This window comes from Leptodactylus fuscus, chromosome 8 (assembly GCF_031893055.1).
Source record: "Leptodactylus fuscus isolate aLepFus1 chromosome 8, aLepFus1.hap2, whole genome shotgun sequence".
Lineage (NCBI taxonomy): Eukaryota > Metazoa > Chordata > Amphibia > Anura > Leptodactylidae > Leptodactylus > Leptodactylus fuscus.
Genome location: NC_134272.1, coordinates 23,276,997 through 23,337,944, shown reverse-complemented (window position 1 = coordinate 23,337,944; position 60,948 = coordinate 23,276,997). Strand labels below are relative to the sequence as shown.

Here is a 60,948-nt window from a genome sequence, read left to right as displayed (position 1 = left end):
AGCGCTGAGGGGAAAACAGTTGTGTGTATAAGTGGATGGAGCTACATTTGCATTGCGTGCCACACATTCTGTCCCTCTTTCTATTTCTTGAAAGTTGGGAGGTATGTTATAAATATAAATCCTCCTTAAAAATAAGTTTTCCTCTTATATACAATAGTTCCCCCTTAAAAAAAAGCCCTCCTTAAAAATAAGTTTCCCCTCATAATAGTTCTCCCTTATAAATAATAGGTTCCCTGTATAAATAAAGGTGAACTATTATTTATAAGAGGGGGGCTATTTGTTATAAATGGGGACTATTACTGATAAAGGGTACTATTTATAAGCAGAGATTATAATTAAGGTTGCGTTATTACTTATAGTAAAGGACTCTTAGCCCCCCCCTCCTCTTAAATAATGCTCCCTGCCTATAAATAATGACTCCTTTATAATTATTATTGATAAGGGTTCAGTTAAAGGAACTATTATTTATAAGGAGGGGCCACTAGTTATAAGTTCAAGGGTATGGCCACTTATATTGTATGGGGCTAATAAGAAGTTATACTATGTGGGGGCCATTTCAATTTGGATGGTTCAGGTAAGTTTAAGTGGTGGTGATTTGGGGGGGGGGGTTAATTATGAAACCTTTGCTGTGGGCCCACCAATGTGTTAAAAGGCCCTGGCTAGCATTGATGTAAGTTATTGGGTTTAGGAAGCAAAAATCCAATCCCCTCTACTGCAGGGTCATTGGTTCCCCCCACATAATACCACTATCCTGCAATTCCAAAGAATTGAGAGCCGTATGGGAGACTCTCCAAAAGTCTCAGAACTTTTTTTGCCAATCAACAAGTGAGAATTTACTCAGACAACTCAAGCCTTTCTCTTTCATCGGGGTGGGACAAAGCACAGGTTACTATAGTCCTTATCTCAAAAAATACTTTGTTGGGCGGAAACTAATGTTCAGTCTATTAGTGTTACTGTATTTTCTATGCTCTATTGTGTAACATTCCTCTGCTGATACATGTTGTATCATTTATTGTGTAACTTTCCCCTTCTAATATGTGATCCATGTTCTATTGTAAAACTTTCACCTTCTACTGTGTGTGCATAACTGTATATCAGAAGGGAAAGGAAAACATAGTGATGGACTTTCTCAGCAGGACTTGCTTAGATTCTGGAGAATGGTCGCTAAATCAGGAAGTGTTTTCTCTTTCCATCAAAGGATGTGGGCATCCAGACGTAGATTTATTTGCATTAAAGAGGACCTTTCATCAGATTGGGCACAGGCAGTTCTATATACTGCTGGAAAGCCGACACTGCACTGAATTCAGCGCACTGTTGGCTTTCTCGATCTGTGCCCCAGGTAAAGCGCTATCGGTCCCGGGACCGTAGTGCTTTACAGTCAGAAGGGCGTTTCTGACAGTCAGCCAGGGACGCCCTTCTCCACAGCAGCGCCTATGGCAATGTACAGTGTGAGCGGGGAGGAACGTCCCCTCCCTCTGCTCACAGTGCTTGTCCATAGACGAGTATTATCAGGAGGGGAGGGGGCATTCCTCCCCGCTCACACTGTACAGCGTGATAGGCGCTGCTGGGCAGAAGGGTATCCCTGGCTGTCAGGAATGCCCTTCTGACTGTAAAGAGTTACAGTACCGGGACCGATAGCACTTTACCCAGGGCACAGATCGGGAAAGCCGATAGTGCTCTGCCATGAGCTTGTATGTGTTTTTCTCTCTTGTATACTACTGTACCATCTATGAAACTGTATCACTGAAATTTCTCCATTGTGGGACTATTAAAGGATTATCTTATCTTATAAAATCACTGTCTGGAATTGAGATCTGTAATGGGATCTCAGTGCCAAACATCCTTATCATCCTTATCTGTAAGGGCTGTCATGATTCTCACCTATAAAATGAATCCAAGGTCTCTTTCTTAGCCCTACAGTTGTCTCCACAGTTTAATGTCCCTCTCCCACCATACAAAAAAACACTAATACTGCCTCTCCTCGCTCCCCTGCTATCTGGGTCTGTAATCTTCATGGAACTGCAGGCACAACGTAATTGACATCATCACATCATGCCTGCAGCTCCTGGAGAAGAGGATGAATGATGATCATTATATGCAAGTAGGGCAGCCCGGCAGAACGGGCTCCCCACTATCAAAGGGCCCGGTGCTAGTGCACCATTGGCGCTATGGTTAAAGAGACCCTGGTCACAACCACACCCATATCACAGGATCTATATTGAAGTTGTATCGGTTTATTAATAAGGACTGAAGTGCCAAAACTGGTCACTCCTGTTTGACGGATTGCGTAATAGTAGCAAAAATACTCAATAGGGATTTTTCTGGTCGTTTAAAAGGTTCTGAGGTTAAAAGTAGCTAGGGAGGCTGAAGTGCAGGTGGGTAAGTACACCATTAGTTGAATTTTCTGTGTTAGTATATTTTTGTTACATAATATACATTAATAGTTTAATATATGGTTTGGTTTTTGATTATTTTTTATTCTCTAATTAATGAAAAAATGGATCTAATTATATAATCTAAATATTACCAATTTAGTCTTCCGAAAGCTATGCAGTGCATATGAAGGACATGTATAGACTGATGTGGTGATTTATTGTCTTTCAAATGGCGTCCCTCAGATATTTATTCATTAAAGGGGAGTATTTCAGCCCATTCTGTGACTTGTATATCATAAGGACTAGAGCGCCCCTTAGGAGTAAAATCTTTCAATGCTTTTTTTCCCCTCCGATCAACTCTGATCAGAGGAATCCTAAGGAGGTATATACAAATAAACTAAATGGTAGACACCGATATTTGAGTGGAAAGCCGCACATTACCCCAAATATACGTCTATAATGATTCAGGGTGCACTTATTGATCATTCAGAGAATTTAGACATAGATTCATTGACCATGTGGGAAACATCCTTCGATTTTCCGCTAGCGTTTTTTTGCCGCTAGTGGGGGGGAAAAAAAGAAGCGACACGACCTTTCTTGAGGCGGATTCCGCCTCAGGAAATCAATACAAGAGAATGGGAGGCAGAAACCGCATCACTGATTTTTGCCAAAAACCGCCTGGCATTTTATCAAGGTTCATTCACTGTGCTGGAGGGAAAAAACACCTGGCGTTTTTGGAGGCGTTTTTTTTTTTTTTTTTTTTACCAAAAACTGCCTAATTCCAGAAGTGTTTTTTTCAGTACCAAATTCCGCCACCCCCTATTCACGTGTGAACTAAGCCTAAGTACACTTATCTGGGAAAAACATAACAGGACTGATGCTTCTGGCGGGAGAAGGGGGAGCATTTAGACTGCCATACCTTACAAAAAAAAGTCCAGTGCATATTTCACCTGGGGAGTGTAAATCCTGCTGGTTTAAGTAATGGGATTTCATATACATGTTTTATTGACTGTGAAGCTGGTCCCTGTCTCTCTATCACTTTAGTTACCTATAGCAGGCCAGTCTAGTTTCGGATGTTGACCTGCGATTTTAGGCTTCCAAGTGCAAGCCCCTGCTTTGTTTTGATCACGCTCCTTGGCATCTTGGTTACTATAGCAGCAATACGCGCCCACTGACGTCGCAATGGCGCAACAGGATCTCGTCAGTACAGTCGTAATTCTACACTATATAAATCTGGGAGTGGCAGTGATGACATTATATTTTGCCAAAACGCACATGTACCTCAAATGTACCAAAAAAATAAATACAAAATAAATCATGAAATTTTTTTTTTTTTTATCAAAGACAAAATGTGTGTGTGTGTGTGTGTGTGTGTGTGTGTGTGTGTGTGTGTGTGTGTGTGTGTGTGTGTGTGTGTGTGTGTGTGTGTGTGTGTGTGTGTGTGTGTGTGTATATATATATATAGAAGAAGGATTACAATGAGCTGGAATAAGTAACCAAATAATACATTTAATACTATCGATATACCAAAAATAGACAACCGAAGAGTGAATAAAACTAATGAAGGAACGATGCCCATATGCAATTAAACAAAGAAAATGTACAAAAGTAAGACAAAAGAATATAACCCATACACAAAGAAATAATATATCAAACCTGCATCCAAAATTTATGCAGATACGGAAACTGCGACATCCACTCTTCAGCCCCAACGCAAGTGTTTTTAATCAACTTTTGTTAAACACATTTTTAAGGATTTTGGTGCTTTTTCTTTTAAATGTTTTATGTTATCTAAGAACGCTCAGCCAAATAATATGCCATGACTTCCTGTTTTCTGTAGATTTCATAGAAGCAACTTATTAGCACTGACATTGTGGAGTATACGGTCCCACTCATCATGTCAGTCAAAGTAAAATGATGATGAAAGTGACACTGTGACTTTAAGCCAAGGTTTAGCAACTTTATTGCATTTCTACTTCTCAGTCACTTCGACAATATTTATATATCTTTATAGTGAATAGATTCATAGAATAGAAATCGAAGTGCTGATGCTGAACTTTCATGAATTTGATGAGAATATTTGAGCTATAACTTGGAGGAGGACATTGATGTTGTTGCTGGTAGTGGTGGCTCGAAGGGTCACTAGTTGTAAATATAGATATGAAAATACTAGTAATGGAAGGCAAGAAGCCCATAACCAGGTCTATGACATATCACAGTCTAAAAAAAGTCACTGGAATGATAATGATGATATTGATGATGATGATTTAAGTTTACACTAGCACAGCATTTCTGTTTTTCAGAGTCCGTCCATGACACTTCTAAGACAGTGGGTAAACATGGAGACCCCATTGACTATAAGTCACCAGTATGTAAACAATGCAGCGACCTGTGAGCTCTGGGAAACATCTGATCTGTGGAGGTCTTAACAGTCAGACCCCTGACAATCTAAAATGATTGGCCTATAATGATGGACCATACATTTTTAAAAGGTTGATAACCTTGTGGCATTCCAGTTCTTTTGTATTGATGACCTGTCCTCCGGATAGGTCATCAATAAGAGATCAGCTGGAGCCAACACCTGGGACTCCTGCTGATCAGCTGTTTGGTGACTTTGTTAGCACTGTGACTCCTTCCCTATTTACATTGCGCAGTATCTGCTTCATAGAGGCCATGCAATGTAATTACAGCCTGTAGTAACATTGTGCAGCTGCTATAAAACAGATGATATGCAAAGTAATGTGAAGGGGTCATGCATGCACAAGCAACTAAGTCCCTTCAAGAAGCAGATCATCAGGGTCCTGGGTGTTGGACCCCCACTAATCTCTTATTGATGACCTATCCCGAAGATGTATCAACAGTAGCAGCTAATAGGAATAACCTGTTAGAGGATTGTCATGAAGTAGGACAACAGTCGAGGGAAAAGCCATGACTTCTTGTGCCTCCATGTCTCTTCCGCCCTCAGGTCGACCAGCTGGATGTTTGGTGATGGCCATGTTCTCATAGCATGTGCCAATAATTTGTGTGAATTTGGGTGAAATATGAGTATGTGCTCTTGTAACTACTGTTCTCCACCTGAAACGTATCTGTCCCTCATTAGACCTCTATGAAAGGTTCTATGAACTTGGCGACACCACGCTCTGATGATGGTGGAGCTGAAACGCACATCGGGAGTGGTGCAGAGGCTCACTTTGGCACATCACCTCCTCAGTACATGGGTACTGCATGTTCTTTGAATGTTCCCTGCAGGTATTTTCTAATTAGATTTTGTTGTTTAACTGCTGAAATTGTTTGTCTGGCTGGATAATCAAGAGTAACTTTACTAATTGGCTTTTTGTTGTGGGACATATCTATAGCTCCGATCAGCAGAATTACAACTTTACATCGCTTTATCTAAAATCTTCTGGTGATTGTGCAATAATTGCACTTATTATAGAACTACACCCACCTTGACACATATATGCATGATTTATTTATGCAGTTTATGGGTGTAGCTGTTTAAACCCTTAAGGACCGAGGCAATTTTTGTTTTTGTGTATCGTTTTTTTTCCTCCCGACTTTCCAAGAATCAACCTTTTTTTTTTTTTTTTGGTCCACAGTCACATGATGGTTTACTGTTTACGGGACAAATTGTACTTTGTAATGGCACCATTCAATATCTTGTACAATGTACTGGAAAGCTGGAAATAAATACTAAAAAAAAAAAATAATAATTCAGAATGAGGTGGAATTGGGGGGGAAAAAAACAGATTTGTGACAATTTCTTATAGGTTTAATTTTTATGACATTCACTACGTGGTAAAAATCCTGCCGCACACACTTTAGAAATGGTAAAAAATTAATTTAATTTGTGATTATAGCAAAAAAAAAAATACATCAGTGGATACGCCATGTACTCCTTTTTCCTGCTTGTGTAAATCTAGCGTGATGAAGGTCTTCAAGACCGAAACGTCCTGATTCTACTATTGATCTACTGCTCCATTTGTACATGACAATCCTTCTATGCATGGCGTATCAGCTGATGTATTTTTTGGTATAATCACAAATGAAATAAGTTTTTCCACTTCTAAAGTGTGTGCAGCAGAATTTTTGTCTTCTGCTCTGCTGGTTGGAGAACCCTTCCTGCCTGCACCGCCATTCATTTTTATAGAGTGCAGTACCTTTTGGTTATGTCTTGTATGTGGTAAAAATGACATGTTCTCTGTATTCTGAAGGTCAGTACGATCACGGCGATACCAAACTTATATGGTATCTGTAATGTTTTGATACTCTTTAAAAAAATGAAAAACTTTGCAAAATGGAAAAAAAAAAAATTGGTATCGTCATTTTCTGACATATGTAACTTTTTCCTATTCGCTAGTATGGAGTTGGGTATGGTGTCTTTTTATGCAGGACAAGATGACATTTTTGATAGTTTTCCTCCTTGAACCTCCTTGTACAGGGGGTCTGATCGCTCATACTATTTGCAGCCTAATAGAACTAATGTGGTGATAAGCATGGGAGCCTTCAGTAGGCTGACGCCTGTCATGGCAGCCGATCCTCGCTCTCCAATGACATTCTGGAGCGCCACCATTGTGTAAAGATGGTGGCGCTCATGGCACCTTCACACATTAGATGCTTCTGACCATGACATCTATAGTGTTAACATCTGCAATCTTTGTCTGCACCAATCGCAGCAGTTAGAGGTGGGGTTGGCTGTATTATACATCTGCCATGTATAGAGAGGACAGCTCCTGAGCCTTCTACATACATAACCAAGGAACCAATGACGTATAAGTTTAGAGCTGGAGTAGCCTACTAGTTTTCAGTGGAGTCAGAGCAAGCCAGCTCTGTACTTTGAGATGAAGGCCACTGGGTGAGGTCTGTGAGATATAAGTCTCCAGAGGAACTGTTCGAGCTCAGTTTAAAGCTGGAGTAGCCTAGTAGTAGCGGTTTCTATCCAGCCCCTGAGGAGGAAGATGCAGCCCAAGGCTCTTGCAGAGACAGTCGCGAGACAGAGAGATTAACTGTCTACTTTTGGACATTGTGCCAGGAGGTGTTAGCTGGAACCTTCTAAAAGGTAACCAGACCCCGGCTAGGACTACTCTGAAGCTTGGCCTCCAGTATCTGCTGCTGGAGGAGGCTGAACAGTGGAGGTAGTTTTGGAGTGGAGTATGGTACTAAAGTCTGAACATCACTGGGCATCCGCTCGAGACCAAGGCTTAAGGAGTCGAATAGTAGGAGGCTACTTAGCAACTTCTGAATGCCTTCGCATTGGCTCAGAGTAGAGGTCCCCTCTCCTACTGGAAGCATTCGGGGGAAACTACAACTATGACCATCATTGCCCTTTAGCTTCACTTTTATTTAGTAGTTATAGTACATGTATAGCATCCATTCTGAAATTGAGATTATACATACCACTGATTGAAAGTGGTGGTTTTGGTAATCCATCTACTTAAAGGGGTTTTTTCACTGTATACACTTACGGCTCTAATAAACTACTTCTCCTAAATTTTTTGTTACATGTATTCCATGTGATTTTTTTTTTTTTTTTTTTTTTTTTTTACCTAGTCCTACATGGAGGCATAATGTTTAAGGGACATGACTTGCCAGAAAAGTCTCACTTTAAAGGGTTTTGCAGGATTAGAAATCATGGCTGATTTCTGATTTGTTTCTCCAGATGTTAAATCGCATCTGTTGGTCAAATCGCCATGGTGCAGTTCAGTCTGAATATTTTAATGGGGCTGATCTGTAGCATTGCCATTTTTTTAATGGACATGCGATCACTTCCTGAGTAGATGAAAGCAGCCATGTCTTCTAGTCCTGCACAACCCCTTTAAGAAGGGACAATGGCAACCAAAATTGACTACACAGTCTAAAGATGAACTAGATTTATCATCCTGCATCAGCCACTGTGATAACTCTGGTGCATACGTCTCATTTATCTTGTCTAGGGTGCAGTCTAAATTTTTCCCCATTGTTTTTATTTGACAGATTTTACATTATAACTAACCGCAGCCTAAGCTCATATCATCATGGCAGTCCAACTGTTCAAGAAGACGGCATTTTCTTCGGTATATCAAAAGTATATGATCCCAGTTTCTAATGAAATCATGAATTTGGTTCTATCGTATGTGAAAGATAAAGTAAGTGACTCCTCCAGCCATATTGGCCAATTGTTTAAACCGGGGAATTTTGTCTTGACTTGAAGATAATTTTTCATAGAGGTGGTGTCTACTTATTGAAAAAAATAACAAAATGAGATTGTCAGTAGTTGGTAGTTAATACTTGATTAGTAGTTAATAGTAGCTGGTTAGTAGTTGGTTAGTACTTAATAGTTAGTAGCTGGGTAGTAGTTGGTTAGTAGCTAGTTGGGTAGTAGTGGTAGTTAGTTAGTAGTAGTGGTAGTTAGTTAGTAGTAGTGGTAGTTAGTTAGTAGTAGTGGTAGTTAGTTAGTAGTAGTGGTTGTTAGTTAGTAGTAGTGGTTGTTAGGTGGTGGTGGTGGTTGTTAGTTGGTGGTGGTGGTGGTGGTGGTGGTTAGTTAGTAGTAGTAGTAGTAGTGGTTTTTAGTTAGTAGTAGTGGTTGTTAGTTAGTAGTAGTGGTAGTAGTAGTGGTTGTTAGTTAGTGGTTGTTAGGTAGTAGTAGTGGTGGTTAGGTAGTAGTAGTAGTGGTGGTAGTTAGGTAGTGGTAGTGGTAGTAGTAGTAGTAGTGGTAGTGGTTGTTAGGAGGTAGTAGTGGTGGTTGTTAGGTAGTAGTGGTTGTTAGGTGGTGGTTGTGGTGGTTGTGGTGGTTGTTGTTGTTGTTTAGTGGTGGTTGTTGTTGTTGTTGTTGTTTAGTGGTGGTTGTTGTTGTTGTTGTTTAGTGGTGGTTGTTGTTGTTGTTGTTGTTTAGTGGTGGTTGTTGTTGTTGTTGTTTAGTGGTGGTGGTGGTTGTTGTTGTTTAGTGGTTGTTGTTGTTGTTGTTGTTTAGTGGTGGTTGTTGTTGTTGTTGTTTAGTGGTTGTTGTTGTTGTTGTTGTTGTTTGTTGTTTAGTGGTGGTTGTTGTTGTTGTTGTTGTTGTTGTTGTTGTTTAGTGGTGGTTGTTGTTGTTGTTGTTGTTTAGTGGTGGTTGTTGTTGTTGTTGTTGTTTAGTGGTGGTGGCTGTTGTTGTTGTTGTTTAGTGGTGGTGGCTGTTGTTGTTGTTGTTTAGTGGTGGTTGTTGTTGTTGTTGTTTAGTGGTGGTGGTTGTTGTTGTTGTTTAGTGGTGGTTGTTTGTTGTTTAGTGGTGGTTGTTGGTTGTTGTTGTTGTTGTTGTTGTTTAGTGGTTGTTGTTGTTGTTGTTTAGTGGTGGTTGTTGTTGTTGTTGTTGTTGTTGTTTAGTGGTGGTTGTTGTTGTTGTTGTTTAGTGGTGGTGGTGGTTGTTGTTGTTGTTGTTTTAGTGGTGGTTGTTGTTGTGGTGGTTGTTTGTTTAGTGGTTGTTGTTGTTGTTGTTGTTGTTGTTGTTGTTGTTGTTGTTTAGTGGTGGTGGTGGTTGTTGTTGTTGTTGTTGTTTAGTGGTGGTTGTTGTTGTTGTTGTTGTTGTTGTTTAGTGGTGGTGGTTGTTGTTGTTGTTGTTGTTTAGTGGTTGTTGTTGTTGTTTAGTGGTTGTTGTTGTTGTTTAGTGGTGGTTGTTGTTGTTTAGTGGTGGTGGTTGTTTAGTGGTTGTTGTTGTTGTTGTTGTTGTTGTTTAGTGGTGGTTGTTGTTGTTGTTTAGTGGTGGTTGTTGTTGTTGTTGTTTAGTGGTTGTTGTTGTTGTTGTTGTTGTTGTTTAGTGGTGGTTGTTGTTGTTGTTTAGTGGTGGTGGTTGTTTAGTGGTTGTTGTTGTTGTTGTTGTTGTTGTTGTTGTTTAGTGGTTGTTGTTGTTGTTGTTGTTGTTTAGTGGTGGTTGTTGTTGTTGTTTAGTGGTGGTGGTTGTTTAGTGGTTGTTGTTGTTGTTGTTGTTGTTGTTTAGTGGTGGTTGTTGTTGTTGTTGTTTAGTGGTGGTTGTTGTTGTTGTTGTTTAGTGGTGGTTGTTGTTGTTTAGTGGTGGTTGTTGTTGTTGTTGTTGTTGTTGTTTAGTGGTTGTTGTGGTTGTTGTTGTTGTTGTTGTTGTTGTTGTTGTTGTTTAGTGGTGGTTGTTAGTTAGTAGTAGTGTTTTTACATATCTAGTCTGTTAATTCTCAGAAGAAATAAGCTTCCACCAGTGGTGATTACTCCCCTCTGACCATTTAGACACTCAGCTTGAGCCAAACTTTTACTTAGGGGTCAAAAGATCTAGTTGTCGGCTGAACATTCATTCGATAGCTATTGAAGGTGACAACGGTAAATATACTTCTTGTTCCCACTTGAGTTAATACGTTTTCAATTGACGATATAGATTCCTGTACTAATGTTGCAGGTGTCTTCTGATATAATGTCCACTTTTGGTATAGTAATAATGATTATACATGTGAATAGATAATTATCTGCCGTTTAAGCAACTAAGAGAACAAAAACAAAACAAATGCCTGTATGTATCTACCATTTGCCGTGTCAGTGTAACAAACATAATATATATGGAAAGCATTTTGATCTATAAATATACTCTGCTCTTGTCTTTAGACAAATGGGCAACCACTAGAAATGGCGGTGGATGTCGGCTGTGGGGCTGGACGTTACACTTTACCTCTAGCTCCTCACTTCAAGAAGGTCCTGGGAATAGACCTTAGTGAATCCCAAATAAATCTGGCTAAACAAAATACTTTAGCAAACAATGTGTCATATATGTGAGTATTCTACAGGATTTACATCAGTTCTGTTGACATAATAGATGCCATAAATCACACTGGCAATCCTCTTCTTTTTATTTATAGGGTGGCACCGGCTGAGAAGTTGCCCCTGGAAGATGCTTCTGTGGACCTGGTGACTGCTGCTGTTGCTGCTCATTGGTTCACGGTAGATAAATTTGCCCATGAAGCAGTCCGAGTACTGAAGTCAAAAGGGTGCTTTGCTGCACATGCTTTTTATCCAGCCACTGAGCTTGAATACAAGGACTTGTCACATGACCTAAATGTAGTGATGTCAGAGGTAACATACTGGTTTAATTTAGTCATAATGCCAATACAATTTATGTATCTTTCATTTTGTATATTAGAATTCTGAGTATGAAATTCTATCAGCTATCATTTCTATGTTAGATCTGTGGGGTCTGATCCCTGAGACCCCCACTGACTATTAGAATAAAGGTTTTGACCACCAGTCATACAGGGGGTTATAAGTGCTGAAGGGTGGGCACAGGACTACCATTTTTATGTTATCTCCTCCAATCAGACACTTAACATTCATCTTGAGAGTTCAAATCTTGGGACTACCCCTTTAACCAATTCCTGCACCATGCTGTACACCATGCTTAGAGCCGAGCTGGCACCATTACCAGGCAGTTTTAGTCTGCAACATATAGCCAACTGTCTGCTGCTACAATAGTGAGAGGAGATATTTAACCCCTTAGATATCGTAGCCTCTGAAAACGCTAACAATGATCATGTAGTGAGTTGGTGTCTGCTCATTTGTCTTTCCCGTTGTTGCAGGTTGGGGGTGCTGATGTGTTCATGCAGAACCTAGTCGGCTGGCATCATGCTGACCACAATAATATGACGTTCTAGATTTGTTTTGCAGTTTAATAGAATTGGGTAATTGTATAGGCTTCCCAAAATTGCGCTATTAAAAAATACAACGCATCTCACAAAAACAAATGCTCATACAGCTATAAAGACTGATAATAAAGTTATGATCTTCATAACATGATGATGAAAAAAAATAATTTTCTGTATATTGAATGCAACAACTGACTGCATACCTAGGGGGTAAGATGATGTGTGATTGTGTCTAAAGTCAGCACCAAATTGGGTAATTCCTATAATGTTAAGGGCTTATTGTGCAACGGCTGTGGGATAGTCCAACCTTGATCAAAACTATTAATGTACATTTTTAATGCTTTTTAATATATATTTTGGCAGGTGTGGGATACTTTTTTCCAATATGATGTTAATCGTAAAATCCTGGGACATCCATTTTGCCAGTATAAAACCATATATGAGGCTATTCCACTACAGGACAAGGAATGGTAAGCTTTACGTATTTAATGTCTGCTATAGCGCTCAGCTCTAATGTCAACATGGCAGTTATCTCCAAAATAGAGTATCAGTACATCTGTGTATAAGGAGGTGACGGGTAAAGGGAGTCTGTCACCATAACCTGCATATCAACATATTAATGGGTTAGGGTAACCTGAATCTATCTGCAGAGTTAGGTTGATATGCTGGGTTTTGGTGATACTCACTTTAACCTACTTAGGCTGTGTTCTCACGGAGTAACGCGCCGCTCATTCTGACACCTAAACACGTGTCAGAGTGAGCACAGTAAAACAGAATCCCATTGACTTCAATGGGTTCGGTCTTACGCACGCTACCCATTGAAGTCAATGGGATTCTGTCTTACTGTGCTCACTGACACGTGTTTACTAGAGATGAGCGAACAGTGTTCTATCGAACTCATGTTCGATCGGATATTAGGCTGTTCGGCATGTTCGAATCGAATCGAACACCGCGTGGTAAAGTGCGCCATTACTCGATTCCCCTCCCACCTTCCCTGGCGCCTTTTTTGCTCCAATAACAGCGCAGGGTAGGTGGGACAGGAACTACGACACCGGTGACGTTGAAAAAAGTAGGCAAAACCCATTGGCTGCCGAAAACATGTGACCTCTAATTTAAAAGAACAGCGCCGCCCAGGTTCGCGTCATTCTGAGCTTGCAATTCACCGAGGACGGAGGTTTCCGTCCAGCTAGCTAGGGCTTAGATTCTGGGTAGGCAGGGACAGGCTAGGATAGGAAGGAGAAGACAACCAACAGCTCTTGTAAGAGCTAAATTCCAGGGAGAAGCTTGTCAGTGTAACGTGGCACTGACGGGCTCAATCGCCGCAACCCAGCTTTCCCAGGATCCTGAATGGAATACACTGTCAGTGTATTCCCGTATACCCGATATATACCCCGATACCCGTTCCAACGGTGTGCCCCCCCACCTTCACCCCAGAAATACCCTGCAAGTCCCCTAGCAATAGAATTGGGGCTATATACACCCACAATTTTTACTACTGGTATACAGTGCCATTGTCTGACTGGGAATTCAAAGAATATATTGGGAATACAAATACCCTCATTTCTTGCTACTGCCATATAGTGCCAGTTTCTGACTGGTAATTCAAAGAATATATTGGGGTTACGTGCACCCACAATTTTTACTACTGGTATACAGTGCCATTGTCTGACTGGGAATTCAAAGAATATATTGGGAATACAAATACCCTCATTTCTTGCTACTGCCATATAGTGCCAGTGTCTGACTGGGAATTCAAAGAATATATTGGGGTTACGTGCACCCACAATTTTTACTACTGGTATACAGTGCCATTGTCTGACTGGGAATTCAAAGAATATATTGGGAATACAAATACCCTCATTTCTTGCTACTGCCATATAGTGCCAGTGTCTGACTGGGAATTCAAAGAATATATTGGGGTTACGTGCACCCACAATTTTTACTACTGGTATACAGTGCCATTGTCTGACTGGGAATTCAAAGAATATATTGGGAATACAAATACCCTCATTTCTTGCTACTGCCATATAGTGCCAGTGTCTGACTGGGAATTCAAAGAATATATTGGGGTTACGTGCACCCACAATTTTTACTACTGGTATACAGTGCCATTGTCTGACTGGGAATTCAAAGAATATATTGGGGTTATAAATACCCTCATTTCTTGCTACTGCCATATAGTGCCAGTTTCTGACTGGTAATTCAAAGAATATATTGGGGTTACGTGCACCCACAATTTTTACTACTGGTATACAGTGCCATTGTCTGACTGGGAATTCAAAGAGTATATTGGGAATACAAATACCCTCATTTCTTGCTACTGCCATATAGTGCCAGTTTCTGACTGGTAATTCAAAGAATATATTGGGGTTACGTGCACCCACAATTTTTACTACTGGTATACAGTGCCATTGTCTGACTGGGAATTCAAAGAGTATATTGGGAATACAAATACCCTCATTTCTTGCTACTGCCATATAGTGCCAGTTTCTGACTGGTAATTCAAAGAATATATTGGGGTTACGTGCACCCACAATTTTTACTACTGGTATACAGTGCCATTGTCTGACTGGGAATTCAAAGAGTATATTGGGAATACAAATACCCTCATTTCTTGCTACTGCCATATAGTGCCAGTTTCTGACTGGGAATTCAAAGAATATATTGGGGTTACGTGCACCCACAATTTTTACTACTGGTATACAGTGCCATTGTCTGACTGGGAATTCAAAGAATATATTGGGGTTATAAATACCCTCATTTCTTGCTACTGCCATATAGTGCCAGTGTCTGACTGGGAATTCAAAGAATATATTGGGGTTACGTGCACCCACAATTTTTACTACTGGTATACAGTGCCAATTTCTAACTAGGAATTCAAAATGCGCAAGGCTCCCGGAAAGGGACGTGGACGAGGCCGTGGGCGAGGTCGGGGGAATGGTTCTGGGGAGCAAGGTAGCAGTGAAGCCACAGGGCGTCCCGTGCCTACTCCTGTGGGGCAGCAAGCATTGCGCCACTCCACAGTGCCAGGGTTGCTTGCCACATTAACTAAACTGCAGGGTACAAACCTTAGTAGGCCCGAGAACCAGGAACAGGTCTTGCAATGGCTGTCAGAGAACGCTTACAGCACATTGTCCAGCAGCCAGTCAGACTCTGCCTCCTCTCCTCCTATTACCCAACAGTCTTGTCTTCCTTCCTCCCAAAATTCCGAAGCTTTACAGAACAATAACCCAAACTGTCCCTGCTCCCCAGAGCTGTTCTCCGCTCCTTTCATTGTCCCTCAACCTGCCTCTCCACGTCACGATTCCACGAACCTAACAGAGGAGCATCTGTGTCCAGATGCTCAAACACTAGAGTCTCCTCCATCTCCGTTCGATTTGGTGGTGGATGACCAGCAACCCACCCTCATCGACGATGATGTGACGCAGTTGCCGTCAGGGCATCCAGTTGACCGGCGCATTGTGCGGGAGGAGGAGATGAGACAGGAGTTGGAAGAGGAAGTGGTGGATGATGAGGACACTGACCCGACCTGGACAGGGGGGATGTCAAGCGGGGAAAGTAGTGTGGATGTTGAGGCAGGTGCAGCACCAAAAAGGGTAGCTAGAGGCAGAGGCAGAGGTCAGCAGCTTAGGCGAAGCCAGGCCACACCCGGAATCTCCCAAAATGTTCCAGTTCGTACCCAGCCCCGAAAAACTCCCACCTCGAGGGCACGTTTCTCGAAGGTGTGGAGTTTTTTCAAGGAATGCGCCGAGGACAGATATAGTGTTGTCTGCACAATTTGCCTCTCGAAATTGATTAGGGGCTCTGAGAAGAGCAACCTGTCCACCACTTCAATGCGCCGTCATTTGGAATCCAAGCACTGGAATCAGTGGCAGGCAGCAACGGCAGGACAAAGGCCGCCTGCCGTTCACGCCACTGCCACTGCCTCTGCCTCTGCCTCTGCCACTGCCACTGCTGACTGTGCTGGCGATGCACTCCAGAGGACGAGCCAGGACACCACTTCATCTGCCTCCGCCACTTTGTTGACTTCTACCTCATCCTCCCCTGGTCCTGTCTTATCTCCTTCTCCTGCACCATCAAAGGCACCATCAGGCGTTTCTTTACAACAACCCACCATCTCTCAGACATTGGAGCGGCGGCAGAAATACACTGCTAACCACCCACACGCGCAAGCCTTGAACGCCAACATCGCTAAACTGCTGGCCCAGGAGATGTTGGCGTTCCGGCTTGTTGAAACTCCCGCCTTCCTGGACCTGATGGCAACTGCGGCACCTCGCTATGCCGTCCCTAGCCGTCACTACTTCTCCCGGTGTGCCGTCCCCGCCTTGCACCAGCACGTGTCACTCAACATCAGGCGGGCCCTTAGTTCCGCGCTTTGCACAAAGGTCCACTTGACCACCGACGCGTGGACAAGTGCATGCGGACAGGGACGCTACATTTCACTGACGGCACACTGGGTGAATGTAGTTGAGGCTGGGACTGCTTCCCAAACTGGCCCGGTGTACCTCGTCTCCCCGCCTAACATTCCTGGCAGGGACACGAGAAGAACACCCCCCTCCTCCTCCTCCTCTACCGCCTCCTCCTCCGCCACCGCCTCCTCCTCCGCCACCGCCTCCTCCTCCGCTGTTAGATTGACCCCAGCTACGAGTTGGAAACGTTGCAGCACTGGCGTTGGTAGACGTCAGCAGGCTGTGCTGAAGCTGATCAGCTTGGGGGACAGACAGCACACTGCCTCCGAGGTGAGGGATGCCCTCCTCGATGAGACGGCAATATGGTTTGAGCCGCTGCACCTGGGCCCAGGCATGGTCGTTTGTGATAACGGCCGGAACCTGGTAGCAGCTCTGGAGCTTGCCGGACTCCAACATGTTCCATGCCTGGCCCACGTCTTCAACCTAGTGGTGCAACGTTTCCTAAAGAGCTACCCCAATGTTCCAGAGCTACTGGTGAAAGTGCGGCGCATGTGCGCCCACTTTCGCAAGTCGACAGTAGCCGCTGCTAGCTTAAAATCTCTCCAGCAACGCCTGCATGTGCCACAACACCGGCTTTTGTGCGACGTCCCCACACGCTGGAACTCAACGTTTCAGATGTTGAATAGAGTGGTTGAGCAGCAGAGACCTTTGATGGAATACCAGCTACAAAACCCTAGGGTGCCACAAAGTCAGCTGCCTCAGTTTCACATCCATGAGTGGCCATGGATGAGAGACCTTTGTGACATCCTACGGGTCTTTGAGGAGTCCACAAGGAGGGTGAGCTCTGAGGATGCGATGGTGAGCCTTACAATCCCGCTCTTGTGTGTTCTGAGAGAATCCCTGATTGACATCAGGGATAACTCAGATCACACAGAGGAGTTAGGGATAGCATCCGATCCGTCACAGCTGGAGAGTAGGTCCACACATCTGTCCGCTTCACTGCGTTTAATGGAGGAGGAGGAGGAGGAGGAGGAAGAAGAGTTGTCCGATGATGTGATGGTGATACAGGAGGCTTCCGGGCAACTTCGAATCGTCCCATTGTTGCAGCGCGGATGGGTAGACATGGAGGATGAGGAGGAAATGGAGATTGAACTTTCCGGTGGGGCCAGAGGAGTCATGCCAACTAACACTGTGGCAGACATGGCTGAGTTCATGTTGGGGTGCTTTACAACCGACAAGCGTATTGTCAAAATCATGGAGGACAACCAGTACTGGATCTTTGCTATCCTTGACCCCCGGTATAAAAACAACATCTCGTCTTTTATTCCGGTAGAGGGGAGGGCCAATCGCATCAATGCTTGCCACAGGCAATTGGTGCAGAATATGATGGAGATGTTTCCAGCATGTGACGTTGGCGGCAGGGAGGGCAGTTCCTCCAGTAGGCAACCAAGTTCTCACCGGTCCACACAAACGAGGGGCACACTGTCTAAGGTCTGGGACACCTTGATGGCACCCCCTCGCCAAAGTGCCGCCACGGAGGGTCCTAGTGTCACCAGGCGTGAGAAGTATAGGCGCATGTTGCGGGAATACCTTTCCGACCACAGCCCTGTCCTCTCCGACCCCTCTGCGCCCTACACGTATTGGGTGTCGAAGTTGGACCTGTGGCTTGAACTTGCCCTATATGCCTTGGAGGTGCTGTCCTGTCCTGCCGCCAGCGTCCTATCTGAGAGGGTGTTCAGTGCAGCCGGTGGCATCATCACTGACAAGCGCACCCGTCTGTCAGCTGAGAGTGCCGACCGGCTCACTTTGATAAAAATGAACCACCACTGGGTAGAGCCGTCATTTTTGTGCCCACCTGTGTAAAGCACCCCAACATGAAACTCCATGTCTGTACTCAACCTCTCCAATTCCTCCGCATCCTCATACTCCTCCACCATAAGCGTTGCACAATTCTGCTAATACTAGGCTCCCTCCAACATGATTTCCCCCAACTCTGCTGGTTAGAGGCTCCCTCCACCCTGATTTCCACCAACTCTGCTGGTTAGAGGCTCCCTCCACCCTGCTTTCCCACAACTCTGCTGGTTAGAGGCTCCCTCCACCATGAATTGGTCCAAACTGGGCTGTTTAGAGGCTCCCTCCACCATGAATTTGCCCAAACTGGGCTGTTTAGAGGCTCCCTCCACCATGAATTGGTCCAAACTGGGTTTTTTAGAGGCTCCCTCCACCATTAATTGGTCCAAACTGGGCTGGTTAGAGGCTCCCTCCACCATGAATTTGCCCAAACTGGGCTGTTTAGAGGCTCCCTCCACCATGAATTTGCCCAAACTGGGCTGGTTAGAGGCTCCCTCCACCATGAATTGGTCCAAACTGGGTTTTTTAGAGGCTCCCTCCACCATTAATTGGTCCAAACTGGGCTGGTTAGAGGCTCCCTCCACCATGAATTTGCCCAAACTGGGCTGTTTAGAGGCTCCCTCCACCATGAATTTGCCCAAACTGGGCTGGTTAGAGGCTCCCTCCACCATGAATTGGTCCAAACGGGTTTTTAGAGGCTCCCTTCACCATGAATTGGTCCAAACTTGGCTGTTTAGAGGCTCCCTCCACCATGAATTGGTCCAAACTGGGTTTTTTAGAGGCTCCCTCCACCATGAATTTGCCCAAACTGGGCTGTTTAGAGGCTCCCTCCACCATGAATTTGCCCAAACTGGGCTGGTTAGAGGCTCCCTCCACCATGAATTGGTCCAAACGGGTTTTTAGAGGCTCCCTTCACCATGAATTGGTCCAAACTTGGCTGGTTAGAGGCTCCCTCCACCATTAATTGGTCCAAACTGGGCTGGTTAGAGGCTCCCTCCACCATGAATTGGTCCAAACTGGGGTTTTTAGAGGCTCCCTCCACCATGAATTGGTCCAAACTTGGCTGTTTAGAGGCTCCCTCCACCATTAATTGGTCCAAACTGGGCTGGTTAGAGGCTCCCTCCACCATTAATTGGTCCAAACTGGGCTGGTTAGAGGCTCCCTCCACCATTAATTGGTCCAAACTGGGCTGGTTAGAGGCTCCCTCCACCATGAATTTGCCCAAACTGGGCTGTTTAGAGGCTCCCTCCACCATGAATTGGTCCAAACTGGGTTTTTTAGAGGCTCCCTCCACCATGAATTGGTCCAAACTGGGCTGGTTAGAGGCTCCCTCCACCATGAATTGGTCCAAACTGGGGTGGTTAGAGGCTCCCTCCACCATTAATTGGTCCAAACTGGGCTGGTTAGAGGCTCCCTCCACCATGAATTGGTCCAAACGGGTTTTTAGAGGCTCCCTTCACCATGAATTGGTCCAAACTTGGCTGTTTAGAGGCTCCCTCCACCATGAATTGGTCCAAACTTGGCTGTTTAGAGGCTCCCTCCACCATGAATTTGCCCAAACTGGGCTGGTTAGAGGCTCCCTCCACCATGAATTGGTCCAAACTGGGGTGGTTAGAGGCTCCCTCCACCATTAATTGGTCCAAACTGGGGTGGTTAGAGGCTCCCTCCACCATTAATTGGTCCAAACTGGGCTGGTTAGAGGCTCCCTCCACCATTAATTGGTCCAAACTGGGCTGGTTAGAGGCTCCCTCCACCATGAATTTGCCCAAACTGGGCTGGTTAGAGGCTCCCTCCACCATGAATTGGTCCAAACGGGTTTTTAGAGGCTCCCTTCACCATGAATTGGTCCAAACTTGGCTGTTTAGAGGCTCCCTCCACCATGAATTGGTCCAAACTGGGCTGTTTAGAGGCTCCCTCCACCATGAATTGGTCCAAACTGGGTTTTTTAGAGGCTCCCTCCACCATGAATTTGCCCAAACTGGGCTGTTTAGAGGCTCCCTCCACCATGAATTTGCCCAAACTGGGCTGGTTAGAGGCTCCCTCCACCATGAATTGGTCCAAACTTGGCTGTTTAGAGGCTCCCTCCACCATGAATTGGTCCAAACTGGGGTGGTTAGAGGCTCCCTCCACCATTAATTGGTCCAAACTGGGCTGGTTAGAGGCTCCCTCCACCATTAATTGGTCCAAACTGGGCTGGTTAGAGGCTCCCTCCACCATGAATTGGTCCAAACTGGGCTGGTTAGAGGCTCCCTCCACCATGAATTTGCCCAAACTGGGCTGTTTAGAGGCTCCCTCCACCATGAATTTGCCCAAACTGGGCTGGTTAGAGGCTCCCTCCACCATGAATTTGCCCAAACTGGGCTGGTTAGAGGCTCCCTCCACCATGAATTGGTCCAAACTGGGGTTTTTAGAGGCTCCCTCCACCATGAATTGGTCCAAACTGGGGTTTTTAGAGGCTCCCTCCACCATGAATTGGTCCAAACTGGGGTGGTTAGAGGCTCCCTCCACCATTAATTGGTCCAAACTGGGCTGGTTAGAGGCTCCCTCCACCATTAATTGGTCCAAACTGGGCTGGTTAGAGGCTCCCTCCACCATGAATTTGCCCAAACTGGGCTGTTTAGAGGCTCCCTCCACCATGAATTTGCCCAAACTGGGCTGTTTAGAGGCTCCCTCCACCATGAATTGGTCCAAACTGGGTTTTTTAGAGGCTCCCTCCACCATGAATTGGTCCAAACTGGGGTTTTTAGAGGCTCCCTCCACCATGAATTGGTCCAAACTTGGCTGTTTAGAGGCTCCCTCCACCATGAATTGGTCCAAACTGGGGTGGTTAGAGGCTCCCTCCACCATTAATTGGTCCAAACTGGGCTGGTTAGAGGCTCCCTCCACCATTAATTGGTCCAAACTGGGCTGGTTAGAGGCTCCCTCCACCATTAATTGGTCCAAACTGGGCTGGTTAGAGGCTCCCTCCACCATGAATTTGCCCAAACTGGGCTGTTTAGAGGCTCCCTCCACCATGAATTTGCCCAAACTGGGCTGGTTAGAGGCTCCCTCCACCATGAATTGGTCCAAACGGGTTTTTAGAGGCTCCCTTCACCATGAATTGGTCCAAACTGGGCTGGTTAGAGGCTCCCTCCACCATGAATTGGTCCAAACTGGGTTTTTTAGAGGCTCCCTCCACCATGAATTTGCCCAAACTGGGCTGTTTAGAGGCTCCCTCCACCATGAATTTGCCCAAACTGGGCTGGTTAGAGGCTCCCTCCACCATGAATTGGTCCAAACTGGGGTTTTTAGAGGCTCCCTCCACCATGAATTGGTCCAAACTTGGCTGTTTAGAGGCTCCCTCCACCATGAATTGGTCCAAACTGGGGTGGTTAGAGGCTCCCTCCACCATTAATTGGTCCAAACTGGGCTGGTTAGAGGCTCCCTCCACCATTAATTGGTCCAAACTGGGCTGGTTAGAGGCTCCCTCCACCATGAATTTGCCCAAACTGGGCTGTTTAGAGGCTCCCTCCACCATGAATTTGCCCAAACTGGGCTGTTTAGAGGCTCCCTCCACCATGAATTGGTCCAAACTGGGTTTTTTAGAGGCTCCCTCCACCATGAATTGGTCCAAACTGGGCTGGTTAGAGGCTCCCTCCACCATGAATTGGTCCAAACTGGGGTGGTTAGAGGCTCCCTCCACCATTAATTGGTCCAAACTGGGCTGGTTAGAGGCTCCCTCCACCATTAATTGGTCCAAACTGGGCTGGTTAGAGGCTCCCTCCACCATGAATTTGCCCAAACTGGGCTGTTTAGAGGCTCCCTCCACCATGAATTGGTCCAAACTGGGTTTTTTAGAGGCTCCCTCCACCATGAATTGGTCCAAACTGGGCTGGTTAGAGGCTCCCTCCACCATGAATTGGTCCAAACTGGGGTGGTTAGAGGCTCCCTCCACCATTAATTGGTCCAAACTGGGCTGGTTAGAGGCTCCCTCCACCATTAATTGGTCCAAACTGGGCTGGTTAGAGGCTCCCTCCACCATGAATTTGCCCAAACTGGGCTGTTTAGAGGCTCCCTCCACCATGAATTGGTCCAAACTGGGTTTTTTAGAGGCTCCCTCCACCATGAATTGGTCCAAACTGGGCTGGTTAGAGGCTCCCTCCACCATGAATTGGTCCAAACTGGGGTGGTTAGAGGCTCCCTCCACCATTAATTGGTCCAAACTGGGCTGGTTAGAGGCTCCCTCCACCATTAATTGGTCCAAACTGGGGTGGTTAGAGGCTCCCTCCACCATTAATTGGTCCAAACTGGGCTGGTTAGAGGCTCCCTCCACCATGAATTTGCCCAAACTGGGCTGTTTAGAGGCTCCCTCCACCATGAATTTGCCCAAACTGGGCTGGTTAGAGGCTCCCTCCACCATGAATTGGTCCAAACTGGGGTTTTTAGAGGCTCCCTCCACCATGAATTGGTCCAAACTTGGCTGTTTAGAGGCTCCCTCCACCATTAATTGGTCCAAACTGGGCTGGTTAGAGGCTCCCTCCACCATGAATTGGTCCAAACTGGGTTTTTTAGAGGCTCCCTCCACCATGAATTTGCCCAAACTGGGCTGTTTAGAGGCTCCCTCCACCATGAATTGGTCCAAACTGGGGTGGTTAGAGGCTCCCTCCACCATTAATTGGTCCAAACTGGGCTGGTTAGAGGCTCCCTCCACCATTAATTGGTCCAAACTGGGCTGGTTAGAGGCTCCCTCCACCATGAATTTGCCCAAACTGGGCTGGTTAGAGGCTCCCTCCACCATGAATTGGTCCAAACTGGGTTTTTTAGAGGCTCCCTCCACCATGAATTGGTCCAAACTGGGGTTTTTAGAGGCTCCCTCCACCATGAATTTGCCCAAACTCTGCTGGTTAGAGGCTCAATCCACCCTGATTTTCAAAACAAATGTTGGTGCCAACCTCAACTTACTACAAGGGCCAAATTCACTGCTGGTGACAAGCTCTCCTCACTGCAAGTGCCAAATACACATGTTTCAAGGTGTTTTCCTACTGTCAGAGAGGTGGTATTGAGTGTGTAAAGTGTGTAGTTGTTAGGCTGTGATGTTGGGGTAATAGAGGGTCTTTGGTGTGTTAGATGCCCCCAGACATGCTTCCCCTGCTGTCCCAGTGTCATTCCAGAGGTGTTGGCATCATTTCCTGGGGTGTCATAGTGGACTTGGTGACCCTCCAGACACGGATTTGGGTTTCCCCCTTAACGAGTATCTGTTCCCCATAGACTATAATGGGGTTCGAAACCCGTTCGAACACACGAACATTGAGCGGCTGTTCGAATCGAATTTCGAACCTCGAACATTTTAGTGTTCGCTCATCTCTAGTGTTTACGTGTCAGAATGATCGGCGTGTTACTCCATGTGAACACAGCCTCTGGAAGTAACCCTTAGTGTGAGTTCACACAGAGTTTTTTGGTCAGGAATCCCTCTAAAAATCGGCTTCCAAAAAAAAGCCCCCCAATAGAACTCTATTGTGAGGCTTTTTTTGGAGGCTGATTTTGAGGTAGATTCCTGACTAAAAAAACTCTGTTAACTGAGCCTCAAACCAATGTAAGGTGTGGTTCATACCAAACCTGTTCAACTTGAAAGAAATCTAGAACCTGAGCCACACAAGTCTGGTTTTGAGGGAGGGTATCGATTTCTAGAGATGCGCGAACCTCATATTTCAAAGTACACATTAAAAATCCTACTATATTAACCCTATAGATGTTGTCAGAAATGATCCTCCATTTTATTCCCGTATACATTTAAGTTGCCTTATTTACAGGGCTGGAAAAACCCTTAGGCTAAACCCCTTTTTGTTGCAGTCTTTTGAGGCGAAGTCAGGAGTGGATTGAGCAAAAGGTAGAAATAGAAGAACTTCCTATATGCTTCACATTCCTTTTGTAGCCATTGTTGGTTTTGGCTGTAAAAAACCACAACAAAATCTGCAACCCAAAAAGCTACGTGGGGATTCAGCCTTAAAGGGTTATTTCCATGATGCTTGTTCACTCACCTGCAGGCTGTTGTGCTCTCTTCACTTCCTGCTTTTCTCAGCACATTGTTGGGCGGAGTTTCACTTTCACAGGATTGGTTGTAAATGAATTACCACAGTGTGAAACTGATGTAGCAGAGCTGGATTTGAGTCAGTTTACATTACATACAGAGGTTACGGACTCCCTATCTCAGCCCTTATCAGCCAAATTCAATTAAACTGACTGATAAGAGCTCAGAAATCTGGGAGCTCTCACCTCCCCTATCTTAGAAGCTCCGCTACTTAAAAGTCACAAACAGCCCAGAGCTGCTCCCAGCCCCTCCCTCCCTCCCTGAGAGCAGGCAGCTACATCACTTGACAAATGAGCAGATAATCCCAAGGGCCATAGAAACTGAGTGTAAACAATGAAGTGAATAAATTAAGATAGCGTCCATACAAAGCAGTTTTGATAAAGCAATGCATTTAGGAAAAGTCTTAAATCCACATAAACTAGCAGTATAGATGGGATCCTTGCGATGGAACAACCCCTTTAAGGAAAAGGGAATCAGTTTTATAAGATTGGCTGTCCCCTTCGAGGTGTCAAAAAACTTTCAGTAGATATCTGTCAACAGCTACTGTATTTCTCTTAATTTCCCAATGCACATGCATGCTCCGTTTGGTCACAGCTTACAATGACCACTATAGTGTTTAGGGTTATTATCAGTGAAAGCAGAATTTATTAGCATCTACCCAGAGTAAAAGTGGTTTTCCCCACTAAAGCCATTTATAGCATAGACACAGTATCTATGTACCTTTGGGATTCGCATCTATCTTTATACCCACCACACCCCAAGACTCCATTCTCCAGCACTTTCCTCACTAGCAACCTCATTGACAGTGAAATCCAGAACATAAATCCTTGGGATTTATCGAAATGGGTACGCTGTTTCTGTAACTCCCATAGACTTGACTAGTTACAGAAACAGTGTAGCACCTCATGTTCAAGTGGTTAGTATATACTTGGTGGAAACCCCCTTGTCTGAATTTAGCCACATTTTGCTTAGTCACTACTTCCCATTCTCTTGTTCTTATCATCGTGTGTACCTGTTTTTAAATGCAATGTGGGTTTTGGGTTTTTTATGTGCAATTTTCCAGATAATATACAAATAAAATCACCTTCAATATAAATCACCAGAATATTTTTTTTCAGGATCACAGATATACCAATCAAATATGAGATGTCCATTCCTGAAATTATTGGATTTATCCAGTCAATGGTTATGTTTCAGATATTCCTAGAGAAAGATATGAAAGGAGCAGAACAATTTCTTATACAGATTGATAGAAGGTACCGTATAAATATTCCATGTTTTCATGACATTCCATAGGAAATTGCCTGATTCTACCATTTTAAAGGTTACTTGGCTATTGTTACTTATTATGGTTACTTATTTATACAGAGAATTTTGAGTTTTAGCTTGACTGCTAGGCAGAAACACAGGGAAGAAATTTATCTTACTTTGGTGTGGAGTAAAATGAAAGATATACTTGCAATTTCTGGATCACAACCATATTTCTAGCAAAAACCCTTAGCAACATATAACATATCTTTACATCCTGGTGTTACTAATTAAGTATGGAAAGGCTTCCGACCGAGGCACCGAAATAGAAGTGTCTCATGGCCACCATCATATTGGACCCAATGGCTGCCCACCAGAATGTTATCCCTTGGAGGTGATCGGTTGGCATGTCAGTCAGGAGACTGGTCATTGCTAAGATTGTAATGGACATTAATGAATTTCACAATATACTACAATACAGTTGTATGAGCGACTTTCTAGGTTTCAAGTACCATGGGGGGGGGGGGGGTGTCTAAAAAAAAATATGAAAAAGTAAAGTTTTAATAAGTGTTAAAAAAAAAAAATAATCTAAAAGTTTGTCTCCCCTTTTGCCATCAATTACACATCAAAATAGTCAATGAACATAAAAAAATTAGATATCCCCATGTTTGAATATTGACTGAACTATAAAATTATAATATTTATCCCATTCAGTGAACAGAATAGCGGGTAAAAAAAAATAAAAATTAAAATTGCAATAAAAAAATGCTAATTTTGCTGGTTCCTCTCCCACAAAGAACTGAATAAAGTGAAATTAGTCATACATTGGCAAAACGATATTAAAAACTACAACTTGCTCCGCTAAAAAAGAACCCTTAAGACTGCGTTCACACAGTTATTTGGCCAGGAAACTGACTCAAATTCCTCCTTCTAAAAACGCCTCACCATAGGACTGTATGGGAAGAGTATGCAAATCTGTTTCCCTAGATGTAAATAGTGAAACTGAATCTGATTGGATCTCATCAGCACAGCGTAGGGAGAACTGTCTGGGCAGAGGTGAGAGACTTCTAGACTAGACTATGGGGATATTGTCACTCCTTGAGGAGAGATTACCTAGTCAGGTGTGTGGAGTCTTACAAAGCCATTGTCGATCCACTATGGGGAATCATGGGATCATCCCCTACAGTGGAGCGAAAATGGCTTTGTAAGACTCCACACACCTGACTAGGTGGTCTCTCCTCAGGTAGTGACAATATCCCCATAGGACAGTATGGTGAGGCGTTCTTAGGAGGAGGAATTTGAATCAGTTTCCTGACCAAAAAACTCTGTATCCCCCCCCCCCCTCCCAAGGAATGCAGTTTTAGTACACCTTTCATCTTTCTTTCACATCTTGCCAACAGTCTGATAGGAACTGTGCTGCAATATGGAGTAATCTATTGTTCAAGTTTCACAGTGTAGACTCGCTGCAAGTTTTTTTTTTTTTTCTTTTTTTTTTCTTTTTTTTTTTTTTCTGTTAATGTCGGGATTGTTCACATTAGAGACCCCATCAGTGCTCAGACAGCTGCTTGACAGCCATCTGAAATGTCATGGGTATGTCCGGATTTTCACCAGGAGCTGAAATTGCTTTGTGTTAATTTGATTCGCAACTATAGAATTGTTATATAGAATTAACCATTAAACTACAAGGGATGATGTAAACTTACCCATAACCACTGTAGGATATAAGTGAATAACCATGAATATTGGATATCAATATTAACCCTTTAGTTGTTAGTATAGGTCACCTGGAATATTACAGAAATAAGGAATTACTCATTTGTACAACATCATTACTTAACAGTAACATTTGACATGTATGTTGACAAATAGGAGAGCATCAATTGAGTTTGCGTTAGTTAGTTATTTAGTTAGTTGTTGTTTTATACCAGACCCCAATGCAGAAAGTCCTCCTTTAAAATCTTTGAATTTGCCCATGTAAATGTCAAGTAAAGTTATCCAGTTTTTCAATACTATGTACTAAATTAATTCTAGAGAGATGTCTCTTGTGAAGGAAAGACCTTCATATAGCACAATAGAAAGGTTAAACAGCATGTAACAGTCTTATAAAATCACTGACTTCTATAAATTATTGTTACAGATTCCGGGAGATACTTGGAGAAGAGGCCGATTCTGCCCGGCTAACTGCACATTTCAAGCACTACTGTGTCCTGGCTTGCAAACATTAAAATGAGGACGAGAGGGGCATTATAGAGGGCTGAGGTAGCATTATACTGTGTGGGGACACTTAGTGTGCAACCTGAAGAAGGATACTATTACTGTATGAGACACAAAAGAACTGAATGAGATTAGGCAGTATTAAAGTGCGCATAGGTGTGGCTTATGATGCATAAATTTACTGCAGTCCGATTTTTGTCCCTCTTAGGGTCCATTCACATGAAGGAATATGGTGTGGAATTTTCCATGCTGGGGAAAAAAAAGCCTCCCATTGATTTCAATGGGTTCTGCTAGCTTGTTTTTTCCACTAGCAAAATTTTCCAGTGCAGTGCACCAGCATCCAGTCATGGCATTCCGCTCCGGATTAGGTCCAAATGAATGGAGGGAGGTGTCGCGCCGTGGGCGCAGCGGCGGATTCTGCTGCAGAATCCACATCAAGAAAGGGCTTACATACCATCCAAACTGCTCCATAGACTTCTATTTTACTACAGTCTCACACTGAAGCCTATAAACACAATTTACATAAAGTAAAAGTTTTTATGAAGAATATATTCGGTTCTGTCAGTTGGATTTTGATGGTTTCATCTGCTTTTTGCAAATCCACTGAGATGACCTTTTAGATGCTTATTTTTGTAACTAATTTATGTGTTAAAATAAAATTTAATAAACCTGTTGCCGTCTATTCTGCTTTTTACAATGTTTTTGTTGGTTTTCTAAATAAAAACAGTCGGGCTGGAGTCTAAAAAAAAAATAAAAAAAATTCTGTGCTCAGAGTCAGTGTTCCTGCTGTGTGATACAGCACAGACCTGGCAGCTAGTGCCAGGATAAAACAGCTGGTGCACAGAGCTGATCGATGGGGCAATTTGTGTCTTCAATAAAGGAACAAACCGTCAATCGGTTCTAGCGCAGTGTTCCTCTTGGGCAAACCTTTACCAATAAGGGGCGCCTAGTTGGCCATACCTCTGCATCTGACAGCTAGTGCGACCGCTCTGCTTCATAGTTTAGTCATGTACACCAGGATGTACTTGTTTGTCCTGGTGCATGTAGATTAAAAAATAAATAAATAGCCAGCAAAAATTATCCTCTGACGGGAGCAGATGCGAAATCAAAAATTTAGTTTTTTTTTTTTTTTTTTTTAAGACCATAAATAGGCTAGAGCATCATACCAGTAGGAATTACCAATTTGTAGCCAGCTTTAACAAGGCGAGGACCATTCCTGTCTACAATTGATTTTCTGCCTGCGTTGAACTATGTTGCATGCTCATGCCACGTTAACTAGAGCAACCCTACATCCATGCAAATTTTTTGGACTCAAAATTTTTTTTGATCCATTCAGGGGCTCAGAGTTTCCCCATAGGTATAACTGAAACAAAGTGTGCAGAGGAAAATTCTGCAAAATTTCTGTCTAAAATGCTGCGGGAAGTACCACAATGCGTTGCTGTCACGTGTTTTTTTTTTTTTCCTGCAATGTTTTTTGTTGCGGGATGCCATGTGGGGCCTTAGCCTCAAAGAAAAATTGTAAGAACTATATATAATATATATATATATATATATATATATATATATTATTACACACTTTTTTTTTTTCTTTAAATAGTAACATAGAATAGGAACTTTTTATTTATGCATACAAGATTTGGTTACAGTTTATTCCACCTACAAATATATATATATATATATATATATATATTTTGATAGGTTATCCTATCTATACTGCTAGCTTATGTGGATTTAAGACTTTTCCTAAATATATTGCTTTATCAAAACTGCTTTGTTACTATGGCTACTATCTGAGACTATTCACTTCACTGTTTACACTGCGTTTCCATAACCACGGACCTGGGGATGATCTTATCTCTCCGTCCAGGACAAGTGAAGTAGCTCCCTACTCTCAGGAGGGAAGGGGAGCTGAGTGCTCGGAGCAGCTTGTATCTCTGAGCTGTTTATTTCCTGCTCTTCCAGTTATCAGGTCTGCTAATTGAATTCTGCTGATAAGGGCTGAGATAGGGAGTCTGTTACCTCTGTATGTATACAAAGACCTGAAACGGAGTTTATTGCAAGGTGAGCCTTGGTCCTGTAGCATGTAAGTTTGGGATTCTCATCACCTATCAAATCCAGCTAATTTATTTACAACCATCCCTCATTACTGACTGCAAACATGTACTGCTATAAAGAGAGCTAGCAGAGCTTTGTCTGGGAGAAGCAAGTGAAACCCCACCCACCAATTCACCGAGAAAACCGGGAAGTGAACAGAGCACACAGCCTACGAGTTGGGAATACTCCTTTAACTGCTTCACCACTGGTCATTGATTGCATACTTCCAGGCAGTGGCTGTCTAAGGCCTCACACACTCATCCACATTCACAGACTGCACGCCACACTGCTTATTTGTGGCTAGTGTGCTGTCCCTGGTTGATATTCTTTTCATGTCTGTGAAAATCGGATTTTTTTTTTTTTTTTTATGAACCCATACACCTTCATTGGTGTGATACATCAGTGAAAAAACACATAATGAATAAACATATTGAAATAAGTGGGTAATGCTAGGTTCACACTAGTGCTGGCTCTCCATTATTCGGGTCCGTCAGGGGACTCAACAACGGAGAGACTGGCCGCTAAAACAGCGGTTACACACAGACCCAAGAGTGGTGGAGGAATAAGTTCTCCATCCAGGTTTTTTTTCTCTCCCAAGTTTTAACGTAGTCTGTGATAGTGTTCAACGAAGGCTCGGACCCAGATATGAACCCAGCCTAAATGTGTTATCCACATAAAATTTGAATGGCACATGTATTTGATTTGGGGGAAAAAGCTCTAACTCCGCAACGATGTTTTTGTGCCTGTTCCTTGCAGAGATAGAAGATGCACGAGAGAGGGTAGGGTCTAGGATGCGACTATCTCGCCCATATCACAGGGTCCAAACTACATTTGTATTTTATTAATAAGGATCATTACAGTGCCAAAACTGGTCAATCCTGTTTGTTTTGCAGGTTGTATAAAATAGAAGTCACATAAATATTCAATGGAGATCTTTCTCGCAGTTTAAAAGGTGGTTAGATCTGCTTTATTCTAGCTTGTGGGGTTAGAGTGCAGGTTGGTAAGTACACTATTACTTAAATTTTGCTGTGTTATTATACACTTGTCATATAATATAAATTAATATATTGTTTCTGATTATTTTATTCTCTCTACTTATCTAATGGATCTAATAAAATCATCTAAATATTACCAATTTAGTCTTCTGAAAGTTATAAGGAGTGAACAGAAAATCTTAATATTAAAAATTTACCTTCATTGATATACAGTCGTAGCTAAACTTTTTTTTTTTAATTAAGTTAACTGAAACAAAGAATGACTAAAATCACACCAGAATATAATAAGATAAGTGTTTAATAAATGAAAAGAGATAACACTTAGCTGTGGTTACAAATAATGTAATGATTCGCTGGATGGGGAACCCTGTTATATACAGTATCATGCACTGATATATACCCATCATTCGATGACTTGCAGGACATGCTTCTTTCTTAAGATTCCAGCTGAGATTACCAAACAATAGCCCCTATAGATTTTATAGTACCTATGGGGGAGGTTGGGGTGAGTGGTCAGTTTATAACCTGATCATTAATGGTAGAGGAAATTGAAAAAAATACTTATCTACTCATCAGTACAGAAAAGGATACAGAATAGTATACAGAAATACAGAGCGATCAGTAACAGAATAGTATACAGAAATACAGAGCGATCAGTAACAGAATAGTATACAGAAATACAGAGCGATCAGTAACAGAATAGTATACAGAAATACAGAGCGATCAGTAACAGAATAGTATACAGAAATACAGAGCGATCAGTAACAGAATAGTATACAGAAATACAGAGCGATCAGTAACAGAATAGTATACAGAAATATAGAGCGATCAGTAACAGAATAGTATACAGAAATATAGAGCAATCAGTAACAGAATAGTATACAGAAATACAGAGCGATCAGTAACAGAATAGTATACAGAACTACAGAGTGATCAGTAACCAATATTATCCTATAGATGTGCAACAAGAAATAAGTACAGATTTATAGTAAGACATTAAAGGGGTTGTCCCATCTCAAGGATCCTATCTATACTGGTAGCTTATGTTATGGGAACTTATTCATGCCATTGTTTAGACAGCGTTGCTATAACCAGGGATGTGTAAGATAGGACAAGTGAGATCACTGACGCAGTGTCAGCAGGACAATCAGTTCAGCTAATTGCAGTTTGCTGATAAAATCAAGTCTGTTATCTCTCTATGTAAACACACAGATAGTGTAATGAGGTGAGGTGAGGTGAGGCAGCGGCAGGGGGTGGCACACATTATACTTACCTGAAGTCCCACGCAGAGTATCTGGGCATTCTCCTTCTTCTGACTGTAGGAGCTGATGACTTACATCATTGCACCTGCAAAGGGCCAAAGGTCGCACTCTGTGCTGGATTCCCCATTAGTGAGTGATCCAGGTGAAAGTTCAAAGGCAAAAAGCCAAAAAGTTTATAAAATATATAAAAACAAAAAATACATATAGAAGAAAGGAAGATTACAATTAGCTGAAATACCATATATACTTGAGTATAAGCCAAATTTTTAAGCACAGTTTTTGTGCCCCCTCGGCTTATACTTGAGTCAAGAAAAAAAAAAAAAATATGTTTTTTTTTTGTTTGTTTTTTTTTGGGAGGGGGGGGGGGGTGTTCTATGACCAGCCACAATAGTAATGTATAGAATCTCCCATAAAATAGTGAAAAAAAAGAAGCTTTAAAAAATATAATAATAAAATAAATAAAAGTTCTAAATCCCTCCTTTCCCTAGAATACATATAAAAGTAGAAAATTACTGTGAAACACAAACACATTAGGTATCTCTGTGTCTGAATATACTGAATATAGGATATCTGCTGTGCTCTTGTTCCGTCAGGAAGGGGTTAATAGGAGAACTGCAGATATCCTACATTCAGCCAGGCTGAGTTCCAATTGGGGGGAAAAAAAACAGTCCTCAAGCTCAGGGAAGGGGCAGACAGACAACCAAAACACCCCCTCCCCTTTTCCAGCATCTAATGCACCATTTTAAAAACCATATTAATTTTTGAAATTTTCCAGTAGCTGCTGCAACCCCCCCCCCCCCAGGCTTATACTCGAGTCAATAAGTTTTCCGATTTTTTTGTGGTAAAATTAGGGAGGTCGGCTTATACTCGGGTATATACGGTAAATAACCAATTAATAAATTTTAAATAAGAAAAACAATATACCAAAAAATAAATCAATCAATGAGTGAAATAAATTACTCAAGAAATGATGCCCATATGCAATTAAACTAAGAAAATGTACAAAAGTAGGACAAATGGTTATAACTCATACACAAAAAGAAATAACGTATCATAGCCACATCCAAAATGTATGCAGATACCGGCAACCACAACATCCACTTTCCAGGCCCAACACATATATTTTTAATCAAGTTTTATGATAAACATATATGTAAAGATTTTGTTGAGTTTTAAATGTTTCATCCAAAATTCCTAAAAATTTTGCAATTATTCCACGAAGTCAAACAATATGCCGTTACTTCCTGCTTTCTTTGGATTTCTTAGCAGCAGTCACCTCACTTATTAGCACTGAGATTGTGGAGTATATGGTACCACTCAGTGGCGTTACTACCGCGGAAGAAGCGGAGGAAGCTGCCACAGGGCCCGGGACATTAGGGGCCCGGTGACAGCCGCTACCGCCGCGATTTTTTCTTTTTTCTTATTAGGCCGTTACCGGCTGGAGTTATTCCAGCCGGTAACTGGCCCTATTTACTTACCGATCCTGGCTGGGCCAGGATCAGTAAGTGACACCGCGGGCCCCACAAAGACTATTATTAAACTCGGGGGTCTTTGCTGACCCCCGAGTATAATGATCGGAGGCCCGGGAGACTAAAGAAACATAAAAAACTGTGTTACTTACCTCTCCAGGCTCCGGGCAGGCTTTGGTCTAGTAGTCTGATGTCACATAAACCCAGCCTGCCTCCCGGGTCATGTGACGTCCGACGTCATTGAAGAAGGCCGACAGCGGAGGAGTGCAGCAGAGCTGGCGGACAGGTAACAGTGTTTTTTTTATGTTTTTATTCCCCTGGGTCTTCGAATATTATACTCTAGGGTCTGAAAAGACCCAAGAGTAAAATAAATGTTTAAGGGTGTCCACAGTGGGACATAATACTGTGTGCAGGGGCCACTATGGGGCATAATATTATGTGCAGGGCCACTGAGGGACATAATAGTGTGTGCAGGGGCCACTAAGGGACATAATACTGTGTGCAGGGGCCACTGAGGGACATAATAGTGTGTGCAGGGGCCACTATGGGACATAATACTGTGTGCAGGGGCCACTAAGGGACATAATACTGTGTGCAGGGGCCACTGAGGGACATAATACTGTGTGCAGGGGCCACTAAGGGACATAATACTGTGTGCAGGGGCCACTGAGGGACATAATACTGTGTGCAGGGGCCACTGAGGGACATAATACTGTGTGCAGGGGCCACTAAGGGACATAATACTGTGTGCAGGGGCCACTGAGGGACATAATACTGTGTGCAGGGGCCACTGAGGGACATAATACTGTGTGCAGGGGCCACTGAGGGACATAATAGTGTGTGCAGGGGCCACTAAGAGACATAATAGAGCATGTAGGAATGCGGAGAAGGGGGTCGATCGAGGTCTTCGGTGTCGGTCGGGGGAGGGGGGGCCATGTCAAAGGTTCGCCACGGGGCCCCGCCATTCCTAGTTACGCCACTGGTCCCACTCATCATTTCAGTCACAGCAGAATGATGATGAAATGGACTCCGTGACTTTAAGCCAGTGTGTAGCAACTTTATTTCATTTATCCTTCAAAAATATATCAAACTTTAAGGATAAAATCTATATATAAACATCACATATCAAAACTAAATAAAACAAGACAATACTGACATATACAAGGTGTCAATTTACTCACATACCAATTACAAACCGTTTAATAGGCTGTGTTTACTGTGGACAATTTTCCATTGAGTTTGCGCTGACGTCATTATGATGTCTTGTACCTCCGTGTCACTTCCGCCCTCAGTTCGAGGGATGTTTGGTGACGGCCATGTTCTCACAACATGCGCTGATTGTTCGTGTGAACTTGGAGAAATATGGGTATGTGCTCTTGTAACTGCTGTTCCCACCTGCAGATTATTGTCCCTTATTAGACCTCTATAAATACTTTTATCGACCTTAGCGACACCAACCCCTGATGAGAGCAGAGTCGAAACGTGCGTCGGGAGCGGTGTCATGGCTCACTCTGGTACACCACCTCTTCAGTACATGTAGTATCTTCTTTGAATGTTCCATACAGGTATTTTCTAGTTAGATTTTGTTGTTTAACTGTTGTTTAGCTGTTTTAGTCTGAGATACATATTACTAATTGGCATTTGCTGTGGGGCATATCCAGTGGCGTAACTAGGAATAGCAGGGCCCCGTGGCGGACTTTTGACATGGGCCCCCCCCCCCAAACGACACCGATGCCGAAGACCTCGACCGACCTCCTCCTCCGCACTCTGTTATGTCCCTTAGTTAGCCCTGCACACGGTATTATGCCCATTAGTGGCCCCTGCACACGGTATTATGTCCATTAGTGGCCCCTGTACACAGTATTATGTCCATTAGTGGCCCCTGCACACAGTATTATCCCCCATAGTGGCCCCTGCACACAGTATTATCCCCCATAGTGGCCCCTGCACACAGTATTATGCCCCTTAGTGGCCCCTGCACACAGTATTATCCCCCATAGTGGCCCCTGCACACAGTATTATCCCCCATAGTGGCCCCTACACACAGTATTATCCCCCATAGTGGCCCCTGCACACAGTATTATCCCCCATAGTGTCCCCTGCACACAGTATTATCCCCCATAGTGGCCCCTGCACACAGTATTATCCCCCATAGTGGCCCCTGCACACAGTATTATGCCCCTTAGTGGCCCCTGCACACAGTATTATCCCCCATAGTGGCCCCTGCACACAGTATTATGCCCCTTAGTGGCCCCTGCACACAGTATTATCCCCCATAGTGGCCCCTACACACAGTATTATCCCCCATAGTGGCCCTTGCACACAGTATTATGTCCCACTGTGGACACCTATAAACAATTATTATACTCTGGGGTCTTTTCAGACCCCAGAGTATAATAATTGGAGACCCGGGGGAATAAAAACATAAAAAATTACTGTTTCTTACCTGTCCCTGGCTCCTACGCTGTCTTCTCCGCTGCCGTCCGTGTTCTATGACGTCGGACGTCACATGACCTGGGAAGCAGGCCGGGTTCATGTGACGTCAGAGACGTCAGACAAGAAGGAAGGAGTCCTGGCAGGATCGTGGAGAGGTAAGTAACTGTGTTTGTTACGTTCCCTTACCTCTCCCGGTCCGCCGATCATTATACTCGGGGATCTGTAAGCAGCAGCGGTAGCAGCTGTCACCGGGCCCCTAATGTCCCGGGCCCTGTGGCAGCTGTCTCCACTGCTATTGCGATAGATACGCCCCTGGGCATATCTATATCTCTGATCTGCAGTATTACAACTGTACATCGCTTTATCTATAATCTTCTGCTAATTGTAGTTATTGTACTTATTGTACAACTACATCTATACATATTAATATGAATTTTTGCACTTTTGCATTATTTATTTATGCAGTTTATGGGTGGAGCTGTTTAACATTTTAAGGACGCAGCCCAGAGGTGCAATAAGGACACGGCCTCGTTTTTGTAAACTGACATATGTCATTATATATGGTAATAACTTTGGAGATGCTTACACAAGTGATTTTGAGACTCCTTTTTTTTTTTGCATGACGCATTGTACTTCATGTTATTGGTAAACATTGATCAATATTTTGTATTTATTTATAAAAAAAAGAAAAATAGGAAATGTGACAGAAATTTGAAAAATAAAAAAAAATCTAAAGTTTAGAAATGTGAAATGCTTTGCTTATCAGACAGTGATACCACCCAAATACATTAATACGTATTATCTACATATGTCTGATTTGTATTGGCATCACCTTTGGATTGCCTTTTAATTTATTTTGGATGTTACAAGGCTTACAAGTGTAACAGCGATTATTTTATTTTTTCCAGATTTACAAGAAAATTTCTCAAACTAATTTCTTAGGGATCCCTCCAATCTGAAAGGAATTATAAAGGCCTATATATTAGAAACCTGCCATAAATTACCCCATTTTCAAAACTGCACCCCTCATACAATTCAAAACAGCATTTGGGAAGTTGGTTAGCCCTTTTAGCATTTCAAAGTCATTAAAACAATATGGAGGTGAAATTTAGACATTTAATTTTCTTTTTATAAATAATGGGGGGGGGGGGGGCAACACTGTGGCTCAATGGTTAGCACTGCAGCCTTGCAGTGCTGGAGTCCTGGGCTCGAATCCCGCCAGGAACAACATCCGCAAGGAGTTTGTATGTTCTCCCCGTGTTCGCCAGGATTTACCCCCATTGTACAAAGATATACCGATAGGGGGGAAAAAAAATTACATTGTGATCCCTATATGGGGCTCACAATCTACATAAAAAAAAGAAGGGAAGGAGCGACACTTGGCATTTTGAAAAGTACATTTTGCTGTAAAGATACCCCTGGGGCCATCAGCAAAGGGGGACACGACTTTGGGATGGGGAACCAATAACAACAGCAGTTTCTTCTGTATGCAGTAGTTGTGTAGATTTATACAGGCTGGTTCAGCTTTAAGAGTATATATGTGTGTATATTTATTTGTCTGGTCAGATTTAGGAGTACATAGTACTTAGTGTATTACTGGAGGGAGAAGTTTAGGAATAGATGCAACTTCTTGTCTTATCCCTCTTATTTATTATGCTTACTTATATAGCGCCATCATATTCCGCAGCGCTTTACAGATATTGTCAGTCACTGTCCCATATAGGGCTCACAATATACATTCCCTATCAGTATGTCTTTGGTGTGTGGGAGGAAACCAGAGTACCCAGAGGAAACCCACGCAAACACGGGGAGAACATACTCCTTGCAGATGTTACCCTTGGCAGGATTTGAACCCAAGACTCTAGCGCTGCAAGGCTGCAGTGCTAACCACTGAGCCACCGTGCTGCCCCTGCACCGTGCTGATCCCTCTTCTCTTTCTCTCACCACAAAGAATGGAAGGAACGTGTCTGCAGTATAAGGCCGGGTTCACATGGAGTATTTTGGCTCGTAATTTGGTATGTAGACGCCGTGGGAGCTTTTGCGGGCCGTATACGCTCCCATTGTTTTCAATGGGAGCCGGTACCGTATACGCGGCGCTATTTTGCGGCCATGATTTTGCGGCGGCCGCAAAATAGCGCCGCGTATACGGTACTGGCTCCCATTGAAAACAATGGGAGCGTATACGGCCCGCAAAAGCTCCCGGCCTTAGGAAGTATAATACTGGGGTCTATCACCTCACATAGCACTGCTGTGACCACAGTCACATTAGACAGCACTATTAGTGTAGTATCACCAACTATACAGTATATGCTGCAGTATTACCTCAGGATATATACAGTCACAGAGTCCCCTCATGTATTTACCTCACACATGGCCGATATATCATATATACCATACCTCCCAACCGTCCCGATTTCCGCGGGACATTCACGATTTGGGTGACATGTCCCGCGGTCCCAGTTGGAGGGAGGTATGTCCCGATTTCAACTCAGATCTGCGAGGACGCAGATCTGAGTTGAACACATATGCAGCTGAAGCAAGGAGCTGACTCAGGTCAGCTCCTCGCTTCGCCGCTGCGCGCCTCTCTCGCTGACACATATGCGGCTGAAGTGAGGAGCTGACCTGTGTCAGGTCTTCGCTTCGCCGCTGCCGCCGGCTCCTGGCTTGTAGACGCGATGTGGCTGCGTGCCTCTCTCGCTGACACATATGCGGCTGAAGCGAGGAGCTGAACTGTGTCAGCTCCTCGCTTCGCCGCTGCCGCCGGCTCCTGGCTTGTAGACGCGATGTGATACATCGTGTCTACAAGCCAGTAGCCGGTAGCAGCGGCGAAGCGAGGACCTGACACAGTTCAGCTCCTCGCTTCAGCCGCATATGTGTCAGCGAGAGAGGCGCGCAGAGAGCAGCGAGGGAGCGGAGGAGAAGGTAAGTTTAATGTGGAGGTGGAACGTAAATCTGGGGGAGAGGACGGCATGACACTGGGGGCAGAGATGGAGAGGACGGCATGACACTGGGGGCAGAGATGGAGAGGACGGCATGACACTGGGGGCAGAGATGGAGAGGACGGCATGACACTGGGGGCAGAGATGGAGAGGACGGCATGACACTGGGGGCAGAGATGTGGGGACATGAATCTGAGGGCAGAGATGGGGGGACATGAATCTGGGGGCAGAGATGGAGGGGGGACATGAATCTGGGGGCAGAGATGGAGGGGGGACATGAATCTGGGGGCAGAGATGGAAGGGGGACATGAAACTGGGGGCAGATGAAGGGTGTATATGAAACTGGGGGAGAGATAGAGGGGGGACATATAATAATTTACGGGTGACTGTAGGAGGATTATACTGTGTACGGGCACATGAAAAATTAACGAGTGGGCGGAGTCAACACAAAAGTGGGTGGGGCTAAATTTGCCACGCACATTTTGTCCCTCTCTCGGTTCTTCAAAAGTTGGGAGGTATGCATTAGCCTGATTCTCTGAATCCCATGGGCCCCCTGTGACAAGTTGGTGTCTGCTTATCTGTCACTCCCATGTCACAGTTTGCGGTAAATGATGTGTTGAAGGCAGGACCTAATAGGCAATAATATGTTTCTATAGACTAGTATTTCAGTTTATTAGAATCATGCAGTCTGTTCTCTTAATAAAAAAAAAAAAATATATACAAAATTCCCTATTATACTGTATAAACACCTGAAAATTGTGCTATTGAAAAATATAATTCCTTTCAGAAAAACAAGTGCTCAAAGAGCTATATGGACTGATAATAAAGTTATGATCTTTATAATATGACAATGAGAAAACTAATCATTTGCAGTACAATAAATGCAAACACTGACTGCATACTTATAGGTTAGCTGGCTTGTGGTTGGATCTAAAGTCAGCACCAAATTGGGTAATCCTTTATTTTAGCTTTTGGGGACCTATAATATTAAGGGCTTATTGTTGAAGGACAGTCCAAACCTGATCGAAACCATTAATGTATATTATTTTATTCATGATTTTTTTTCTTCAGGTGTGGGATATTTTGATCCGATATAATGTGAATCGCAAAGTCCTGGAACATGCGTTTGGCCAGTATAAAACCATATATCAGGCTATTCCACTACGGGACAAGGAATGGTAAGCTTTACATATTTGATGTCTGCTATAGCACTCAGCTCTAATGTGAACATGTCAGTCATCTCCAGTGGTTCCCAAAGAATGAAATGGAGCAGCAGAACATATGTGTGACTATAAGGAGGTGAAGGGTAAAGGGAGTCTGTCAGCAGAACCCAACTATCAACCCAGTCCTGCAAATACATCTGCAGAGTTAGGTTTATATGCTCTGTTTTGGTGACAGATTCCCCTTAATCTCCTAAGTAAGAGAATGTTAGGGTTGCGCACTATGGTCAAGGAGGACGGACAAACGCTGAGAGTACTGCAACTTTATTGGACAACAGAACAATGCAGGAGCGTTTGGGGCAAAATACAGCCTTTTACAAGTGCATACAACTAATAAAATAATACAAGAAATATGCAAAATGACTATATGAATGAATTATTTGTAAAAGGGAATAAACAAAATAAACACCAACAGAGAAAGAATATTCAGAACAAAATATTTGTACACATGAAATACATAAATCACGTATAAAAAATCTAAATGCAGTATACACATAAAATGTATATACATGGAGAAATAGCATGTATTAAAAAATTGAGAAATCATAAATAGTATAGTGACTATGTCTCGCAATATATTACAATCTACAATTAAAGGGAGTTAAAGTCAAATAAATGGACATAATAATAAGAAATACACATCTTATGGAAATACAACCAAAATCAAGATAGGTAAGGATAGGGGCTGTTGCAGCAACCCAGTTGAGGGGATCAGGAAGCGCATGGAAAGACGACACAGGCTCTGCCGCCTGCTAGGCCTGGTACGCTACTCGCACACTCCGAACCCTCTCCAGGGCTGTGCAGAGACAAGGGGGCTCCTGCAGTTCTACCTGTTGGATGTGGTAGTGTCCTTGTTTTCCCCCGGGGTGCTTCTTGTTGGAGAGGGGACCTCTCGATACTGAGCCGGTGTGGTGTTGTACAGGAGCTGCCCTGATGGTGGCGCAGGCAACGACTCAGTAGTGCAGTGTTGTAGGGGGTATACCAAATAAATTTTGAGAGTATCGCTCATCTCTAAGCATCGGTATCCTCTCTTATTAGTACCATAATACACATTAAAAATCCTGCTATATTACAGTAATTATATAACACTATGGATATTGTCAAAAATGATACCCTATCTTACTCCTCTACACATCTAAGTTGCCTTATTTGCACAGCTGAATAGTCCATTCAAGGCGAAGGAATCAGTTTCATAAAGATGGATAACCCTTTCAACGTGTCAAAAAAACTGCAATAGATGTCAGTCAACTGCTGTCATATTTTTCTTAAAGGGGTATTCCCACATCGCATACTCACCAGTCTTCGATGCTGTAAATTCTTCTTTCTTCCGGCTTTGTTGTGTCATTGGTGGGCGGGGTTACATATGCAAAGCCAGCGGTGAGAAGACGTCGCTTCTATGCCGCTGGCCCTGCGTGTGCACTCCCGATGCAGTTAGACATCGGACGTACAGCCTTCACAATGCAATACAGACCTGGCATCCGCTATAATAGAGAGGCGGATGCCGGGGAGTGTAGACGCCGGCACAGGTGCCTGCGACATCGCTACGCTCCTGCCCTGCATGAAGCCAGCAGCGGCAGGAACGATGCTGCTATTTTGGAGGGGAGGGGGGAACGGAGGAGTGGAATAGCAGCATAGGAAAAGTGTTACATTCACATTAACAAGCAGTATAGATAGGATCCTTGTGATGGGGCAACCTCTTTAATTTCCCAATGCACATGCATGCTCAGTTTGGTCACAGTTTACAATGACCACTCAGTCCAAGCAGAATTTATCAGCTTCCATCCAGAGGTAAAGCGGTTTGCCCCACAAAATATATTCATAGCATAGACACAGTATCCACCTTTGGGACCCGAATCTATCTCTAAAATGAAAATCCATCCCATTCCAAGTATCCATTCCCAAGCACTTACCTCAATAACAACCTTGTTGACAGTGAAATCCAGAATGTCCTCGATGGTTGGGATTTATGGAAATAGGTACTCTGTTTCCGTAACTACTAAAAACTTGACTAGAGTTACAGAAACAGTGTAGCACCTCATGTTCAAGTGGTTAGTATACAGGGCGTCCAGAAAGTAAGTACACAAAATGAAAGGGTGGACCTTAGCTGGTATATGAAGCGTTTTTATTAATGAACATGGGACTGGAAATGCACCGTTGTGGCGCTGCAGGTAGACTGAGAGGTTGGTTTGCTATCCCTTGCTGCGCCATGTGAAAGGAGAAATGAAGAAGAGAAAGCGCTTTAATGGGAAATCAGTTTAATCACTGTTACTTATTTACAAGAAATGCTCGAAGTGCTTTCCGCCTGCCTCGATGCAAGCAGTGCAACGTTGGGAGATGGATGGACGCACCGGTCACAGACTCCTCGCATGGCAGTCACCACGATGAACGCAGCCTGGATGCGGATCATGAGCTCTTCACGGGTTGGCACAGGCGTTGTGTACACAACGGACTTGACTTGTCCCCACAAGAATTACTGTTACATTCACAATTACAAGCTTACATTCACTGAGTCGGTCTACCTGCAGCGCCACCACGGTGCATTGCCGGTCACATATTCATTAATAAAAAATTGAAATCAATGGGAGAGTATACAGCCCGCAAAAGCTCACACGGCGTATATGTGCCACATCACGCGGCACGTTACTCCGTGTGAACTCTCCCTAAAGTCCACCTGTTCATTTTGTGTACTTACTTTCCAGACACCCTGTATACTTGGTGGAAACTTCCTTGTCTGAATTTTGCCACATTTGGTTTAGTAACTATTTCCCATTCCGTTTTTCTTATCACTGTATATACAGTATACCTGTTAATTGCAATGTGAATTTTTTTAGGGTTTTATTTTGTAATTTTCCAGATAAAATACAAATAAAATCATCTTCTAAAAAAATCACCAGGATATATTTTTCAGGATCACTGATATACCAGTCAAAATTGAGATGTCCATTCCTGAAATTATTGGATTTACCCAGTCAATGGTTATGTTTCAGACATTCATAGAGAAAGATATGAAAAAAGCAATTTCTTATACGGATTGAAAAAAGGTACCGTATAAACTTATTCCATGCTTTCGTGACATCTTTTTTCACTATTGCATTTCGTGCATTCCATATGTATTTGCCTGCCTATCCCATGTTAGTGGTTACTTACAGTTATTGTAACTTATTATGGTCAATTACTGATATAGGGAATTTAGATTTTTTTTGCTTGACTGAGCAAGAAATGTGCAATATGGGAGAAATTTGTCATAAATTTTACTTTGTGGCGTAAAATTTAAGATAAGTTGCAATTTTGGAAGCACAACCACATCAAAAATTGCCCTTTATACTTTAACCCCTTTGCAACACATAATATATCTGTATGACATGGTGTCGCTAAGGAAGTATGGAGAGTGCTTCAACCGAGGCACCGAAATAGCAGTGGCTTATGACCACCGACATATTGGACCTGATAGCCGCCCACCTGAATGTAGTTGGTGGGAGATGATCGTCTTTGATGTCAACCGGGAGTCTATTGAAGGCTCCCATTTTTGTCATTGCTAAGATTCTAATAGAACCTAATTTCACAATATATTGCAATACCATTGTATTATAGTATGCTGCATGGGCAATCAGACCCCCTAGGGTTTACATACACTGGGGTGGTTCAAAAATACAAGATAAAAACATAATTAAAGGTTTTAAAAAGTATATAAAAAATAAATAAATATAAAAGTTTAAGACGCCCCCTCCCTCTTTGTATAGATTTACACCTAAAAATAAAAAACAATTAACATAAACAAATTAGGAATCCCCATATTCGAAAAAAATGCCTGAACTATAAAAGTATAAAACTTATCCCATTAAGTGAAAAAAAAAAATTAAACGCAATAAAAAACTGCCATTTTTGTTGTTTCCCCTTCCACAAAAAAATTGAATAAAGAGAAATCAAAGCGTCCTAGAAGTCACAAAATGTTATTAAAAACTACAAATTGCCCCACTAAAAAAAAGAGCCCTTGCATAGCAATGAATATAAAAATATAAAAATGTTTTGGGTGTCGCCAAGGCTGGTGTCAGCACTCGGTAAACCCGGCAAGTGCCGGGGCTCCAAGCTCCCGAGGGGGCCACTGGATGGGTGGTGCCTGTTTTTTTTTTTTTTTTTTTTAGTTTTGTTCTTTTTTATCCGCTCCATAATCTTGACCGCGGCATCTAAGGGGCTCTGCTGAGTTGCTTCCCCCTCCCCCACACCCCCCATGGCGAGATGGGGGGGTGCCGGTATGTATAATCTGTAGCCCGGGGTCTGGCCATTGACTGCCTGAAGCCCCCAGTTACCTGGTTGATCCTGCTGGGACCTTAGGAAGTCAGCCCTGCATCTGCATAGGTTGACTTCCCTTTATAGCAGGGGTCGACAACACTGACACCATAGCTTGCATTGCGCACGGCAGCCAGCCCAAGACCTTCATGTAATAAAGAAGAGGGAGCGTCCCTGCAGTCCTCTGCTAGAAAGATGCTCCCAGAATACGGCTGTTGGTGTGCCAGACGGTTACTCTGGGTGTCTCTTGCAACCCTGACAAGATAAATATCAAGTAAAGTCATCCAAGTTTGCAATACTATGTACTAAATAAATTCTAGAGAGATGTCGCTTGTAAAGGAAAGACCTACAACATATCACAATACAAAGGTTAAACAGCATGTAACAGTCTTATAAAATAAGTGACTTGTATAAATTATTGTTACAGATTCCGGGAGATACTTGGAGAAGAGGCCGATACTGCCCGGCTAACTGCACATTTCATGCACTACTGTGTCCTGGCTTGCAAACATTAATATGGGGACGAGAGGGGCATTATGGAGGGCTGAGGTAGCATTATACTGTGTGGGGGCACTTAGTGGGCGTCAGCGCTTTGTGAATTACCCAAAGAAAGATACTACAGTATTACTATTCAAAAATTGATTAATTTTTATTTTACATAATGTCTTTATACAGCCAAAACATTTAGCTTAAATTAAGAACTGAATCAATTCAAACACCAAAAGATGAATTAATAAAATATACAATCACACCACAAACAAGTTAAAAGTAAGAATTGTGTTAAACATTTTAATCAGAACTTTTATTTTGTGCCGGGGTGCCACTGCAGGTATAAAACTTGTCTCCAAGGGGGGTATTCCATGGTGTAGTGAGGGGATACCACAGGTGATATCAATTTGGACAAACTGGACACACACAAAAACAGATAATAACTAGAGATGAGCAAACACTGTTCCGAACAGCACGCTCCCATAGAAATGAATGGAAGCGGCCGACACGCGGGGGGTTAAGTGGCCAGCCGCCGGCAAAGTCTGCGTGCCAGGTGCTTCCATTCATTTCTATGGGAGCGTGCTGTTCGGATCGGCTGATCCGAACAGTGTTCGCTCATCTGTAATAATAACCCATCTAAAACATAACTTTTAATCAAATAAATAGTTAATATCCCAACGCCATTATGTCCCTAGTAAATCAGTCCCACTAGAAAACTATACAGAGACCTTCAATAATTATCATAAGGGAGGATCAATAGAGAAGGTAGTCCGTGTGCAACCAGAATATGGATACAACCTATCAATGGTGGCTACCAAAGATCACTTCCTCATCCATCTCTACACCCCCAAATAGGGAAAGCAGAAGTCTGTATCTCATAACTAATATATGGCGGTGGTTCGCTTCCTATAATCCTATCAGCTGGAGATCTGTCTCTAGTGAGAGTGAGTAGGAGTAAGAGGCTAAGCACATCCAGTGCATAAATGAGGGATGATATACATTCACAAAGTAGGTCGGTGATTCCCTCTACCAAGCGCACAGCCTTCAAATACTATCCTGTTAAAGTGCTGATATACCTCTATAGATTTTTAAAACCGCAGTTTCCGGGACCTTGATGGTAGCTCCCGATATTTAGTGAGACCGATGCCGTTGTCTGCAATAGGTCAGGTTTATATAGACCAAGGTCCGGTCCCGCCCACAAACCACGCCCCTCTCTCCGGTCACCAATCACAACATACCAATGCCCACAACACCACGGAGGAGGCGTGCCTGGGCCAGCACTTCATCATACGGCACAATCGCTTAGCTAGCCCAAGGGAGAGGAGATATCGCTTAGCTATGGTAAGTAACATAGGCGAATCAAAGGTAACAATGTTCAAGTCTCTTATTCCATAGGTTCAGTGTATCATCCAAGAGGAAACTGCCACCTTGTTGCTATCATTAATAAACTGACTCACAACGCCCCAGGTTGATAATCGTGTAAAAATACTTTTCCGCTGAACAACTTTATGGTCTAAGTATAAACAGCTATAATATCGGCCGTATACAGATTCAGAACCAGCCACCATAATAAGCTGGATATATAAACGACTATGTAATCGACCATATAAAGGTTAAGAACCGGCCTCCATACTAAGCTGGATATATTAACCCAAAGTGTACCTTAATGCTGTACATAATAGGCAGCATCATAGTCGATATATACTCTAATACATATATACACTATTTACTAAACATTTGACATGATCATGACCAGTATTTCCTGAGCAACATTCTTCCTGCGAAAACAACAGGGATGTCACAAGAATGTGCTGAGATGTGGTGAACATGACAGTTCTAAGTTGACCATTGATACATTCACTTTGATATAAACTTATATTTATTTCTTAAATTAAAGAAATGAATAAGCGTTGGTTCACACTTCGGTAACTGCTTTTAAGTGGATATGGTTTCCAGTCTCCCCCTTGTGGCCTTGAAGTATAAGAAACAGTTACACATCTCAATTGCTTATGCCATTCTTCAAAAAACATTCGCAGTCTTTTCCTCAGTTTAATAATTTGTCTCAGGAAGAGTATCATATACAGAATAAGGGCTCGTTCACATCTGCATCGTCGGTCCTTATTGCAGGTTTCCGTTTCCTGCATAAAACAAAGCAGGAGACGGAAGCCTGCAGGAGACTTTCTCACCCATTCATTTGAATGGGTGAGAAAGCTGTCCGGCCGTGCGCGGCAGTGAGCGTTTTGCGCTATCCGCCGCGAAACCGGGTTTTATAATCCGGACACAGAGTCGGACATGCAGTACTCTGTGTCCGGATAAAAAAAATCCTGTTTCGCAGCGGAGAGCGCAAAACGCTCACCGCCGCGCACGGCCGGACCCGGTCTGTGGTTTCCGTCTTCTGGCATGCAGAAGACGGAAACCACAGAACGGAGACCCCAGACGCAGCTGTGAACCCAGCGTAAGGGGGCATTCACACGGAGTAAACTGGCACTGATACTGCCACGATAACTCGCGCCAGAATCAGCGCTGATAAAAAGACTCCCATTGACTTCAATGGGTTACATTTAACGCGTGGGAGACATTAAAATCAATGGGAGGTTTTTTTTTATCAGCGCTGATTCTGCCATGAGTTATTATGGCAGAATCAGCACCACTTTACTCCGTGTGAATGCACCCTAACTAGAACAGGAAAGGTGTGCCTTCTCAAGAGTCCCTTTATCCCAAATTCTAACCCCGAATTTGTGGTTCCAATCTAAAAATACCCATAAAATAATTTATTTGCGGTGGAATTAGCTTTCTTAATATTATTACCAATATGAATTAAGTGAGTATTTTTCTGTCACAGTTATGTCAATGCCCGAGCAACTGTGGTACTGAATGCTGCTGCAGCACTATGGAAATGAGGTAAGTAAGCTGTTCCCAGTGCTGCAATGGCTGACTAGGCCCTGCCTGAGGGTGTTGGTCAGCTGAACCTGAGCTAAGCTCGGCCCTGACAACTACTGGCTCTCTAAACGCGAAGACCTAACAGACAGGTAGGATGAGAGCTGAAAGAGGCTAGGGACTGGGAAACTAGAGGCAGTCACCCCTAATGAAAGAATAGGTGAAGCTGAAAACAGTAACAACTAGGATGGGACGTGCTGGAGAACTAACAGGCACAGCACAATCATAAACACACAACAGGAATTGAGGAGAGGAAGAGTGGAGTAGTGAGGAAAGGGTATCACAGGACAGGGGTAAAATAAACCTGAAACCCAAAACAGAAACTCACTAATACTAAACAGTGACAGAGAGCAAGAAATGCAGGACAAGGGTTAAGTGGAAATGTTGAGGGTAAAACAGACTCTCACCAAGAACAAAACTCACACCACTTCCAATTCAGCTCCTGAAACTGTACAACTCCCACTAACCTCTCTTACTAAACTGGGCCAAGAATCCTAGCTGGTAACCACGAAAACTGGCAAGGACTGAAGCCAGCCGTCAGCCTTTTACAGACCCCAAAAAGACCTGATAGGTAGATGACAATTACACACACCTGAGACTCACATCTACCGAGACGCAAGGCAAGCTCGAGTAGACACGGTGACAGATACCCAACCACTAACTCAACTGCTCAGTGGCAAAGCAAATGACCAGAGAGTCTCAGGATACTGGCTCAGATCACCAGAAAATACACAGCCATTTTATAAAACAAGTCAGATCCTGACACTTTTCTAAGGACTCGCCTGCAAAAAACGGCTCCCATTGACTTCAATAGGAGCCACTCGTTCTTTTTCCCCGCTAGCTAGTAGGGAAAAAAGAAGCGAGATGCCCTATCTTGCCGCAGATTCCACAGCTCGAGACAATGAATGGGTCTAAACAGGAGCGGAAGGCCATGATGGAATGCCGATGCTGCATCAGCATTCTATCGCGGCTAGCTGCGCGGAATGTTTACACAGCGGAAAAGGTTTCCGCGATCTTTTCCTCCATGTGAATATACCCTAAGAATCTTTCTAAATGTATAGATAGTGGGTCTATATGAATATTAATAGTAAGGATATAGTCCTTAGCTATTGCTTTACAATGGTATTAGGGTACAGTTTTCCCAATGGTTGCGATCTCATGTGGAGTGAAGCAAAAGTTTGAACGTATGAAAGAAGACCAAGGGCTGGGCCCACAAGTTCAGCAGGTACACGAGGCCACACAGACACACACAGCACTTTCATTCCCAGGACAAAGTTTACTGAATAAATCAATGAAGAGAGATCTGGGAAAATATGCAACAAGGTATAAACAGAGAAGAAATACAAAATAATATAGATCAAAGTATTACAGCAAACTAACACTATACTCCTAGTTCCCCCAGTTACTTAACAGGTGACAGAAACAAGTCCTTTAACAACACAGTTTTCCTGGATCGGTCGCTCGTTGGCGTGCACCCTAAATATTGCACAATACTATTTGTAATTAGAGATGAGCGAACAGTAAAATGTTTGATATTCGATATTCGTTTCGAATAGCCACTCAATATTTGACTATTCGAACGAATATCAAACCCCATTATAGTCTATGGGAGAAAATGCTTCGCTACAGGGGATCCCACCATTCGACTCAGGAGAGTCACCAAGTCCACTATCACACCCCAGGAAATGATGCCAACACCCTGGAAAGCAACTGGGACAGCAGAGGAAGCATATCTGAGGGCATCAAGTACCTTTATTGTGTCGGGATCCCTGTCAGCTTGCGTTATGCCAGAGCTGACTTTTTCCCATAGGAATGCATTGACCAGCGTTGATTGGTCAGTGTACTGCATTCAGCCAATCAACGCTGGTTCTGCCTGAGGAGGCGGAGTCTAAAATCAGTACACAGAAGTTTCCATTCTGGTCCGATTTTGGACTCCGTCTCCTCCGGCAGAACCAACGTTGATTGGCCGAATGCTGTACACTGGCCAATCAACGCTGGTCAATGCATTCCTATGGCGAGATGAAGCAGAGCTAGCCGTGCAGTTAGCTTGGCTACTCCGGACACCGGAGTAGCCGTGCGGTTAGCTCGGCTACTCCGGACACCTGAGATAAAGCAGAGCTCAGCTCTGCTACACCCAACCATCCCTCCATCTACTCCTCCTGTCACACATACAACTGTGCACTACTGCCAACCATCCCTCCAGCTTCTCCTGTCACACACTCAGCTATGCTACATCTCTACACTCTGTTGAAGAGATGTAGTACAGCTGAGTGTACGCTGAGCTACGTATGTTACACCAGAGATGTGTGTGACAGGAGGAGTACATGGAGGGATGGTTGGGTGTAGTGCAGAGCTGCTACACCAGAGATGTAGCAGAGCTGGCCAATGTTAGCAGAGCTGAGTGTGTTAGTCTGCTGCATCGGACTGCTACATAACTGCCAGCTCTCCTACATCTACAACTCCTACACACTCAGCTGAACTACATCGGGCCATGCCTTCAGCTTAACTAGCCTGAATGAATTTCTGGGTCTCCCACTTAGCTTTAGGGGATAGACCCTTAAAAATTGGATTCAGCTGATATAGCCTGAATGAATTTCTGGGTCTCCCACCTAGGTTTTGGGGTTATACACCGTGAAAAACTGAAAAGAGCTGACATAGCCTGACTGAATTTCTGTCTCTCCCACCTAGGTTTTGGGGTTACACACCGTGAACAACTGGATTGAGCGTGCATAGCCTGACTGAATTTCGGTGTCTCCCACCTAGGTTTTTGGGGTACACACCCTGGATATCTGGATTGAGCGTACATAGCCTGACTGAATTTCGGTGTCTCCCACCTAGGTCTTGGGGGTACATAACCTGGATATCTGGATTGAGCAGACACAGCCTGACCTAATTGCTCTGTATCCCTGTTTTGGGGTTACACAGCCTGAAAAGCTGGATTGCACGTATATAGCAAGAAGTAACTGCTGTGAATCGGGCTATTTTGTGTGCAGACACCCCTAATAAAAGCTGGTTGGAACGTATATAGCAAGAACTCTATACTCCTCTTCCTTTAGTATATAGCTCTGAAAAGAGCTGTTGTTTTTTTTTCATCTTGTTTTTTTTCGTTTTTTCCCTGCCTATCTGAAGCTAATGCCTACCTAGCCCTCAGCAGATGTCTTTCTATATCTATCTCTCACCGCGAAATGACACGAATATGCCGGCAGCCGTTCTTATGAATGGGAGGTCACATGTTTTCGGCAGCCAATGGGTTTTTACCAATTTTTTTCACTGCCTCCGTTGTCGTAGTTCCTGTCCCACCTCCCCTGCACAGTTATTGGTGCAAAAAACGTGCCCGGGAAGATGGGAGGGGATACGAATTTTTACTGTGTTTGCCTCGTGGTATTCGATTGGAATCGAATACCTCGAACGGCCTGATAGTCGATCGAATATCTATTCTATCGAACGGTGTTCGCTCATGTCTACTCAGTTCCTGTTCCCTGCTAAGTGATGATGCAGATGACTATCTCCAGTGCGAGGCATCAAAACTGCAATCCCAGCACAGGCTTGTAGGAGTCCAAAATGTTCCAGTAATTACCTGTAATCAGACTCTGCAACCTAGAACAATAGTTTTTTTTGTTTTCTAATAATTTTTATTAAGTAATTATTTAGATTTTAATACAACAATCATACATTAATGAACAAGCAGGAATTAAATTACATTAATTCTCAAATAAGTTGATAATAGGAGGGAGACATAAGACAAGAGACAAAAAGGAAAGGGAACAACAACAACTTAGAAAATATAGATCAAATAACCCCAGTGTTGTTCTCGAGAGACCTCAATAAGTATGATAGTAATAATGGAGGAATAACTACAGTACCATATAGTATTGTATATGGCAAAGGACAAATTTCCCAATACTATTGTTCGTTCATAGATATGAGTAGTGTCAATAAGAGTTGTTCACGCTTTGGCTCAGCGTGCAGATGTAGCTGCACATGTGGATGTAGACTATATAGGGACCATTAAAAGTCTGGAGATTGCAAAGGGCTGTGGACATTGGATTATCCCCTCTGGCTCAGGAATACCTGTAGTAGAAGATACTTTTCTGGAATGGATTGGTTGACAAGAGACTAGCTTGCCCAAGTCTTACAAGGAACTACAAAGGACTCTTGTACACAGCAGCAAACCAGCACAGGTCGACCTAGGGACAGTGGTTAGCATTTTTGGCTTGGCTTGACCTTTGGATACGACTTCTTTATAAAACACCTCAGCAGGAGAAGACTTGGCAGATGAACAACGCAGTGGAGGTGCAGAGTAGCAAGTAAGATCAGAACTGAAGTCTGAGGGGCTCATCTCCTGAGGGGAGACATGATGAGGTGATCTTGTCCTGTCTTAGCACAGGCCACAACTCACTACTGAAGGAACCACACACTCTCCCTAGGAGGGAGGGGGCAAATCTAGCAGGTTCTAGAAACTTCCGAGGCAGATGCCATTCACTGGTATGTGACAAACTTATGGCACGTACTATTACAAGCAAGGAATAAACATATATTTATGAAGACAGTTCAATGTGCCATTTTGGTCATTAGGTGGCAGCAACACAATAAACCTAAAGTGAGCTAATGTTGTGTAATGTAAAGCCAATATGGGAAGAATATGTAAATCTGCCTTCCATGATGTAATTAGGAAGACAGTTGCTGCCTCAGTATTGCAAACCAATAGAGGGCGCTCACTGGAATGTGCAAGCCTGTCTTAAGACAGGATTCCAGTGAAATAACCCAATAATGGCTGCTCCCTTTAGCCTTATGCCCGACCTTCCAAGAGGCCTTTGTTTCGCAATGACGCTGGGATTATTACCAGGTATAGTCTCTCAATCGAGGACAGCTGTTTCGATCTGGTTGGATCTCTTCAGCCCGATGTAGAGAGGACTATAACCTGGTAGAGGTGAGAGGCTTAGACAGGGTTCGGGGAATATTGTCACTCCTTAGGGAGAGACCACCATATAGGTGTGTGGATTTGCAATTGGTTTGCAATACTGAGGCAGCAACTGTCTTCCTAATTACATCATGGAAGGCAGATTTACATATTCTTCCCATAGTTCCTTGCAAAGTGGAGTGCTAAAGGCTTAACAAGTCTCCACACACCTATACCGTAAAGCCAATATGAAGCCATTGCACACTATTATTTAGTAGAGATGAGCGAACACCATTTGATCGAATACATATTCGATCGAATATCAGGCCATTCGATGTATTCGGTCCCAATCGAATACCATACTGCAAACACAGTAAAAATTTGTATCCCTTCCCACCTTCCCTGTTGCTTTTTTTGCACCAATAACTGTACAGGGGAGGTGGGACAGAAACTACGACAACGTAGGAATTGAAAAAAAATGGAAAAACCCATTGGCTGCCGAAAACGTGACCTCTGATTCATAAGAATAGTGTCGGCCATCTTCGTCTCATTTTCGTTTTGGAGTGATAGGGAGAGCTTGTTCTCAGTGTGAGAAACAGATTGTAGTGTTTTCCTGCCTATGCAGGAAAAAACAGCTCTTTTCAGAGCTACACTGCAGGAACACTGTATACATACAGTGAAACTGCAAATCATGCAGCAGGGTAGCAGCAGGGGACGTGGGCGAGGAGGTGGACGTGGACATGGATATCCAGCTGTGTATCCAGTCCACAGTCCAGGTACTGGAGAGGGGCTGCCAGCAGTGCCCCTTGACAGTATGAGCAGGGGACGTGGGCTAGGACATGGAAGTGGATATCCAGCTGTGTATCCAGTCCACAGTCCAGGTACTGGAGAGGGGCTGCAAGCAGTGCCCCTCGACAGTAGCAGCAGGGGACATGGGCGAGGACGTGGATATCCAGCTGGGTATCCAGTCCACAGTCCACGTACTGGAGAGCGGCTGCCAGCACCCAATTCACTCATCCTCCTCCTCCTCCTCCTACAACCCCAGCCCCTTCACCATTATGTAGTTGTTAAAAAACTTTAATTTTTTTAATTTTAATTAATTTTTCATGGATACCCCCCAAGGGCCTGCAAATAAATTTTTTAGGGCTCCAGCCCAAGGGCCTGCAAAATAATTTTTTAGGGCTCACCCCCAAGGGCTTGAAATCTAATTTTTTAGGGGTCACCCCAAGGGACAAAAAATAATACACTGCTGCTGCATGGCTCTAGTCACCCGAAGGGCCAAAAAATAAAACACTGTTGCTACAAGGCTCTAGACTAGTCACCCCAAGGGCCAAAAAATAAAACACTGCTGGTCCATAGCTCAACTCACCTGCTTAAGGGCCTCTAACATAATTTGGAAGGGCTCATGTTAAGGGCTATAAAAGTGAATTCTTACCACATCTCACACACACACATACACAATGACAGTTCAGGGTGGGTACTGTTGGATTTCCCATTGCCTATTCCATCTGTGATTGTCATGGGCAACGTGATTTAAAGGGGTGCTTGTTAATGTTTGTTGAGCTTAAATTTGGGTTTCTTTCCATCCATTTGGGGAGGAATAAAGGTTTCCAGGTATTTTCCCACTTTGATAGAGGTTTTTTTGGAGTGTGGAAAGTGTGTAGTTGATAGGCTGTGATGTTGGGGTAAAACAGTGACTTGGGCTTGTTAGATGCCCCCAGACATGCTTCCCCTCCTGTCCCAGTTGCATTCCTGGGTGTTGGCATCATTTCCTGGGGTGTCATAGTGGACTTGGGGACCCTCCTGAGTCGAATGGTGGGTTCCCCTGAAATAGCCAAATAAATTTGTTGCTAGATTAATTATTAATGATAATATAACAACTTCAACTAGGGCATCTAATTATCTATAGATATATTCTTTTATTCTCTCTGCTATGTTGCTACATTTAACAGCTGTTAATTGGGTTCTAATCACTGTCCAGCACAACCCCTTGTAAAAGATATTCCTGACTGGGATCTTAATAATATTTGACTTTTATTGATATTTACGAGTCAAAACGACGAGCCAAGCTTGAGCATGCGCAGTGCTGTCAATGTGAGGGCGCAGTGTGAATCATAAAGAGGGCGCCACTTGCTTGGTCAGCCTTGTTTACCTGACATGCTGATACATGGACACAGTCCCTTCAGAGAGGTGATCTTATCTCCTTGAAGGTAAACAACTCCCTTGAATTACTAATGCAATGTAATCTTCAGAGACTCTATTTAATCACTGCTATCTACTTAGCTATTCTGGCACTGATGGATATAGTATTGATGGTAAATACATGCTGACACCTACCTGAAGCCTGCATTATTATGTGATTAAATGCACTTTTCTGGAATGCATTATATATGGCAACAGTTTTACACCAGTACAGTTGAAACCTATGACAGGGCAGAGAGCTGTGTGCTCTGGCCCTGGGAGCTGTAGGCGCAATGTGATGAAGTCACTCATACTGCACCTGCAGCTCCCTGAACAGTCCAAGAGAATAGACAGCACAGAGCAACAGGCGAGCGAGAAGAGGTGAGTATCAGTGTTTTATTATGTTAAACTGGAGGAAGATGAAGGGGGGACATTAAACTGGAGGCAGATGAAGGGGGGCATTAATCTGAAGGCAACTGGAGGAAGACATTAATCTGGCGACAATTTGAGGAGGAAATTATGTCTACCACTAGTTGCCCCCAGTTTATTGTCCCCATTCCCCATGGTTTAATGTCACCCTCTAGTTTCAATTGGACGGGAACACTATAATGTGACCCAGACCATAGAAAGTTTCTGCATTTGTGGTCGTACCCATGGCAACCGATCAAGATAAAAGACTGTCACCACTAAGAAAGTTAGAGAAAATCTTTAAAACTCTTCAGAATTTTTAATTACTTATATTTGCAAGAATGTTTAACTTTTAATTATCTACAAATATAGATATGATTATGTACATGGGACTACCCCTTTAAGGGTTAAGAGGGAACTATTGTGTATAAGGGGAAAACTTGTATTTTTAAGAGGTCTAATATTCATTTACATACCGCCCAAAAGATTGAAAGAGGGACAGAAACGCTATGCAAATTTAGCTCCACCAACTTCTACATTGACTCCACCCACTCCCATCCATTTTCCTATGTGCCCCCACACAGTATAATCCTCCTATAGTCACCTCAACATATGCCTCCACATTAAGCGCCAAAATTCCACACCAATTTCCTCACCAATTTCCTCCATGTGAATGGACCCATAGGCAGGTGATTGAGATCATTTTAAGCTATACGAATAACCATTCCGGGAAATTAAGCAAAAATACACGTCACTTCTGGGAAGGACAAATAATGTGGGTCTGTATAATCATCTTTAGGTTCCATGGTCTGGTCACATTGTATGAAAATGATAACATCTAGTTTCCTAAATAAGAAGGCTGCTGGCTATTAGTGTCCAGTCTATCAGTATCATCCAAACAGAACAAAAGGTCTATATATGGATGAGAAAGCACTTTGCAATGTTAGGGCCCCTTCACACGGAGGATACTCTGGCTGATTCGGAACGTGTAAACGTTCTGAATCAGCAGCTTTAAAGCAGGTCACATTGCTTTCTATGGGAGCCGGCATACGCGTGCTCCCCATAGAAATGAATGGGAAAAAGCAGCCAGAGTATCCTCCGTGTGAAGGGGCCCTTACACAATCTGACGATGTTACATAATCTGACAGAATGGATTCAGAGACTTCCTTCGGTTCAAAAGATACAGACCTTTGTCATATAAGAATAGAAGTACACATATAAGAAAAGAGAATTACTGTAACAGTTATAAACAGGGACTAATATTTAAAAGGGAGAACTATAAGGTAGTACTATTATTTATAAAGGGGGACTGTTACTGATAATGGGGACTATTATTTATAAGGGGGACAATCACTGATAAGGGGCACTATTTATAAACAAGGATTATTATTTATAAGCAGGGATTATTATAAACCTTTTAAATAATGGTCCCTGATTATAAATAATGACCGCCGTAGGGCTAGTTCACACGGGGGAGGTGGGGCCGATTTTGGCACTGAGAGTGACGTGGGGAGCCAAGTCACTCTCGGGTCAAAACCCGCCTGCCACGACTGTCGCGGCTTCCCCCTCCGGAGTCGGCTCAAATGAATGGGCCGACCCTGGAGGTTGCTGTCGCCAGGCGGACACCGCGGCTCAACGAGCCGCAGAATCCACCTGAAAAAAAGGGCAGCCCGCTTCTTTTTTCCGCTAGTGGCAACATGCCGCTAGCGGAAAAAAGAACGCTAGCGGTCTCCATAGACCACCATTGTGAGGGGCGGATTATGACGTGGATTACGCGCCATAATCCACCCCCTCTGTGCCCGTGTGAATGACCGTTATCTGTGAACATGAACTATTATTTATAAGGGGGGACTACTATTTATAAGTGCAGGGGCATGGCCATTAACATTGAATAGGGCCAGTAATAAGGAATTATACTATATGGGGGCCATTTTAATTTGGGTAGGTCAGGTATGTTTAAGTGGTGGTGAGGGGAACCCACTTAGGAAACCTTTGCACTGATGTAAATCTTTGGGTTTAGGAAACAAAAATACAATCCCGTCTACTGCAGGGTCATTGGTTCCCCCACATGATACTGCTATCCAAAGAATTGAGAGCAATATTGGAGACACTCCAAAAGTCTCAGAACCTTCTTGCCAATCAAATAAGAGACAGCTCCCTGCTTCATCCTTGCATGCAATTAGAGCAGCCCGTCAGGACAGCATGTACATGCTGTCCAACGGGGCCCCCACTACCTTAAGGCTCGGTGTGAGTGCACCATTGTCTCTATAGTTAAAGCAGCTCTGGTCACTACCACACCCATATCACAGGATCTAAATTGATGTTATATTGTTTTATTAATGAGGATTTAACCATGCAACAATGATTTTGCTACTGAGAGAAAAACATGTGACTTACATTAAAATGTGCACTCCGACTCCAAACATGAATTCAGAATTTGCCTGACACGTCTAGATTTTAAGTTATGCATGCAAAGCCTATTCAGTTATAATATTAATGCAACATTTATTGGAAATATTCCAATGGACCTACCCAGGCCTGTCTGGCACCAAAACTTCACACTTTCATCATCGACACACCAAGTTAGCTGCATACTATGTAATGAAAAGCGATGTCTGTTTCTGTACTGATGTAAATGGTCTTATGATGGAGTTAGATGGTAGACATGTTCCACTGCGCCACGCTGAGATGTGCTTGCTGCACAAAGTGAGCATGAAGAAAAACATTGCAGCCGGTTGAACGCTGTGTGCGGTGCTTCGTGTGCACAGGAAAGCTGCTGCTGTAATACCGCATGTTGTATCCATTGTTGCTGCTGCTGTGTAATAAGCTGGGAGAGTGGACTCCCCATTGCATACGATGCTTAGTGTATGCACAGCGGGCATCTCCCAGCTCATCCTACAGCAGCAGGAACAGTGGATACAATGTATCGCAGCGGCGCCAGCCGGCTGCAATGTTTATCTTCATACAATCTTTGCGCAGAAAGATTATTGTTATTGGGGGATGTCTTACTTCCAGGGGTCCTTTATATTAGGCAATTCAAGAAAACCTTTGCTATGTCTTACTTTCAGGGCATGACTTATTTTCGGGGAAACAGTATATATATACAGTCCTATGAAAAAGTTTGGGCACCCCTATTAATCTTAATCATTTTTTGTTCTAAATATTTTGGTGTTTGCAACAGCCATTTCAGTTTGATATATCTAATAACTGATGGACACAGTAATATTTCAGGATTGAAATGAGGTTTATTGTACTAACAGAAAATGTGCAATATGCATTAAACCAAAATTTGACCGGTGCAAAAGTATGGGCACCCTTATCATTTTATTGATTTGAATTCCCCTAACTACTTTTTACTGACTTACTGAAGCACAAAATTGGTTTTGTAACCTCAGTGAGCTTTGAACTTCATAGCCAGATGTATCCAATCATAAGAAAAGGTATTTAAGGTGGCCAATTGCAAGTTGATCTCCTATTTGAATCTCCTCTGAAGAGTGGCATCATGGGCTACTCAAAACAACTCTCAAATGATCTGAAAACAAAGATTGTTCAACATAGTTGTTCAGGGGAAGGATACAAAAAGTTGTCTCAGAGATTTAACCTGTCAGTTTCCACTGTGAGGAACATAGTAAGGAAATGGAAGACCACAGGGACAGTTCTTGTTAAGCCCAGAAGTGGCAGGCCAAGAAAAATATCAGAAAGGCAGAGAAGAAGAATGGTGAGAACAGTCAAGGACAATCCACAGACCACCTCCAAAGAGCTGCAGCATCATCTTGCTGCAGATGGTGTCACTGTGCATCGGTCAACTATACAGCGCACTTTGCACAAATAGAAGCTGTATGGGAGAGTGATGAGAAAGAAGCCGTTTCTGCACGTACGCCACAAATAGAGTTGCCTGAGGTATGAAAAAGCACATTTGGACAAGGCAGCTTCATTTTGGAAACAAAAATTGAGTTGTTTGGTTATAAAAAAAAGGCGTTATGCATGGCGTCCAAAAAGAAACAGCATTCCAAGAAAAACACATGCTACCCACTGTAAAATTTGGTGGAGGTTCCATCATGCTTTGGGGCTGTGTGGCCAATGCCGGCATCGGGAATCTTGTTAAAGTTGAGAGTCGCATGGATTCCACTCAGTATCAGCAGATTCTTGAGAATAATGTTCAAGAATCAGTGACGAAGTTGAAGTTACGCCGGGGATGGATATTTCAGCAAGACAATGATCCAAAACACAGCTCCAAATCCTCAGGCATTCATGCAGAGGAACAATTACAATGTTCTGGAATGGCCATCCCAGTCCCCAGACCTGAATATCATTGAACATCTGTGGGATGATTTGAAGCGGGCTGTCCATGCTCGGCGACCATCTAACTTAACTGAACTTGAATTGTTTGTCCAAAATACCTTTATCCAGGATCCAGGAACTGATTAAAAGCTACAGGAAGCGACTAGAGGCTGTTATCTTTGCAAAAGGAGGATCTACTAAATATTAATGTCACTTTTCTGTTGAGGTGCCCATACTTTTGCACCGGTCAAATTTTGGTTTAATGCATATTGCGCATTTTCTGTTAGTACAATAAACCTCATTTCAATCCTGAAATATTACTGTGTCCATCAGTTATTAGATATATCAAACTGAAATGGCTGTTGCAAATACCAAAATATTTAGAACTAAAAATGATTAAGATTAATAGGGGTGCCCAAACTTTTTCATAGGACTGTATATATATATATATATATATATATATATATATATACACACACACACATATCCTTCAAATGTACCATAGGAATAAAAACAAAATAATCCATGAAAAAAACAACAAAATTTATCGACGGCATAATGTATACAAACAATAAATACATATAGAATGAGGTGCAATGAGGTGGAAGAAATAACCAAAGAATACATTTAATAATATTATTATACCAAGAAGTAGACAACCAATGAGTGAAAGAAACTAATCAAGGAATGATAACCATATGCAATTGAAAGAAAAGAAAACATGCAAAAGTAAGACAAAAAAATATAATCCATACACAAAAATAAAATTGTATCAAACCCACCTCCAAAATGTATGCAAATACTGGAAACCATGACATCCACTCTTTAGCCAACACACACATTTTTAATCAAGTTTTATGCTATATAACATATTTTTAAGGATTTTGGTGCCTTTTCTTTTAAATGTTTCATGTTATATAAAATTCCTAAAAATATTGTAATTCATACACTTAGTCAAATAATAATCTATTTTCTGTAGTTTTCATAGCAGCAGTCACCTCACTTATTATCACAGTGATTGTGGAGTATATGGTTCCACTCACCATGTCAGTCACAGCAGAATGATGATGAAAGTGACACTGTGACTTTAAGCCAATGTTTAGCAACTTTACTGCATTTCTACTTCTCAGTCACTTCCACAATAGTTAAATATGTCTATCTCTATAGTGACCTTTCAATTGTATCATTTCCCACTTCCTCACTGACCCCTAGTAACATGCCTTTTTTCTGAGAAGAGACAGCAATCTAAGCGCTGACGCTGAACTTTCATGAATTTGA

At 43.2% G+C, this 60,948-nt stretch overlaps 1 protein-coding gene across 1 annotated transcript; it reads left to right on the top strand.

The window, feature by feature from the left end:
- Positions 1–2,362: 2,362 nt before the first annotated feature.
- On the top strand, positions 2,363–27,783 carry LOC142216533 (putative methyltransferase DDB_G0268948). Its single transcript, XM_075284407.1, has 7 exons — positions 2,363–2,379; positions 8,349–8,500; positions 10,953–11,116; positions 11,204–11,417; positions 12,347–12,453; positions 25,429–25,566; positions 27,696–27,783. The coding sequence occupies exons 2-7, from the start codon at positions 8,390–8,392 to the stop codon at positions 27,781–27,783; spliced, it is 822 nt and encodes a 273-aa protein (XP_075140508.1). The 5' UTR covers positions 2,363–2,379; positions 8,349–8,389.
- Positions 27,784–60,948: the final 33,165 nt, after the last annotated feature.

Excerpts from the sequence above, each read along its gene's own strand:
- LOC142216533 (XM_075284407.1), top strand. The coding sequence starts at position 8,390 with ATGGCAGTCCAACTGTTCAAGAAGACGGCATTTTCTTCGGTATATCAA. Across the intron at positions 11,117-11,203 it reads GCAAACAATGTGTCATATAT|GGTGGCACCGGCTGAGAAGT; the intron begins GTGAGTATTCTA and ends TTTTATTTATAG. Across the intron at positions 12,454-25,428 it reads CCACTACAGGACAAGGAATG|GATCACAGATATACCAATCA; the intron begins GTAAGCTTTACG and ends ATTTTTTTTCAG.